This window comes from Pinus tabuliformis, chromosome J (assembly GCF_031772625.1).
Source record: "Pinus tabuliformis cultivar Carrire ecotype Pingquan chromosome J, CPIR1, whole genome shotgun sequence".
Lineage (NCBI taxonomy): Eukaryota > Viridiplantae > Streptophyta > Pinopsida > Pinales > Pinaceae > Pinus > Pinus tabuliformis.
Window position 1 is genome coordinate 253,418,782 of NC_142295.1, and position 72,089 is coordinate 253,490,870.

General features: G+C 35.4%; 1 protein-coding gene across 1 annotated transcript; it reads left to right on the forward strand.

Moving 5' to 3' along the window:
- The first annotated feature begins 260 nt into the window (after window positions 1-260).
- LOC149226725 (uncharacterized protein At4g15970-like) lies at window positions 261-31,235 on the forward strand. The gene is made up of 4 exons (XM_089380281.1): window positions 261-320; window positions 427-455; window positions 550-922; window positions 30,702-31,235. The coding sequence occupies exons 1-4, from the start codon at window positions 261-263 to the stop codon at window positions 31,233-31,235; spliced, it is 996 nt and encodes a 331-aa protein (XP_089236407.1).
- Window positions 31,236-72,089: the final 40,854 nt, after the last annotated feature.

Sequence of the window (72,089 nt, forward strand, 5' to 3'; positions counted from 1 at the left end):
ACGACCACTACTTTTTATCACCCTTATCTGTACATTGCCAACCCGGTGATCTTCATCATGCACTGCGGAACCTGAATTTTCTCAGACTTCTTTGCAAAATGCCAATTTCCATGGTCATCTGAGAATTTGAAGCTAAAGAAGCACCAACATGGTATTTCACACAAGATTGTTCCTCAGAGAATCTTGAAACTTTTTGTGTGCGTTTTTAATGGTGGCTGAAAATAAGATTTGAATTAAGAAAGAAAATGAGGCGTATTTCCATGGCGTTCAATCACAGCGAGTTGAGGAATGTGAACGTGCTGTTGCTCCGTATAACACTGGTAGGATTAATGTACTTAGGTTTTTTGAAGGCCCAAAAGGCGTTCATTAATCTCTTTGCCTTAAGTTCTTTTTCGCGTAATTCTGAAGACCCCTTCAAAATGCCAGGGTCGTGTACCCCGCCTACAAATCATCATGTAAGTCTGTAAACCCTCAGAATACTTATAAATTTATATTAGCATAGATCCCTCTAGGTTATGGTATTTATAAGGCTTGTCTGTATAATTACAGTACTCTAGTATCCAGCGATATGGCGGAGCTTGAATTAATATTGTCGAAGGTTGCGAACCCAAACATGAATGTTGTAATCACGTTGCTTAACGGAGCATGGGCGCAAAATAATAGCATGCTCGATCTTTTCTTGGAAAGTTTTCCAGTGGGCAACGAAATTGAACACTTTCTGCGGAATTTTCTCATTCTTACAGCGGATAACGAGGCACAACGCTGCAGGGAGATGCACAAGCATTATTATCTAATGAAGACAGAGGGCGTCGATTACACAGTCGTGATGCCCCTTATGAGTCAAAATTACTTGAAGATGATGTGGAGAAGGGTGCGCTTCTTCAGCCAGGTATTGGAGACGGGTTACAATTTCCTTTTCTCTGTAAGTGGATCTATCTTGCTTAATCGTGGATTTTTAAAGAGGCGGACCTATTTATTACTGATTTGTTAGATTTCTGCTGTCTCATAATCACATTGATTTACAAACTAAAGAGAGGTTTATTAGGTTTATATTTTTCGTAATTTCTAATTTTTATTACATGAAATGATATTTTTGGTTTAAATTTGGTAGAGAGGTTTGTAAGGTTTATATTTTTCATAATTTATAAGTTTTATTACATGAAATGATTTTTTTTGGTTTAAATTTGGTAATACAATTTTTATTATGAAATGATATTTTTGGTTTAAATTTGGTAGAGAGGTTTGTGAGGTTTATATTTTTCATACTTTATAAGTTTTATTACATGAAATGATTTCTTCTGGTTTAAATTTGGTAATACAATTTTTAATAAGATTGTAATTTTTATTTTTTAAAAAGGATTTTTGAATAAATAAATCTAGCATTTAAAAAAATATTGTCAATTCACTCGAACTAAGTTAAATGTATAATTCTTAAAAAAAATTATCTTTAAATAAAATAGACTGGGGCTAAGGGGTTTGGTCTGATAGTTAGTGAACGTACTGCTAAGGAGTTTGTGCAACTACGCAGGTCACAAGTTCAATCCTTGTTTTACCCGTGCTCCATTCTTTAGGGGTGGGCGGTTGCACCTAGGGGTTATAGTGGCAGATACTACCCGATATCACACAAGCCTGAAAACCATTATTGTTACCGATTCCTGAAATACAAAATAATAAAAATAAAATAGGTCAGAAAATGATCAATATATATCATAAATTTACAATCTTAAACCATTACTCCTTATCCCCATAAATTCTAACCAAACATGACAATTATTTTAACTAAACATTAAAATCTGAAATATTTTATATTTATTTGATATAGAAAATTATTTTATTTTATTTAAATAGCCAAATTTTTATATTAATATTTTATGTATCAATATTTGCAATAATTTTATATTCAATGTTTTTCTGCTATTTATATATGTCCAAAACTTAATTATAGAAACAAGCCTCATCACTTCCGTAATTCCTACAGTTGTAGCGATATTTTTTATATGTTAATTTATGGGGCTTCTAAAATTCATCAAGAAGGTGCCTCTTAGATCCATTGTCAACACTATTGGGACATATACATATGAGTTAGGTAAATATGTTGCAAGTACCTTTTCTCTATTGGTTGGAGAAACAAATTCATACATTAAAGACTCTAATCATTATCTGGAGTTTATAAAGAAAGAGAATTTGGATCTTGGTGATATTATTTTAAGCTTCGATGGTAACATTGACCATAAGTTGTCAATGTGATTTTTTTAGAGGATTCTTCTTTAGTTTCGATGTTTTTCAAATATTAACAAACATTCCTTTAGATGAAGTTATCCAAGTGAGGAAAGAGGTCATAGACCCCCAGACTGCGAGACTTGGGGAAATATGTCTTGTTCTACATTCTTTACCTTCCAAGTTAAATTCTTTGAGCAAACATCTTGACTGGCTATGGGGTGCTCGTTATCCCCTATAATAACCAATATTTTCATGGAAAATTTTGAAAAGAAAGCTCTAGAAACCTTCCCTCTAAAAACTAAATATTAGATTAGGTTTGTTGATGACACTAGTGTAAATTGGCCTCATCAGGATAAGGATGTAATAAAATTTCTAGACCACCTTAACAACATATCTAAAGATATCAAGTTCACTATGACGGTTGAAGAAAAAAATTGCATTCCATTCCTAAACATTCTCCTCCTTAGGAATGATGATGGATCATTAGGACACATGGTGTTCATAAAGAAAGAACACATAGATAATTATCTTCATGTAGGGTCACATCATCATCCAGTGCAAAATATGGGGGTCCTCAAAACCATCTTCACTAGAGAATTAAGAACATTATACACGGAGCATGTGGAGGAAGAGACAAAATATTTGAAGAAAGTCTTTGATAGCATTGGATATAAAATAAAGACATCATAGAAACCATCAAGAAAGCTAGAACTAGAAATGGAAGAAGACCCTCTTCGAGTAGTTCCCAACCTTCTAATAATAAGACCTATCTACGATAAATTCAAGGACTCACATATAAGCAAGCTAGGGTTCAAAAAAATAAAAATATTGATACCTCTTTCAGGCCCTTGGAAGCATCAGACAGAAGATGAGATCAGTAAAAGACAATCTTCATCAGCTCCAACACAAATGGGTTTGTAAGTTCTTGTGCTCATGTGGTGAATGTTATATTGGAGAAACAAGAAGATCCTTCATAATTCAACTCAAAGAACATGACGTTGACATTAAGAATGGTAGAACTCAATCCTTAACACTTGCTAAACACTCATCCAGGACATGTCACCATTTTTTCCTTGAAGACATGAAAATAATCGCCAAAGAAAAGCACCGTATAAATGAAAGATCCATGAAGCCCTTGAAATTATAAAACATTCTCGCAATCTTAATAGAGATGGGGTATAGAAGTAACTAGAAGTTGGATTCCCTTACTCACTCAAGTACCCAAGTCTTACAACCTTAACTAAAACCTCTCACCCTTGTTTCCATTCTATACTTAAGCCCCCGTTGGACTTTCCGTTTACACCTCTCCATCATATTCATTTCACCTCTGAAACTTCTCATTGCATCCCCCTTCTCCTTATTTCTTCCATTCTATGCTTATTAATTCATAGTCTTAATTAATAACTATATCATCTAAGCTATCTCTAATAATTAACCCTAATGATATCTTCATTATCCCTTATAATAATTATTATCTTAACAATAATAATAATTAATACATATAATATCAATTATTATTAACTCGGTGGGTTTATAATAATGATGATTATCTTATAAAGTTACTAATAATGATTATGATTGTTATTGTTATTATTAATTAATTTTATTATTAGAATTAATTAAATAATTAATATCAATAATAATAATAATTAATACTAATAATAAAAATAATCATAATTATTAACTTAATTATTAATCAATACTAATCATAATTAACAATGATTAACTTATTAATAATTATCTCCTTTATATTAATTATTAAACTTCATTGTCAATAATATAAATTATTAATAAAAATTCTCCCGGTTAAAAAAAATCATAATTTATTAATTCTCTTTAATTATTTTTAAGATAAACTAGTAGGCTCATTCGCATTTCGTTTTCTTCCGTTCTATATTAATTTCCAGCATTCTCGTTCTTCTCTATAGGAATTTGTTCTGATAAAGAATCTTATTATAGGCTTGAAACTTCAACACAAAAACAACTATTGTGAAATTAATTCCAAACACTAAAAATACTCAAAATACCCACTACTGAAATCTTCAAACAATCAATTCCACAGTTCTTATAATGATTATAATATAATTGATTTAGCACGTTGATTTGCAATCCCATAATTCTAATGACCAATTTTTTTATCATGTTGATTTTACAAATTAAACTCTTCAATGACCCATATTTCTTAATCTATTTAAAATGTGCAATTTTACTCCCCTTTTCCTGAAAAAAGTATAAGAATGTTTATTAACTTTAGATTTGTGTATTAGAATAACAAACTTATTTTAACCATGCCTTTCTAGTTTTTAATCAGGGAAAATTTGGGAGCTAATATTCGGAGGTGGGCTAATTTTAAATGTTTTTTCCAAAAAAACATTTTGCCAATTTCCATTTTTTCTAAAATATATTCGCCGAAATTTTATAGTATAAAAATATTTTATCTTCGAAATCGTCAAAATTCTATAAAGACTAAATATAAAGTCATTAAACTTTGAGTAGTTTTACAAAGATATCAACAAACATTTTATAGTTTGAATATTAGAAACTAGTAAGATTTGCTAAAATTTCTAAACTTTAAAATAAATGTTCATTTTTAAAATTTTCTTTTTTAATGTGGAAATTTATTTCTTACTTATATTTAGTGTACAGATTCAATTTTAGACAAATATTGCAGAAAATTTTTGAGATTTAAATTTTAAAAAATGTCATAATTAAAAACAAGTCTTCACCTTGTAAAGGTAACAAATTTATTTCCATCCTTACCTAGCCGAGTTGGTTTTCCGACAAACATTTCAAATAACCTCATATCTAAAGAATGTATAAGCTTTAAATTTAACAAGAATCACAATCAAGAATAAGTCGCCGGCTTTTAAAGCTAACAAATTTACTTCAACCCTTACCTTCCCGAGATGGGTTTCTTAACAAATATTTCAAATAACCTCTTAATATCCCTGAGCTTTAAATTATGCAAGTGTGTCATTAACTGGAATAAATTATCATAATAGGAAGATAACAAAGAAGTATTGAGATCATTTGACCTTATTTGAAATAATATCTTTATATCCCTAAGGTTTCATCATGCAAGTTTGTTATAAATTGGAATATATTTTCATAATAGAAAGATAATCCAGAGATAATTTGTTTTTAATCTAAAAATTAAAACCGGAGTTTATAAAGATAGAAAAGCTTCTCTTTTATACAATTTAAGGATTTTTAAAAATATATAACGCAAAAAAAAAAGTAACCATGCATTTTTCGTTGGTTTTAGAGGTAGTAAAAACAAATTAAAATCATGTTTTATGAAAATTTTCGTTGATTTTAGAGGTGGTAAAAGAAAATAAAATTCATGTTTTATGAATATTAGAATATTTTTTCCTAATAATGAGATTCAAGGATTCTTTAGTACAATGTCATTTAGTTTTTTGGACAACTTATTTAACTCCGTCTTTTTGTCTCTATGTACAAGTGTAAAGGAGAGGTGGGTAAATATTGTTAGCAAATTCTTGATATGTTGAAATAAACATTGTAGTATACAAGGTGAATTCTCCTTTTAATAGTTGATTCACTAATAATTTGTCTTTCATAATTTGAAATTTTGATATCCTATTTTTCAAAAGGCTAGAATGGAGACTAGTTTAAGAGATAGAAGTTCAATGAAATTATTTGTGGCTCATCGACTTCCATGTTTGAATGATATTATTTTGGGAGAGCAATATAATTCGAGTAACTCCACTTTTATTTGGAGCACCTTAAGAGGCTCCATCAACAAATACTAAGGAATTTCTATATTAAATTGGTATATTGAGATTCAATTGTGAGAAGGAGGAAAATTAAATATAAGCAATTAGAATGGTAAGGATTTTAATGGTGGATTTGAGTTCACAGCTATCCATACCGTTAGATAATTTTTTGTTTCTATCCAACCAAATTTTTTGAGCATAAGTGAGTGGGAGAGCTTTGTATCTATTTTTGCTTTTGTTTTCACACCATTTTGTTATTTCTTCTTCAATAGATTTTTGTTCCCATTTATTGTGTGGTATTGTTGATAATTTGAATTATTTCTAGAATCAGTTCAAGGGAAAGAGATGATGAGATGGGTGTTAGTATCAACATCTTATTCAAAAGGAAAACACCTAACTAATCCTTTAAAACAATGTTTTTCATAACAACCCAAGTGAATCAATTACTATTGAGATAAAGCAGTGATTATTGAGGAGAAACCACATAAATATTTATTATTTGGTAATATAATTAAACGTCTATATGGATTTCAACCACGAAGGTAGATAGGTTGTCTATTTAGGTTGATACAACATTTCCTAAGGCTACTAGTGTAGGCCTTCCAAACACCTAGAAATTTCTCCCTAAGGTCAAAATCCCTTGATGAATTGTTATTGATTATTTTCAAATCTTCCCCTTGCCATATGAAATCAAGTATGGTATCCTTTGAATCTAGGTTCCTAAATGATAGAGACTAGCAGTTTGTAAGATTCTTTTTTCTAATCCAAGGATCAAGGCCTATATGGAGCTTGTCCCGCTTACTATTAAATCGTATATAATCCGCATGTTAACCCTAAAACCCCTTATTAATCCTTATATATTGAGTGATTACATTTATACTAGTCTACTGGATGTAGGATAGAAACCTATGATGGTCATGATTTATTATAATTGTACCCTTAGTCTGCTATATATATACTAAGGAGACCTCATCTCAAGATCATCAGAAATTGTCTTATACATTATATTCATTATAAAGGGAGGTTTCCACCTAGGAGAGGACTATAAATATTGGTTTCTTGTCATTCCTAAGGTCCAATATTCATAACATTTGGTATCATAGCTCATGATCCTAAAGTTTTGATACTTCAAATAGGTGATGGAATTTTCATTAGAACATTTCTTTGATGTTTCAGATGGTAAAACGTAGAGTAGTTTGATTAGAAATCTCAAGAAACATATGGTTCAAATTTAAAATATTAGCTCACTATATTTTTGGAAATATAATGCAGGAAATGTAGGGTTACTAAATTCTCTTGAAATTAGTCTCAAACAAGTCAATACAAAATTTTCATTATAATTTTTTCCTGTCAGGTTTAAGGTCACTACCAAACCTAGACCATATTAAGGCTAATATCGAGGGAATATCTTGTTCAAATTTCAAATCTTGGTTCACTATAATTTCATATATATTCTCCAAGGAATTTTAGGTACCTTAATGCTCCGAAAATCAGTATTAAACGGGTCATCTTGGAATTTTTTTAATAATGGTTTTTCCTGGGAGGTTTTAAAAAGTGAAACTTGGACCATATTAAGGATATATCTTGGCGAATCTGGTTTAGTTTTCATAACTTGGTTCACTATACCTTTAGTGTTATACCCTATAGAATTTACATTTTGTAAAAAATCGATCATTTTTTTAAACAAGTCATCTTGTTATTTTTGTAGTATCTTGCTTTTTGGGACTTTTCAAACTGTGAATTACTAAAGAAATTCAAGAGACATATAGAAGTGCCCAAAGTAAAAATTTCGAAACTATAGTTGAGGAAGTGGATGTGTGACACACTATACAAGTTCTTCTCAGCGGAAGTGGTAAACAATTAACAAGTTTTGGGAAAGTTATCATATCATGCACTTGGCACATCAAATTCTATTCACACATGTGGAATTACATAAAATACATATCATACTATTATAGACAAAAGTTTCAAATCTATAAGGGCTAAAATCTTAGAGATATATCAAGAAAAACACCACCCATTCAAATATTCTCGAAATGAAGGTACACATCTAACAAGTGTCCTAACTATTGATTAAAAAATCAATTTTTGTTTGTGACTGAAGCTTATGATAAAGGAGTACCATTTTTTTAATGGTGTTCCTCAAAACAAAGCCACTACACTAATTAAATATATTTAAGACTTATCCTTAACATACGAGGAAAGCGAATACTTAGAACTTAGGTTATCCCATTTAGAGAATATAATTAATGAAATGGATTGTAGTATGTTGAGAAAGGTGGATTTATTAGGTTCTCAAGGAAAACTTAAAATAAAAATAAAAATGGAGATGAATGAAAATAGGGAAGAAATGTAAAAATCCATTAGGAAAAAATAAAAGAATTATAAAGCGTTCTATTAAAAGGGATGTGGAGATACAAGGAATCATGAACATAAGAAGAAATGTGATGTTTACAATCAATCCCGTATGAGTAATATGCTATTATAATTATAGAGAAAAAATATTGAATTGCAGAACCATGATAATGAATTTTCAATCTAAGATCCATACCTTGAGGGCTTTAATTCAATGCCAAGGAACTACTATTTTCCAAAGATCAAAATGAGGAATTTTGGTACTAATGATCCCATAACATGGATATTTTAGATGGAGCAATACTTTGATCTACACAAAGTGGCATCCCTACAGAAGGTAAATATTTTTGGAACAAGGCCAATAGGTATGGTATCAATGACTTTCTGAAAGAAAAAAGGATTATGTTCCTATAATTGTACCCTTATTATTCTATATATACACTAAGGAGACCTCATCGCAGGATCATCAAAACTTGTATTATACGTTGTATTCATTATAAAAGGAGGATTCCACATCAAAGAGGGTTGTAAATATTGGTTTCTTTTTATTTCTAAGGTCTAAGGTTCATAACATTTGGTATCATAGCTCATGATACTAAGGTTTTTCTACTTCAAATTGGTGATGCAATTTTCATTATAACATATTTTCGAGATTTCAGATGGTGAAACATAGAGTGTGTTGATTACAAATCTTAGAAAATGTATGGTTCAAATTTAAAATATTAGCTCATTATAGTTTTAAAAGTATAATGCAAGGAATTTAGGGTTACGAAATTCTAGTGAAATTAGTCTCAAACAAGGAAATTCCAAATTTTCATTATAAATGTTTTTGTGAGGTTTGAGGTCACTATGAAACCTAGACCACCATAAGGCTAATATCGTGGGAATATCATGTTCAAATTTTAGATCTTGGCTCACTATGATTTTAGATATATGCTCTAAGTAATTTTAGGTACGTGAATGATCCTAAATTCAATTTCAGAGGGTCATCTTGGAATTTTTATAATAATTTTTTTATTGGGAGGTTTTAGAAAGTTAAACTTAGACCATATTAAGGATATATCTTGGGGAATATTGTTTAGTTTTCATAATTTTATTTACTATAATTTTATTGGTATACCTTGTCCAACTTAGACTTTGTGAACAATCCATAATGTTTTTTAAACAAGTCATCTTGTTATTTTTGTAGTATCTTATTTCTTGGAACTTTTCAAACTGTGAATTATTGAAAATATTCTAGAGACATATAGAAGTACCCAGAGTACAACTTCAAAAATTATAGTTGAAGAAGTGGATTTTTGACACACTATACAAGTTTTTCTCATGGGAAAAGGATAATTTTTTTTTTGGCAAAGTTACCCTAACTTTCACTTGGCACATCAAGTTCTATTCGCACACGTGGAATTAAAAAAAATACATTTCATAGTATTTAGACCAAACTTCGGAATCCACAAGGTGTAAAATATTAGATATATATCAAGAAAAACATCATCCATTCAAATATTCTTCAAATTAAGGTATATAACTTACAAGTGTCCTAACTAGCAATTAAAAAATCCATTTTTGTTCGTGAATAAAAGTTGGGATAAAGAGGAAACTAAGTGTGATGAATAATATTGATGAAACGAGGGATCGGAGAAGAGAAGGTTTCTGAAGCATTAGGGTTAGTAGCGGTAGGAATGCAAGAGAAGGAAAAGCTGAGATCAGGGTAGGGAGGCGGGCTTCTTGCTTTCAACTAGATTAGCAACGACATAGAAAAGTGGAGGGCAACATCATAAAACAAGGAGGAACTGAAAACGCCATGGCAAGGGAACCATGGAGGGGAGAGATCCCCTCCTACAAAGACGTAACGACGGGAGAATCAAGTGGAAGCGGACTACAAAGAGACCCAAAGGAAAACAATAGAGATTCACCAGTAATGGAAACCCAATGGCAAATAAGACTAGGGGGCAGATGCCTTCCCAGAGCTCTAAAAAAACATAGGTTCGTAATTCTGAATAACAAACTAGAAGAGTATAGATGCTATATGAGGTACCATGCATTAATATGTAAGTTTGTAGGGTTTTGGCCATTTGAAAAGGACCTGACAAAGTGGATACAAAAAAGATGGAAACTGAAAGGGCATATAGATCTGAAGCTGGGGGCAAAGGGTTTTTTTACAGTGATATTCTCAAACCTAGAGGACAAGGAAAAAACCTTTCAAGGGGGACCATATTTTATGAATAATGCTAGTTTATTCATTAAGCACTGGGAGGACTGATACAATCTAGACCAAGAAAAGATGTTAGCAGTGCCCATCTGGGTAAGACTGTTCGGCTTACCAATAGAGTTTTGGGACCCTGAGATTTTTGAAGGAATAGGCAATACAATCAAAACATTTGTGAAAGTAGCAGAGACCACAAAAAGAGGGATATATACATCCTATGCAAGGATATGTGTATACATGAATATATCAGAACCCCTGCTAGAGTACGTAGAGTTAGAATACCACGACGAAGTCTGGCAGCAACCGATGGATTATGAAGACATCCCCTTTCGCTGCAGAAGTTGCCATGAATATGGCCACCTCTTCAAACAATGCCCATTAAATGCTGCAGAGGACACATCAAAGAAAAAAGAAGAAGAGAAGAGGAGGACATAAGCCACCGAGGGAGAGGAGGAGGGTTTCTATGAAGTACCCATAAAAAGAAGACCGGGGAAAGGAATGCCAAGAATGCAAAAACCTATCAAAACAGTGCCAGTAGAATGCCAAAATAAGTTCAAAGTACTTCAGGAAGAAGAAGGGGTGATGGAAAAAGGAGAAAGCACAGAAGAACATATGGAGCTAGCTAAAGATACAAAGGATTGAGACTTAAACCAGAGAAAAATGGAACAAGAAGGAACAGAGGAAAATATGGACATGACAGTTGAGCAATCACAAATGGAGATTGATTTCCAAAAGGATAGTGGAAGCAATGAGGAGAGAATAACGAAAAGTCTGCTACAGAAATGGAAGAACCTAGATGAGAGGTTCATACCTGACGACCAAAAGCAATTGTATAAAGAGATGTTCCAGAAATACAAAGAAAAAAAAGGGACTATTCTGGCAAATCAACTGGAACAAATAGGAGCACAAGGAGGACAGAGCATGCGAATGGGCAGTATTGGCAAAGGAGGTAGAAAAAGAGGGAGAAGGCCATTAAGCGAAACCATTTAGGTGGTAGGGGAGATGCTGGTAAACTCAGGTAGAGTGATACCTCTTTCAGAGGTATTTCAACAACCATCCAAAAAATTTTAAAATGATAGTCAAAAGTTGGAACATCAGAGGTCTTAATAGCAGAGGAATACATAGGTATCTGAAGGAAAGGGTGAAGAAAGACAAGCCCAGTATAATGATAATCTAGGAAACAAAGATCAGTTCCCAAAAGTTAGAAGAAATAATGAGAAAGCATAATATTCATTATGAAGTAATGGGTCTGGATGCGGCAGGCACGACAGGAGGATTGGTAATCCGGAACCCTGAGGAAGTGCAATTCCAAAACTGGGTCAGCCTTCCTAAAATCCTCTCAGGAACTTTCAGAATGATAGGATCATTTGAGTGGATACTCATCACAGGAGTCTATGTACTGCACCTATCAAGGGAATGCAAAACTTTTCTCCAAGACATGAAAATAATCTGAAGGATCTTTCCAGAGACTCCATGGATTGTAGGGGGGGACTTTAATATGATTAAAGCCTTAGGAGAAAAGAGAGGAGGTTTAAAAAGACTGGACCAAGACATGGAAGCTTTCTGTGAAATGATAACAAAGCAAAGACTGGTAGATATTCCAACAACAAATGGGATCCATACCTGGAATAACATAAGAGGAGGCAGAAACCAAATAGCATCGAGACTAGATATATTCTTAATATCGGAATAGATCATAAACACGGATGTATTTGTAGAATCAATGATCCTTCCTGCCATGGGATCAGATCATTGGCCCATCCGATTGGAGATAGACATCAAGAAGATCCCTAACAAAAGGCCCTTCAGATTTGAGGCCTTTTGGCTCAGGAATCAGTAGTTCATACCGAAGGTGGAGGAATGGTGGACTCAAAGTCAACAGAGAGGACGAAGCAAGATGCAAACCTTTCAGTTAAAGCTCAAAGAACTCAATGGGAAAATAAAAAAAATGGAACAAAGAGGAGTTCGGGAACATATAAATGGAAAAGCAACGATTAGAACAAAAAATGGAAGAGATGCAACAAAAAATTATAGAAAAAGGCCGAAAGGAGGAAACAAGCAGAGAAGATGGAGAATTGATAAGCCATTAGAGGAACGAAGAAAAAAGGAAGAAATTTTATGGAAAAAAAAGTCTAGGATAAATTAGCTTCGTGATGGAGAAAGGAACACAAAGTTCTTCCACCAAGCTATCGTTCAACACAGACAAAGGAACAAAATTGTCTCTATCAAAAATGAAGAAGGGCAAAGAATAACACAGCATGAGGGAATTGAACAGGTATTAGTTGGGTATTACAAAGACATGCTGAGTGAATCCCAAGTTGACAGAGAAGAGGCTATAGGAAGGATTTGCAACGAAATCCCCAAAATAATAACAAGGGACCAAAACATGGCCTTGATGAGGGCAGCAATGTTGGAAGAAGTGGAGGACATAGTGAAGGGAATGAAAAAAAACAAAGCCCCTGGACCTGACAGATTTACGGCGAAATTTTACCAAGTAGGCTAGCATTTTCTTGGAGAAGACATTCTGGAGGTGGTAGAGGAATCTCGCAGACACCAGAAGGTATGGTCGGGTATTAACTCTACTCTTTTGACTCTTATTCCTAAATCTGCTAAATCAGAAAATGCCCAAGGTTTCCGCCCAATAGCCCTTTGTAATGTAGCTTATAAAATAATTGCTACAATGATGGAAAAAATATTGAAACCAATTCTCTCCAGTATAATCTCCCCGAAACAAACTGGGTTTTTGGAAGGGAGACAAATCCTAGATGGTTTGGTTGTATCTCAGGAAGTGATCCATTCTCTAAAACAAAAAAAGGAGAGGGGAATGATGATAAAACTGGACCTATCAAAATCTTATGACAGCCTAAACTGGAAGTACCTCAAAGCAATTCTTATGGCATTTGGCTTTAGTAATAGATGGATACACTGGATCTATAACATGATATCAACGCCTAATTTCTCTATCCTGCTGAACGGGATGCCAACTTCAACCTTTAACGCCACAAGAGGACTGAGACAGGGGGATCCCTTATTCCCCTTCTTGTTCATTACTGTAGCAGAATGACTCAGAAGATACTTCAAGAAAGAGATGAGGGAAAGAAAGATTAAAGGTCTAAGGCTATGGGGAAACAACTTACCTATCACCCATCAACAGTTCGTAGATGACATTATGCTCTTTTGTGAGGTCTCACTAAAGGAAGCGAAGAGGGTAAAAAATATTTTGGACTTATTCATGGAAGCCTCGGGTATGGAAATCAATAAAGAAAAATCCTATACATTTCTCTTTAACACCCCAAAACCGATCAAAGCCCACTTGACAAGAATGTTGGGATTCCACCTAGGTGAATTACCAACAAAATACTTGGGGAATCAATTAGCTTTAAATCCTCTAAGAATAGGAAACTGGCAGAAAACGATGGAAAAACTCAAGAACAGACTCGCAAATTGGTCCTTTCAATCCCTAAACATAGCAGGAAGGCTGGTGCTATTGAAATCAATTCTCCAGGCTATTCCAATCTATCCCCTTTCAGTGATGGTGGCCCCCAAAGGAGTATGCGCAAGAATGAAGGAAATTTTCAGAAAATTTATTTGGGAAGGACCTATACAGCAAAGGAAATGGGCCCTTGTGTCTTGGAAAGGTCTGTCAAAACAAAAGGAAGAAGGAGGACCAGGTCTCAGGGATCCAGGCATCTTAAACCAAGTTTTAGGGGCGAAGCTGTGGTGGAGGTGGATGAGGGGTGGTAATGATTTATGGAAAAGGATATGGACCCAAAAATATAATATGCCCTCAACTGGAGAAGGTATTCTCAGAGTGTAGGAAGTCCCAAAGGCATGCGTAATATGGGACCTGGCTAGCCAAAATAGAGATATCATAGGCCATTTGCCTTCTGGGAAATTAGGAACGGAATAATAACCAGATTTTGGGACGAGGCATGGCAACAAAGGGAAAGAATGGTAGGCATGCAATCTCTGCAAAGTACATATCAGAAGGCTGTAATGGGGGGGCTAATGTACGTCAAAGAATACTAGAAAGAAGAAGAGCTAGATGAGACATGGTGAACTTGGAGGAAACTGGAAGAATGGGACAGAAATATAGACCAAGAGCAGAAATAGATACCAGTAAAAGAGATGGAATCAAGAAGAATCAAAATAAGATTGGGACCAGATATTCTCAGATGGGGAAGATCCACAAGGGGGACCTTCACAGTGAAAGAAGCCTATTTTTTAATCACCCGTTAGGAACAAGAAGAGGATATTTTGGACTAGAAGCAAATATGGAGGAACAAGTGGTGGCTAAAGGTAACTATGTTCGCCTGGTTAGTAGGAAAGGGAAGAATCCTGACGTGGGACCAGTTATAGAACCGAGGATTCCAGGGACCCCCCAGATGTAGCCTTTGCAAACGAGAAAACAAAACAGAGGAACACCTTCTGAACTCTTGTCCCTTTGCCCAACATCAATGGGATGAAGTCAGGAACCTCTTTGGAAAATCAAATAGGGACCCCCAACATATTAAACAAACCATCTTCCAATGGGGAAAGGGTCAATTTTCATGCCCAGTAGTAAGGAGAGCCTAGAGTCTAGTTGTGGGATTTGCCATATGGCTTATATGGAAAGAAAGAAATCAAAGAATCTTTCAAGACAAAGACAATCCACCAGAAAGGATCTGGAGAAGAATGCAAAAATTAATAAGGGAGACGGTTCTAGTAGAGACTTGGGAGGAAGAAGATTGGAAATCGACTCTAGATGAGGTTCGAATCTTAGCTAACCTAAATATGGATTACAACATGGTGTATCCCCATAAGAAAAGAAACCAACGATCATATACCCAGAGTCCAGCTCAGTTCAATTATCCTGGTGAAAACTTCATTAAACTGAATTTTGACGGGGCTTCCAAAGGAAACCTAGGGCCAGTAGGATTCGGAGGTATCTTTAGAAATAGCAAAAGACGCACTAGAATGGTGTATGCTAACCGGGGGGGCATAATGACCAATAATGAAGTAGAATTGATGGTTGTCTACCAAGGCATCAGAATAGCAATAAGAAACGGATACACAAACCTGGAAATCGAAGGCGACTCGCAGATAGTAGTCGAAATGCTCAAGAATCTTAATAATGGGAAGAATTGGGAACAGGTAGCAAAGAGCAGGCATAATTGAAGACTTGGCAGACATAATGAATCATATTGAGTATAAAATCATTAATCATGTTAGGAGAGATGGAAATTAAACAACAGAATTCCTCGCAAACTGGGGATGGAATGAAGAGGAGGAGAGGGTAGACAACGAATGGCCAACCTTAAGGAAAAATCCTCGATGGGAGACACTCAACTCCATTATCACTCAAGATAATAATGAAATCACAGTTGTATAAAAAGGATCACCAACAGCCCCTGATCGGGGTGAAAATGGCGGCGACGAGAGAGATTATTGCAATGAGAGGGAGGGGGTATGATAAGCCACCTTGCACAAGGATAATAACTCAAGTTGACAGGACAGTCCGCAGGTAGGGCATAATTCCAAGGAGCTATGGAGACAGAGCAATGAAAGGCAGAGGTGGGCAAAGAGGTGGTGCTCCAACGATGGGACACAGGTTAGCTGGCACAAAATTAAGTAGAGGAGGAGTGGGGGATCATGGAGAATGCATGAGACAGAAGGAGGAGGTACAGAAGAACAGAGGCGGGCGGCCAAATAAGGTAAGTGGATACGGGAAAACGCGTGTGGGAAGGAAATCTGTTAATGACCTCAGTGATAGCTTGGATAGGAGTAAGGATTCGAACGAAAGTTCAAGGAAAAAAGCAGGCAGGCGAAAGCAAAAGGATTGGCAACCCATCCTTGGAAAAACCAAACGAAAGGCAACAGAGAGAAGAACGAGAAAGACAACAACTGATATGAGGAGGGTAGGAAGTTGGATGGGGCAGGAAAGAAGCATAGCTGACCCCCGCGAGGCTATGGAATAGAATCAGTCGGGCATGGAGAGGAAGATAGGAGGGTGGAGGTGAAAAATCCAGAACATGGGTATCATGTGCAGACGCGGAAAAGCGGTATGGGGAAAGGGAGGCCTCCTGAGGATAGGATACCAGAAGAGGCAAAGAACCTGGAGAAGAAATCTAAGGGGAATGGAGATGAAGGATGCCTGGGTGGACCCTCTTTCATAGCGAGTCAGGGAATCAAGGTAAAGGAAGACAATAAAGTTGGTTTCTCAGGCCAAGGAAGGGGCTACAGAGGCAGGGTGAGAGGGCGCCAAGATGGTAGCCAGGAGCAGAGCCCCTCATCTCTAGTTGGAAAGCATTGTGGCAAAAGGACACTGAAGCATAAGGTCCAGAATGCGGAGAGAACGTATAGTGAGGAAACTAATGCTGACATTCAGAGGATAATTCAGGAGTTGGAGGTAGCGGCCACGCAAGAGGAGTCAGAATATGAAATGGAAGATTGGGAATATCTGTTGTCGGACCCAGGAAACACTAGAGGCCGCATGTCGCTATATAAGCAGGCTCTTCATGTTTACTGGGTAATGAAGAGGTTGTTGGCAAAAGAAATGGAACAGGTAGCTATGGAGATGGCAGAAATGGCCCAGGGTATTCCAAATTTGAAAAAGAGATGAAGAACCTTCAGATAACTCTTCTCATGCAGGATGGAAAGCTCGATGAGATTTAGCAGCAGTTAAAGAAGATAGCTCCTGGAACAAAGGAAGAAGATAATCAGCAGGGTACTATGGAAGACTGATACCTCTCGTTATGTATAAGGTTCTCTTAATTAGGCTCCTGAGGGCATGCTCTCATTTTGTTATAGTTCATTATGCAAATAGGAAACAAGATTAGTCTCTTTGGCTGTTTAGTATACTTAGCATGGACAAGCAAGCTTAGTATTTTTTGTTTTTGGATGGCATATAAAAACCTAAGGTGGCCAACAGACCTGGTTTCCCTTCGGGGTGGGTTGAGACCACTATATACATGTACAGTATTTTAACCGGAATTAATAGAACATGAAAGCTCCTATGTTAGCTTTAAAAAAAAAGTTGGGATAAAGAGGAATACCAATTTTTTATAGTGTGCCTCTATCAAAGCTACCACAATAATTAAATCTATTTAAGACCTATCCTTGACAAATGAAGAAACTAAATACTTAGAATTTAGGTTATCCCATTTAGAGAATATAATTAATGAAATGGATAGTAGTTTGTGGAATAAGGTGGATTTATTAGGTTATCAATAGAAACTTAAAAGAAAAATAAAAAGGGAGATGAATGAAAATAGGGAAGAAAGGAAAAAACACATTAGAAAAAAATCAAATAATTACAAAAAGTTCTATTAAAAGGGATGTGGACAAGGAATCATGAACATAAGAAGAAAATTGACGTTGAGAATCAATCCCTTAAGGGGAGTATGTTGTTACAATTGGTGAGAAAATATATTTTATTACAGAACAGTGATAATGAATTTTCAATCTAAGATCCTCGAGGGCTTCAATTCATACTAGTTATCCCATAACATGGGTATCTGAGATGGAGCAATACTTTGATCTACACCAAGTGGAATCCCTACAGAAGGTAAATATTTTTGGAACAAGGCGAACATGTATGGCATCAATGACTTTCTGAAAGAAAAAAGGATTATTTTATATATTGGTCCACTTTTATGGAGAAATAGATAGAAAATTATGGGGATATAGAGAGAAATACATTCTTTAGTGAATCGGTAAATCTTCAAAAAATAGGCCTAGTTGTATAACACATTGAACAATTGCAAAAGTTGAGTATCGAAGTAAATAATATTTAAGAGGATAAGTTGTTAAACCCATTCATGAGAACTTTAAATAAGGAATCAAAGATGTGGTTTGTCCTTTTGAACCTAAATACCTACAACATGCTTTCAATTTGGAAAGGAAAGCCAAAAGTAAGAATATGGTCACTAGAAAGTGTAGTATCGGGAATAAATGTACTCAGAATAAATTGTTCTACATAGACTATGAAGATGAAAAATATCAAGAAGTGGAAACTTCACAGGATTCAAAGCTAGAAGAAACTACTCAAACAATCTTTTCATGCATTGGCCAGCATCAGTACTCCACAAACCCTTAAGATAGAATGATATATTAGAAAGAGAAAGGAAATAGCATTGATTGATTTAGGTAGTACCCATAACTTCATCAATTACAAATTCAAATTTTTTCTCAATTGTTTTTGTTTGTCTAGTACTAGAATTTCAATTACAATTTGTAGATGAAGGTACTATAAATTGCTCATAGAAGTGTCATAATATTAATATGAATATGGAGGAGTGTTTTTTGGTTAGTCCCATGATTACGATTCACATGGGTAATTTTACTGTTGTATTAGAGTTCCATTGGTTACAATAATTGGGAAGAATAACACTTAAGTTTCAATATATTTTCATAATATTTTTCTCAAATGGAAGGGAAATTGAACTTAGAGGTATCCAAGGGAAATTCAGTAAAGTAATAAGCTATAATAGCATGAAAAAATTGATAAAAGAAAGAGACACCATTGTGTAATTTCATAATTCTGTTCATTAGATGTTCAAACATCTTAAACCTCTGCTCTAATGAATCTCGAAAAATCTATAAATAATCATTCTAAGGAATCCCTATGGGTATTCCCCTTATCTGAGACCATGACCATGCTATTACATTTCAACCTAGAAGTGTACCACCTAATATTACGCCTTACGCGTATCCACTTGCACCTAAGAGTGAGATTGAGCATATGCTTCACGCAATGTTAGAGGAGGACATCATTCAACCTAGCCATAGTTATTTCTCTTTAGTAGTGATGATGGTTATCAAAACTTATTGTTCAGGGTGCACGTATATAGATTACGGAGAGCTCAATAAAATGACAATCAAAGATAAGTTCTCCATTCCTATAATTAATGAGTTATTAGATGAATTGCATGATGCATTTTTTTTACTAAGCTAGATCCTTGTTTTGGATACAATCAAATCAGAACAATCGAAAAATACAATCATAAATAGTCTTTAAAACACATGAAGGAAATTACAACCTTTTTTTTATTCAATTTCGACCTATAAATGTGCCTCCAACATTTCAAATCTCGATGAATTGTATTTTCAAACCATTCTTTATAAAATTTGTGTTATAAATTTTTGATGACATACTAATCTACAAAAAATCTTCGGAAGATCATGTACAACATGTCGAAAGGGTCTTAACACTATTGGAAGAGAAACAACTATAAGAAAAGACTTCCAAGTGTAACATTTCGATTCAAGAAGTGGAATATTTGCATCATATTGTACCATATAAGGTTGTTAATATGGATCTGAGAAGAATCAAAGCTATGAGGGAATGACCAATCCCAAATAGATTGAAGAAACTTAGAGGTTTCTTAGGATTAGTAAGATATTAGTATAAGTTTGTCAATAATTATGGTCAAATGGTAGCACCTCTAACCAAAATTATTGAAGGAGGGATTTTCTTGAACTAAAAGAGAAACCAAAGCTTTAGAATAACTTAAATAGGCTATGTGTACAACTCCCATCTTGGCAACAGTCGACTTCGCAAAAACCTTCATTATAAAGTGTGATGCATGAAGCCATGGTAGGTGAAATTTTGAGGCAAGAAATAAAATATATTTCCTTTGAAATTATTGAAGTTAAAGGAACTAACTTATTTAGGCCCATCTATGAAAAGGAAATGTTGGCCATACTACATGTATTTAAGAAAAGACATTCATGTCTAATAAGAAGGCACTTCAAAGTAAAGAAAAATAATGATAGTATGAAGTACTCCTCACAGAAAGGATTATCCTTATAAGAGAAAAGAATAGGTCACAACTATGTTTGGTTATGACTTTTGAATTATCTAAAAAAATGGAAAAGAAAATATTATGGTAAATGTGCACTCAAGGAACGAGGAAGACACAAGTTATTTACTATTTGTTACTTCCATTCCACAATTTGACTATGTGTAAGATAGAAGTATAAACATGGAGCAACATGAGAAGATATTAAAGATAATTCGATAACTACAAGAGAAAATAAATGATATAGACAAATTTATGTAGAAAAATGATTTGTTAAGGTATGAAGATATCTTATGCTTCTGTAATAATTGAAAACTCAAAGAAGGTCTTTTCATAATTACATGCTTCTCTGATAGGAGGACACCTATGTTTCTTAAAGACATATCATAAGATCAAGAAATATTTATTTTGGGAAGGTTTTAAAGTATATAAGAAAAAGTTTTTGGTAGAATGTGTGGTATGCCAACAAAATGAGGGAGATACAATGAAGACTCTAGGGATCCTTTAGCCATTGGCCATACCAGGTTAGTGTTGGGAATAAGTTTCAATGGTTTTTATTATAGGTTTACCCAAATATGAAGGAAAATATCATTATGGTAGTGGTATATTGATTGACAAAGTATTTCCATTTTTTTCTCTTGCTCATCCTTTAAAGAAAGTATAGTGGAAAAATCATTCATGGAAATAACCCAAAATATGTTGGGTTGTGTTATATTCTCTCCATGAGTAACCTATGTAGTGAACCAGGGGGTTATAGCGGCGGCGGAGTCCCCCCCTTCGTTGCGGCGATTGCACAGCAGGGGGGTCACAGGGGGGTTTTTTGGGGGGATACTCGCCCCCTTCTATGGGGTGTGGGGCAGCGCCCTGGGAAATTTTTTTTTGCACCCCATATTAGGTTGGATGGACTAAGCTATGGTTTTTGGTCCATGGTTTTGGACGCTATGGATTTTCGGTCCATGGTATTGGATGCTTTGGCATGGAAAAATATGTATTGTAACATGGAAAGGAATATAATGAAAAATCAAGCTGGTAGTTCCAATTTTGGGATCCAGGGGAAAATCTCTGTGTATATGTGTTTTATGTGTTATGCCCTTGCATTGTTTATTTTCTGTGTTTTAGAATTCGTATGCAAGTAGTTTCTACATGGGGTTAAAACCTACATTTGGTATCAGAGTTGTTTTGGCTTCAAGGGGACGCCTTTCTTACTGAGGGGTTTCACTCGAGCCTGTGGTAGACCGTGTTCAGTGGGAGATCTGAGGGATTGATTCTGGTGGTGAAAGAAGATGGTGAGCAGTGGAAAGATAGAGATCGAGAAATTTAATGGTCAGAGTTTTGAGTTGTGGAAACTCAATATGGAGGATCTGTTGGTGGATAAAGATCAGTAGATCGTGGTAGATCCAGGTACTAAACCAATGGTAGTGTCCGATGAAGAATGGAAGAAGTTGGATCAGAAGGCTAAGAGCACAATACGATTGTGTCTCAGATTCAGTATTGCTGAATGTATCAGGGGAAGCTATGGCTAAGGCTTTGTGGGACAAGTTCGGAAATTTGTACCAATCTAAGTCTCTGGTGAATAAACTGTTCCTACGGAAGAAGCTGTATAACCTGAGGATGAAAGATCGAGACTCGGTGACAGAGCATCTGAACACATTTAATACAGTGGTAATTCAGTTACTATCTATTGATATTAAAATTTCAGATGAAGATAAGTGCATCAGTTTATTGTGTTCTCTACCAGATTCGTGGGATATTATGGTTATTGCAGTAGGTAGCAATGCAATTGCCTTGCAATTTGATGAAATAGTCTCATCCTTGCTAACAGAGGAGATGAGATGGAAAAAGATGGAGAGCTAGAATGGTGATGCCTTTTCTGTACAAGGATGGTCCTAGAACAGAAACAAAAATAAGTCATCGAATGGGAGATCGAAATCTAGAGGGAGATCTAAATCTCTAGGAAAAAATGTAATGGTGGTGTGCTGGAAATGTGGAAAGGAAGGGCACTACAAAAGGGATTGTAAATCTAAATCTTTCGACAAAGGAAAGGGACCTGATGATGCTTCTTCTGCAGAGGTGAAAACCTCCTCAGATGAAGGTGGGGATGTGTACTTGGCTTCTTCAAGTACACATGTAGATCATGAGGCATGGTTGATTGACTCAGGTGCATCCTTTCACTTCACTCCCCATAGAGAGTGGTTCTGTGAGTATGATAAATACGATGGTGGTGATGTCTTCTTAGGGGATGATAGGAAGGCTTGAATCATTGGTTGTGGAAAAGTAAAGTTGAAGTTGCAAGGTGGAAGGGTTAGAACACTTCCGAGTGTTCTGCATATTCCTGCATTAGCCAGAAATCTAATTTCTGTAAGCAAGTTGGATGATGCAGGTGTAAAAATAGTGTTCAAGAAGGATACCTGCAAGATCTTTCGAGTAGCACTGGTATTGATGCGGGGAGTTCGGACTGGAATTCTGTACAAGATGCAAGGTAGCACTATTGTTGACGGGTGCAACAGTTATGTGGTTCCTGAATGTGGAGCAAAAAATATAGTGGTCTCTGGAGAGAAGACCATGCTCTGGCATCAAAGGCTTGGACATATTGGAGAGAAGGGCCTTCGAATACTTCATGGTAAAGGTATGGTAGAAGGTATGAGTAATAGCTCTCTGGATTTTGATTTCTATGAAAATTGTGTATATGGGAAGCATAATTGAGTGAGTTTCCCCTTTGGTGGTAAGAGGGTGAAACAGATATTAGGGCTTGTGCATAGTGATGTGTTTGGGCCTGTGAAGGTTCCATCACTAGGTAAGTCTATGTACTATGTATCATTTATAGATGACTTCTCAAGGAATACATGGATATATTTCCTTAAGAATGAATTTGAAGTCTTTGACAGGTTTAAAGAATTTAAGGCTCTGGTGAAAAACTAGACAAGGAAGAAGATAAAGGTGTTGAGGACAGATAACGATGGAGAGTTTTGCAGTAAGGAATTTGAAGAATTCTGTAAGAAGTGTGGTATAGCACGGTAGAAGACTACTCCATATACACCTCAGAAAAATGGAGCTGCAGAAAGAATTAACAAGACGTTGATGGAAATGCCAAGAGGCATGCTCAGTGGTGCCAGGTTAGGACAAGAATTCTGGGCAGAGGCGGTGGAGACAACATGTTATCTGGTCAACAGATCACCTTCATTGGCTTTGGAGGTTAAGACTCCATAAGAGGCATGGACTAGTAAGAAACCCTCTCTTTCACATCTGAGGGTATTTGGATGTGATGCATATGTACATGTTCCAAAGGAGAAACGAACCAAGTTGGATAGTAAATCTAAAAAGTGCATCTTTATTGGGTATAAGGATGGTTTAAAGGGTTATAACCTTTGGAACCCAGCAATAAGGAAGGTTGTGTATAGCCGAGATGTGGTGTTCAGAGAGGTGAAAGACGTTATTAAGCATGAAGTCCAACAAAAGGAACTTGAGAAGATAGAGTTTTAGCTAAAGGAGGAAGAATCATACTCTACAGCAGAGGAGGAATTAGAAGATGAAGAGCCACAAACTCAGGGTGTAAGAAGATCAGTTCGAGAAAGAAGGCAGCTAGAAAGGTATAGTCCATTTGTTTTCTGTTCAAATTTTTCTTTATCTATTATTGATGATGATCCGAGAACTGTTAAGGAAGTAGTAGATTCAGAGGATGGAAAACTATAGAAAGAGGGCATGGTTGATGAAATGGCATCATTGCACAAAAATGAGGCTTGGGATCTAGTGGAGTTTCCGGCTGGAAGGAAATCCATTAGGAGCAAATGGGTGTTCAAGATAAATACAAATACAGAAGGAAAGGTGGATAAATACAGAGCTCAGTTGGTAGCAAAAGGTTATTCCCGACTGCCGGGAATTGATTTTGATGATATTTTTTCTCCTGTTGCCAAGGTAACTTCTATTAGATTACTTTTATCTGTTGTTGCCACTTTTGATTTTGAGGTAGAATAGATGGATGTGAAGACAACATTTCTTCACGGGGATCTGGAAGAGGAGATCTACATGAAGCAACCTAAAGGCTTTGTGGTGAAGGGTAAGAAAGAACTAGTATGCAAGTTAAACAAGTATCTGTATGGGTTAAAACAGTGACCAAGGATGTGGTATCAAAAATTTGATACATTTATACGGGGACTTGACTTCACCAGAACCAAAGCAGATCACTGTCTATATTTTAAATTAATTGGTGACTGTGTTATTTATCTAGTCCTGTATGTGGATGATATGTTGCTGGTTGGAAATTACAAAGAAATTATCTAGGATTTGAAGACCTAATTGTCCTCCAAATTTGACATGAAAGATCTTGGTGTTGCAAACTATATTTTGGCCATGGAAATTAAAAGAGATCGGACAAAGAGGAAGCTTTGGTTAAACTAGAGGAGGTATGTCGAGACAATATTGCAGGGGTTTAATATGCAGGATAGTAAACCGGTGAAGGTTCCTATTACTATAGGTATAAAGTTATCTTCTAAACAGTGTCCCAAGACACAAGAAGAGGAAGAGGATATGTCCCATGTTCCATATGCAAGTGCAGTTGGTAGCCTGATGTGTGCAATGGTTTGTACTAGACCAGACATTGCACATGCAGTGGGAATATTGAGTAGGTTTGTGTCAAAACCAGGGAAGGAGCATTGGACAACAGTGAAGCGAGTTTTCAGGTATTAGCGTGGCACTAGTGATTATGGTTTGTGTTACCAAGGAAGACTAGGATTGGGCAAAGTTTTGGATATCCGTGGTTTTGTTGATGCAGACTAGGCTAGAGATTTGGATCAAAGAAGATCTACAAGTGGGTATGTGTTTAACCTATTTGGAGGTGCAGTCAGTTGGATGATTAAGAAACAATTTGTAGTGGCACTATCAACTACAGAGGCAGAATACATGGCAGCCACTCATGCAAGCAAGGAAGCAGTTTGGTTGCAGAGATTGTGTTGAAGTATGGGGTTAGTACAAGGAGCTATAACAATAGACTGTGACAACAAAAGTGCATTTTTCTTGGTAAAGAACCCTGCTTATCATTCAAACACAAAGCACATTGATGTTCAGTATCACTTTGTTAGGGATATGATAGAAGACAAAAAAGTGTTGCTGGTAAAGGTGGACACTTTGAAGAATACTGCAAATGCATTGACAAAATTTGTGAGCTCTGAGAAGTTCTCCTAGTGTAGAGAAACAATGGGCGTTTCAGGGCTGGAAAAATGACTAAGCTCTGGACCCTATATTAGGTTAGGTGGACCTACCTATGGTTTTCAGTCCGTGGTATTGGACGCTTCGGCATGTATCAATATTTATTATAACATTGAAAGGAACATAATGAAAAATCAAGCTGGTAGTCCTGGTTTTGGGATCCAGGGGAAAATATCTATGTATATTTGTTTTATGTGTTATGCTCTTGCATTTTTTATTTTCTGTGTTTTAGAATTCGTATGCAGGTAATTTTTGTACGAGGTTAAAACCTACAAAATATACATGGAATACCAAAGATTATAGTAGATGAAAAATACTCAATTTTCACTAGAAAATTTTGGCCTAAATTATTTTATTGTTTGGGTCCACAATTGGCTCACATCTCATCTTACCATCCTCAATCTTATGGGAAAACTGATAGTGTGAATAAATGTTTGGAAGGATATATACATATATTTGTATATTATAAATAAACACAATAGGTCAAATGATTTCCCTTGGTAGAATGATGGTACAATACATACTTCCATACCTCATCAAAAGTGCCACCATTTATGGAACTTTATGTATATAATCTTCCATCCATCATATCACTGATGAAAGGGACTATAAAATGTCAAGCAGTAGAGGAGCACATACAATACAAAGTAGAGGTTCTCAAAGTATTAAAAGGAAACTTGGTTATAGCACAAAATAAGATGAAATAATAAGAATATCAACATCATAATGAAATGGAATTTGAAGTGGGGGATTGCCTATTTGTGAGACTACAACAATATAAATGGATGCCCCTCAAGAAATTAAATAAGGAATGTAAATTAGCACTAAGGTATTTTGGTTCTTATAATATGTCGTAGAGGGTTGTAAGTATGGCTTATGAATTTATTTTTCCTTCATCTTTGTGTGTACATCAACTCTTCTAGATTTCACCCTTAAAGAAGCTAATCGATCATAATATCCCAGTCCAAAATAATCTACCAAATATTAATTGAGAAGGGAAGATAATATTAGAACTAGAAAAAATATTGTAAACTATGACTAAGGAGTTCATAAATCAAACAATTAATGAGCACCTCATCAAACGGAAGAACTTACGAGTGGAAGGAGTGATATTTGAAGATAATTTGTTCACGTAGAAACACCAGCAGCTAATCAAGTGTTGAGGACAACACTTCTTTGAAGGGGAGGGGCATGGTAAACCCTATATAAGCCCCATGTCAACCCTAAAACGCCCTATTAACCCACATATATTGAGTGATTACAATTATATTGTTATACTGTATGTAAGATAGAACTCTCTCATTGTCCCATTTTATTATAATTGTTCCCTTTGTCTGTTATATATATATATATATATATATATATATGATACCTAATTTTAGGACGCTCAAAACATGTAATTAACCAACATATTCAAATAATTTATCTAGATCATATATTGAAATGATTTCAAAAAGTATAAAAAATTATACATTGTCAAGAGTGAAAATATAAGATTTCTTTTTATTTTTCCAAAATTAATATAAAATTATGTTAATTTACATATTTTTCAGACCAACAAGTGTAGTGATAATGGGATTGTTGATGTTTTAGAGTACTTTTAATTTAAAGTAACCAAATATCTATATCCTTTTCTATTTTTTATTATAACTCAAATTGTTTTTTGTTTAGAATGTAATTTATTTTTATTTTAAAAAGGATACATATCAACTTGCATTGAACGAATTACACATATCCCTAATACCAGGAATTACATATCTTGCTTATACTAGGTTGTAGAATGCGTCTCTTAGCACAATGATGTGGGGAAGGATGCACTTCTTTCACCAACTACTAGATATAAGTTACAACTTTCGTTTCACTATCAATGAAGTTATATTTCTTCATTGTGGATTTGTGAAGGAAGTGGAACTATGGTAAAAAAGTGTTAAGTATGAGGTGATTAAGTGAATTGTGTTAGACACCTTGAACACTACTCAGAGGAGGGGGTAAATTAGTAGTTTGTCTTATGAACATTTTTTATCCTTTATTAAACTTTAACTGAATCACATACTTAATTTGTATCACATCACAACATATCAAAATCTGATATCATATGAGTAACCATGATCATATGAGCAACAAAACAAAGAATCATATAACCACGACATCAACAATGCATGAACCATAAACCATCACAACACATCAATAATCACACATGTGTACACCAGATGTAATGTGGAAACCACAAGGGTAAAAACCACATCAACAGATAGTCTTTATCATTGTCTCTTCTATTATATAAAAAAAAACTTTTACATAAGCATTGACCACTAGCAGTGTGCAAGCCTCTACTCATAAAGGGATGTGAGCCACCACTCACTCGGAAGAAACCACACCTATAAACTATGTAGGCCATCGCCTGTTGAGGGCCATAACCCTTACTAGTTTTCTAGCCACCACTAGAAGGAAGCCTCTACTCCCTATGTAAGTTCTCCAACCACCATTGGAAGGAAACCACTCTTCCCTTAGCAAACCACCACTCACCTACAAGCCTCTATATACAACATTGAAGGCCCCAACCTTCAAACCCTCGTGGAGATCATTTCAAAATATTTCTTACTCGGCCCATATACTCAACATACAAACAACCATAAACCACTATTCATCAATTTTCAAACTACGTCCACAACATACAATAAGCACATCAACACAATAATGTCTCTCCAACATAGTCTCTTAGCAATGACTAATTTGATCACAACAAACAACAACATATATAAAACCTCTACAATACCATGACAAATATGATATAAAAAGTACCACACCTCAATCCTCCTGCATACACGCTCTCAACACAACTCGATCAACAACATAAAAAATCTGATCACAATACTCAACCCTCAAAACTAATCTACAACATACAAATAAGTTATGGCTCTCACATACACAACCATATTAGGAATTCTAACCCTCACACAAACATCTCTCCTCATAATGCAACAAAAAGTCATACATAAACTCCTGCAACATCATCATGCACCAAAAATTCTGCATACATGTTCTCCATTCATCACCTTCAGTAACATCATAAATATGAAATAAGAACTCAACTAGTAGCCATACAAATGAAATTTTGCTTATGCAATCACAAATACATTAGCAAACTCCAGATAAATCCCATCACTTTAACTCTGCATACAATTAGTCTCCAACCCTGAGTTCTGTAGACAATACAAGATTTGTATCAGCTCAAACAATACAGTCTGTTACAACAGTATCAACATCTGCTCCTATAAACTCACTCCTCTCCCCATTGGATCTCAATATAGTCTGAAAGCTCTGTCACTCGAAAGAGCCAACCTTTCCATCACAAAGCTTCGTCCTATAAATTAAAAAGATTGAAACGATTAAACAATAACTGCATTCGGATATGCAGAGATGAATACTCTTGTTCATACTTCGGCATTTTTACTTCTTGAATAGATCTAGCCACTAACTTCACTTAATGAGAAATATTCTTAAGCTCAACCACCTTCTAGAAGTTAGTTAACCTTTTTCCGAACTTTAAATAATAAAAACAAACAAAACCATCGAAATAACTCATAAAAACACCTGACGTACACGCATAATCCAAAGAAAATTACCTATAGACACGACCACTAGAAAGACTAATAGCTCCCAGAAACTATAGTTGCTCTCTTTACATTGGCTTTCTAGGGGCTGAGAGCCTACAGCTGCTTTTTGTACGTCTAAGTCCCAACAACTATAATATGACATGCATCAATTGACATCAAACTTATAGTTCAACTTCAGGTGTGGGATTCATACATCAAGAAAATCTTCGATAATCAATTTTCCATCATGGTGACATGCATAGAGCTTAGTAAAAGGCATCAAACTAATGACTAAATGGAATACTTCAGTTGACCTCCACCTTGTAGCTCAGCTTTTCCAAAACCTGTCCAGCATCTCCAACAACTGTCCAAACATCTCCAACACCTATAGATCGTTCTTCAAATCCTCTGCATCATCAAGAACACAATCATAAGGAGACTATCATGTCAAATACATCTGCATCAAGTCAAGAACATGGAGGCCTATTTTGCAAACCACTTTAGTATGAACCAACATCTGTGCATCAAACCAACCATTGCAACTAATCGATGTGTAGTAGATCTACATACAAACCACAAAGCATGAGAGCTATTGTTATCAAATTGACATCAATTGTATGACAGATTGTACTAAGCCCCTTATTGACATCAATGCCAACAAAGTAGGTACATTTTTTAGAAGCGGAGAGAAATAATTAGGATAATTTTTAGGTCATAGAGACGAATGTGAATTGAATTCAAATTCAATTCTTAATTTCACAAATTACATGTTGAACATAAAATTAATTTTTTATATTTTTTATATTTATTTAATATATTAGACTAAATACTAAATTTAAAATTTAAAATTAATTTATAACAAATGATTATGTGCATTCAAATTCAATTCTTAGTTCCACAAATTACATATTAACATAAAATTAAATTTTTTATTTTTTAAAATTTATTTAATATAATACACTAAATACTAAATTTAAAATTGTATATTTATATCAATTAATATCAAAATTTATAATAATTTTAAATTAAATTATTATTATTATTTCTAATAATCTCTTAATAAACACAATTAACAGTGTCTTATTATTATTATTAATTTTAATATAAGACGCACAATTATTTCAAATAATCTCTTAATATTCCCAAGCTTTAAACTCTCCAAGTGTAATAAATTGAAGTGAGTAGTCACACTAGAATTTTCTCATAATTTTATACCTAGGTTAGAAAAGAATATATATATATATATATATATATAATTTTAATTTAAGAGAATACATGTATCTAGTTTCTGTGAATTTGAATTTTATTTTGTGAAGTAGGTTGATTTGTTTTAAATCTGATTTTAAATCATAAATTAAATTAGTATCACTAATCAACACAATCAATAAAAAAGAAGCTTAATATTCTAAATATTTAGAAAAATCAGATATTCTTAACATTCTTCGCCATTAGAAAACAGAGGAGAGAAGATAACCGCATGCAAACGAAAGGATTTTCCGATACCCTCAGTTGCTTGCGTTGACAATTATATGCAAGAAACGAGGATGTATGCATACGGTCTTCAAATAATATTATAACATTGTGATTATAAAACGGGTTGCAGGATACTGATATACTGTGGTTCCGGAACCCCTTCACGAGGTTCTCGCCAAGCGCAGACATTCATTTCGCTTCAGACAAATACAAAGGTTACCCACACGATCTCCGCAACCTCCCCAACTGTGGCTTCATGTACGCTCGCTCCAACCAACGGACAATCAGTTTCTTCATGTTCTGGTATCAGTCGAGATCAACCTATCCTGGAAAAAATGAGCAAGACATATTAAACATGATCAAATTCCAAGAGATCCCGCAGAAATGCCTGGAAGTGGTATTCCTGGATACGGAATACTTCAGAGGGTACTGCCAGAAAAGCCCGGATTTGAAGCAGGTCTGTATCGTACATGCCAACTGCTGCCGAGGACTGGAGCCGAAGCTCCATGATCTGCGAAACACACTTTCCGACAAGAAAAGGTATATGATGCATACCCATCAAACACCGGGCCATCACGGCGTCAAGAAATTGCAGTGGACACCTGCAAGGGCATGCAGGCGCACGCGGCACTATCGGCACTTTTGGCGTCGATGGTTTCCTTGACCCATGAATGTAATTCATGAGAGTAACTTCCCTTGCAGGCGCACCCGGCACTATCGGCACCTTTGGCGTCGATGGTTTCCTTGACCCATGAATGTAATTCATGAGAGTAACTTATAGCAGTGTAACGTTCGGCTCTGAAAATATTCGAAATTGTCACTCTTTATTAATTTAGTTTTTAGCTATTTATTATTTGTGTCATATTCATGGGTTTGTGGTCATAGTGTTTGATATGATACGAGAGCAAGGAATAATTTTATTCTTAAGAGAAGATTGTAATAGTTTTTTCTTTTATTGTTTTTTTGGGTTCATTTGAGGATAAGTTAGGAAGAAGAGATGCAAGTGGAGATTTATATGCTACTAAAAAATAATTGCAATTGCATTGCACAGAGATCTTTTATATGCCAAGTGTCAAGGACAATGAATTCTTTCGATGGAAAAGGGTTTTCTAGTCGAGGAAAAAGGGGGTGGAAAAGGGTTTTCTATTCCGGAAAAAGATGTGTGTTTTGTGTATTCGATGACACCCATCCAAAGCCAAGCTCTCCCATTGTCAACAAAACTGGACTTAAAAAATGATAGAAGAATGAAGGGAATGATAGAAGAATGAAGGTAATGCAACATTGATTTGTGCTCGGTACTACTTTTTTATACCACTTTTGTTTGCTTTGGACATTAAGTTTTTTCTCCAAATATATCAAAATCGTTTTCGAGAATATCTTATAGGCTTAAAAGGATCATTTATACACGAAAACTAGAAGTTAAATATTAATATTACCCTTTGAAAAATTACATCTTTATCTTAATTTTATGAGACGTGTAATTGTGCACTTCGTTCATTAAAAAAATCATTTTTGAGAACATCTTAAGAGTTCAAGAGCATCAATTATACATGAAGACTACCTCTTTAGGTAAGTTAAGTATCAATATCACTCTTTGAAAAACTACATGTTTATCACAATTTTATGAAATGTGTGATTACGCACTTAGTTCTTTAAAAGGAAGTTAGATATTAATAATGATTTTTGGAAATCCAATGGCTCAATGAAATAGTTATTTCAAAAAGTCTTTTAGTCAACTCATGCCTATATTAGTCCTTAACCATATTTAATGAAGGTAGCTAATGTTATGGTGCAATAATTTATTGAAGAATTGTGATGCCAATTGACTTTAATCTTTCTCTTGAATTAATACGTTGTTATCATGTCCAAAATTTGTGTCGATATGACCATTTCATAGGGGAAACACTACTAAAATCTCTCTAGATTTTGTAAAACAATTTTTTTGAAGGAGCCGAGAACCTCCCAAAGAGTGATTAGTGGAGGCCATTTCTAATTCTACTCAAAGTAAAATTCCCATTTTGTTTGTAGCTTTCTCACTTGGTGAATATAAAAATGTAATTTTAATTTTCCCCAAGTAACTTATTATGTATTGCATTTTGTGCATTTTGATTTTGCTTATAGTTAGCTATTTGAAATAACAAACATTGATCCAAGAATATTGGTATTATTTGGTTTGTTGTAAAGTGTGTATGATCATTGAAAGGTGGAATGTCTAATTAGATCTTCTTTCTCTTATTCAACCTTCAAACCACCAATTATATACATAATTTTTTGTCACCTACACCTACACTCAAAACATGAAGCGCTTAATAGATTAATAATACAAACTTAGTTTCAATCCTAAAAACAATGCCTAGTATCAATAGTATTTATTTCTTTCACTTTACTTTTGTTGCATTTCCATTTTTTGGGGAAAAGATGCCCAATGTTGCAATGGTGTTTACTTCTTTCACTTCAACATTAGATAATTTCCAATGTTTGGGGAGATCCCTAATACCACTTTCCATGTTATTAGATGAGGGCATGCATTGGCTTGTAGTGGGCACATTTAGGAAACATAAGGAATATATCTATTAGTTGTATTCAATAGAAGTTGGCCCTAAATTGAATAAGAAAATGAAAATATAGACTTAATATAATTCTAATGATAATATAACAAGTGCGGGAATAAGAAGACGGTGTTACATTAAAGATAGATAAGGTGTAAGATGTTCATTCATATAATGATCATCAAAGGCATTCTACTTTCACAAAGAACATATGAAAGGATTAGAATAAACTCATTGGTTGGTCCTATTTAGACTTAAGATCAAGATGGAAAATTCCCAATGTATTGATGAATTTAGATTTTTATACTCTATCCAAGTGGAAATCCATTATAAATATCAAAGTATACTATAAATATACATATATTATATGAAGAATGTAATGGCTATTGGCTATTTTATCTTAATATAAAGGTGCTTTCACTAGTCGATCACTACTTCTTTTTCTCTTCTCTTCTCTCTCTTATATGTGTTACACACACACACACACACACACATATATATATATATATCTTTATATGGAATCTTCTTGGTGTATTGAATTGATGGCAACTGATGTATACAATTCAACAAATTACAAAATTAGTTCCATTGTTTCCATTTCTTGAAACCAAGTCAATCTAGTAATGCACACATAAATGATGAATCTAGAAGAGATACAAGAGTGGTGGAAAATAAATATCAACAACTATCTAAAGAATTACACACATAAATACATTGTCATTAGAAAGACCAAAGTCATACTTTTTCATTGAGACTCATGAGAAATCCATTGATTCAATCCTTGTAGAACTAAAGAAATACATTGACCAACCTTCTAATGTGTCAACATATCACTAATGAATGGTTAATATCGAATATTATCAATAGGATGAGAACAAATTTCCACGAGTGGATAAAAAATATACTTTAATATTTTTTCAATAAACAAGTAGATGAAAATTGGAACTTCACCAAAAAAATCAAAGAGAAATTCTACATGGATTTACACAAAGGGTTCTTATCTACAATACCTTCTTTATTGCATAAATTCCTCATATCCAAGAGCATGAAAAATATATTTCAATATCGAATACCACAATGTGAATCATTGAACTCCAATGGCGAAGAGAGACAATTTGTCTACAAACAATTTTTAGAAACTCATTGTAATGATAAAGAAAGGCTTGGGGATTATTTTCTATGAAAATAATCATTTTCATTTTGTCGTTCCCCATTTTCAGCCAAGGTTAATATGGAGCTAAAAATGGAGGGATAACTATCCATGAGATACTTATAATTAGTTGAAAGGTCAACTAGTGCCAAGTCAATATGGGAGGAAGTAATTTGACTAGAAAGATGCAAGAGAATGCACTTCATGAAGATTCTATTAAAAGAATTAAAACACGTATGATTTATTATAAACCACCTATCAACATACATATGATAAAAATGGAAAAATGGAGAAAGAGAAGATAAAAGATGTGTGATGTAATAATGTCATCTTAGTCGAGTTGAAAAGAAAAGATGGAGTGGAAAATCACTAGACCATGAGACTCATCTGAGGATGGAAAAGAACATCCAAATTAGAGATACGTAGCCACAATGACTCTAGAAAGGAGAGAACTCTCCAATTATGTCTAATGCCATGTAGAAAAATCAATAGTATGGAAATTGATGATATACTTTTCTCTAGGTGACAATTTTTGGGATAAATTTCCTGTAGCCAAGTAGTTACAAATATCTACAAACCAATGATATTTAATGGAAATTGCAAATAAATGTTCATTTGGAAAAGTATCATCTATAGGAATTATTTTGCCTTCATTATGGACTCAGGAAAGAAAATATGCAGCTATGTTTCCTTGTTGAGGTTTATCAAAGATTGTGATATTGAATTCTAGTAGTAAAATAAGCCACGCAGTTATTATTCCATTTTTGATTGGTGCGCACATCAAATATTAGATGGAAGAATGATCAGTATGGATAAATGTATCATAACCATTAATGTAGTGCCTAAATTTATTTCTATCATGTACAACTACAATAAATTCTTTTTATATTACTATATAATTTAACTATGTAGATGTTACATTATTTCTTATCAAATAAATGGCATAAGGGATTTGATACCTTTTGCTCCAAAACTATTTCCAATGTAGTGTATGAAATGTTAGTAGATATAGGCACATGAAGAGACTAATGTTCCTTTCTTAAAATAGATTCTTTATAAATTTTATGGTTTAATGTATCAAAATTTATTTGGCAAGGAATATTCCAAAAAAACTCACTCTTTCTAACAAGAAATTTAAATAATGATGATGATATTTTTAAAATTTTTCTATGAATTGCATGTATTAACTTGCACAACCCAAGAAAATTATTACATCCTTTTGGGTCCTAGATATTGGAAGTTTAGAAATAACTTCTATATTTGTTGGATCAACTTTGATTTCTGCACATTAAATACAATGACCCAAAAAACAAATTAGTTAATAACATGGAAATTTTTTTTGACTTAATGAAAGATAAGTTCCTTGGAATATAATAAGAACCTTACAAAAAAAATTAAATTCTTCCTCAAAAGTATTACCATAAGTTGCAAATCATATATATATCTACAATGTCATGGATCAAGTTAGAGAAAATACCTAAAACAACTTACTCAAAAGTAGCACAGTCATTGCATAACTTGAAGGGTAATACTCTATAAGAATAAGTCACCCATGGGTATGTGAATGTTGTTTTATCCTTATTTTCTAGATTGATTTGGATATGACTATAATCATTTAAATTATCAATGGAATATAAATATCTTCTCCCCACTAATGTATCTAAAACTTGATCTACGAATGGAAGAGAACAATGGTATTTGAAGGTAGCTTTATTTGATTTTCAATAGTATATAAAACCATGCCGTTTACCATTCTTTTTAGGAGCAAATCTATAGCTGATACCCATTAATTATAAAAAAATATGGTATATAGTATTCACATTCAATAATTTCTGCAACTCTTCTTTACAATTTCATGTAAAATCGAATTCATACGTCTTTGGGGTTGTCTAATAGGTTTAGAATACTCTTGAATATAAGTATGGTGCATACATGTATTAGGATTAATATCTCACATACCAATGTATTCGCATGCAAATACACTAGAATGTTCTTGTAGTGTTTAAATTAATTGTGAATTTTGAGATTCCTCAAATTTAGAATTAATACTTAAAGTTTCTCATTGCTTAATCTCTACAGGAGTGTCACAAGATTCTAATATTCTTTGACATTATGGTTTAGTTGTTTGGTTGGAATTGATGTCAACCTAGTAGCATTGGTATTGGAGCTTGTATTGGTGATGGTTGGCATTGATGTAAATCTGATGGCATGAGTTGTTGATATCATATGATGGCTTGTATGATCAGTTGTAAGGTTTGTGATTGATGTTTGCAGATGTTGGAATAGGTATGGTGAAGTTTGATGACTTGAGTGTTGGAGCAGTTGATGGATGGCATTCAAGTCAACCTAGTTTGACTTGTGATGATGATGGAGTTTCTACAATTGATTTTTGGAGTGTTGTAGAGCCTACAGTGGGTCCTGAGGTCTTACAAAAGGTGATTTAGCAGTGGACCAAGCTTGATTAGGTTCTAAGGTGATTTGGGATGAGTTTTCCTAATCCTCTACCCCAGTAGCATGGAGGATGGGTCACGAGAGTGACTAGAAAGCTCGAGTCACTTGGAGACAAGGCCCATGAGAGTGATTTTAAATTTCAGTAGATTTGGCTCAGGCATGTGTGTGTGATCGAGACTGAGAGAGAAAAATCTTTTGTATACCTCACGCTCATCAATTGTTTATTTAGGTTTCTAGCTTGTCTCGTTCGGGACTCATCATGTAGAAGTTGGAAAAAGGTAATTGTGCTTCTATATGATGGTCTAAATAGAATATTAATTACTTAATAAAGTTAGTGGCTTTATTGAGTCAAGAAGCATTGAACCAAACGATTTCTAGTATATGAACAAATCTCCACTACATGATTGGAATTAATTGATCTAATCATTTTGAAAAAATATAGATATATGGAGCTCATTAGTCTATTTTGTTGGTTCTCATGTGTGAGAAAATTTTCATAGTGCTTTGGAGAGCCATTGGTGAGGAGTGTGAATTTTCTGAAGCAAAGTGTGCATGGAGGTATAGATGTAGCAGAGACACAAGTATGCATGGTTGAAGTCTATTCTTTTGTGACATGGGTACAATGGACTTTCCTAATTCAATTTTCATTACAGGGGAAAACATTTCATTTGAGTTTATTTGATTTCTATAGATTGGATGAATTGGTGTCTCACATTTTCATATGGTTGCTATACATATTTCAGTATTGAGTTTTTGCATCTAGTTTGTTAGCATAAAATGTATTATGGCCATGTAAATTGAGGATGATGTATGAATGTGAAAGAGGTGTAGAAAATAGCAACAAGAAATGTTAAAAATAACATCAAGGAAAAATCCTATTTTAATTTGTCCTTGAATTAAATTGGGAATAAAACTGTAATTACACATCTCATGACAACTTGTAATAGTTAACTAAGTTAGTTTGACTTAATTATGCCAATTAATTCGAGTTGTGGGTCTAACTAGATTCATGTAGAGTGTATTCTACAATTAGGAGCACTAGTTGAGTTTATTTTGAGTTGTAATTATTTAATTCAGTCCAACTGAGTTAAATTTAGTTAAAGTGGTTCCAGGTGATGGAGGAAATAGTGGGAGGTGCAGTACTAGGGTGTAACCTACATTAGTGGGGTGTAACTTAATGTAGTTGGGTGTAACTTATTGTAGTGGGGTGTAACTTATTGTGGTGGGGTGTATCCTGCAATAGTGGGGTGTAACCTGTAGTGGTGGGGTGTAGCTTACTATAGTAGGGTGAAACCTACAGTAGTGGTCTGTAACCTGCAGTGATCAACAAGTAAAATCAAGATTCACTCATAATTAACTCATGCATGTCAGATTAGAGAAAGACCCAGTTGAGACTGGAGTTCAGGAATAGTGTACTATTGGTTGTCTAATCATTTGAATTATACAGGTGGTGCATGCAGTCAACAATCCAACGGAGGAAAATTCACATTAAATAGGGGCTTCATTCCTCATTGAACATTGCAAGAAAATAAGGACTTGGGAAAGAATAAAATTGGTTAAGTATTGGCCAAGGCTTGTTTAGGAAGTGGTGATATAGATATACATAGTGCACAGGTTGCTCGGGCTTGAGAAAAGAATTGTAATGTTCTCTTATTTTCTGACTAATGCAATATACAAATAGTAGGGGTTTTTAGTTATAAGTTTCCCTAGGAAATAATTGTGTAATGTGTTGATTGAATTCTTTCTCTTGTATGCTTTGTGATTTTCTGATCGTTTAATTATTTCCACTCATGAGTAGAGTATATTCAATTCTATTATTTTAACATATTACAATTAGCAGTTTGAATCTACAAGGAATTTCTACATGGTATCAGAGCTAGATTTGTAGAAATTTCTACATGGTATCAGAGCTAGATTTGTAGAAATTTCTACATGGTATCAGAGCTAGATTTGTATAAATTTATACATGGCATGAGAGCTAGATTTGTAGAATTTCTACATGGTATCATAGCTAGATTTGTAGAAATTTCTACATGGTTTCAGAGCTAGATTTGTAAAATTTTATACATGGTATCAGAGCTAGATTTGTCAAAATTTCTACATGGTATTAGAGTTTAAATCAAAATAGAATAGAAGAATTTGAAGTTTTCCTTGTAGATTTATGGAGCTCTAGTTCAGGGTAGATCCAAAAGACCCTATGTGCAAACTTCTTAATGGAGCTAGAAGGTTGCTAGTGGGAAGACCAGTGAGCCAATTTTTAGTGACACAAAAAGGAGTTTTCATCATTGACACTAGTGGATTGAGGAGCAAATAAATTTCCCGCGAGGATATTGAGACTTAGAGGGATTCTAGTTTTATAGGGATCGACCCTATGGAACCTAGTACTTCCGTATCTAAGAGATCAAACACATTATTGTAGTATTTATACCAGTAGTGGAGAAGAAACGACAAAGAAATAGTAACAACAATATGAGTAGATCAGATTTAGCTTATGAATGAAAATACTTGAGGAGCAAGCAAAAGGTTAAAAACTTGGTTATTGAGAGGGAGCATGAATTACCTCTCAACATGTAGCCTTAGCAAGTTTTGGATCAACCACAATTTGATAAGCAAAGAGGAGGTCGAGTTGAGACATCCACTCAAGAAAATACCTACAGTAGGGGGGAATTTCGATCCAAATGGGTAGATGGATCTCATGTATCCATACATCCAAGTGTGAGGTGGGGCGATATGAAACCTTAGTCCAAGAGTTTCGAAATTTGTGCAAGATACATTGAGGTGTTTTTTGTCTCATCGATAATTACCTTGCTGCGAGGGCACACCGTTTTCAGTAGTAGGAGGATTAGTGTCAGTCCGATACTGAGGACTGGAGAGAAGTGTTGACAGCAAAGAAGGAGGCTCAGTAGTAGAGTCAACAACAAAGTTCTCCCAGTAGACAGTTGTAGACATAGTTGACTCAATTTATTTTGCTTGGATGCTTTTTAGTTGTATATGTTGCAGTAGCAACAACAATAGTGACAAGTTTTGCAGGTAGAACATTCCAAAGGTATGAAATTGGGATAGAGTTGAATTCCTTTCTTATTGAGAGGGAGTGTTGAAAATAGAAACAAGAAATGTTAAAAATATCATCAAGGAAAAATCCTAATTTAATTTTTGCTTGAAATAAATTGGGAATAAATATGTAATTCCACATCTCATGACAATTTGTAATATCTAACTAAGTTAACTTGATGTAGTTAGCTCAGTTAATTCAAATTGAGGGTCTAACTAGAGTTATGTTGAGTGTCTCCAAAAATTAGGAGCACTCGTTGAGTTTATTTTGAGTTGTATTTATTTAATTTAGTCCAACTGAGTAAAAGTTAGTTAAACTAGTTACAACTAATGGATGAATTAGTGGGAGGTCCATCAGAGGGGTGTAACTTGCAGTAGTGGGGTGCAACTTAGTGTAGTGGGGTGTAACTTACCGTATTGGGGTGTAACCTCCAGTAGTGGGGTGTAACCTCCTATAGTGGGGTGTAACCTGTAGTAGTAAGGTGTAACTTGAAGTGATCAACCAGTAAATTGAATATTCACTCATAATTAACTCATGCATTTTAGATCATAGAAAGACCTAGTTGATATTGGAGCTCAAGGAGAGTGTACTAATAGTTGTATAATCATCTGAATTGTATAGGTGGTGCATGCATTCAGAGGAAGAGCCTAAAGTAAGTATGCATTCCAATGGAGGAAAATTCCCACTAAATAGGGGCCTAATTCCTCATTGAACAATGTGAGGAAATAGGGACTTGGCAAGGCAAAAAATTGGTTAAGTATTGTCGAAGGCTTGTCTAGGAAGTAGTGAGATAGATAGAGATAGTGTAGAGGTTGCTCGGGCTTGAAAAAAGCATTGTAATCTTCTCATATTTTTTAGCTAATGCAATATACAAATAGCAGGGGATTTTAGTTGTGGATTTCCGCAGGAAATCATTTTGTAATGTGCTGATTAAACTCATTCTCTTGTATTCTTTGTGATTTTTTTATCATCTAATTATTTCCGCTGATGAGTAGACTAGATTCAAGTCTATTATTTTAGCATATTACAATTAGTTGTTTGAATGTAAAAGGAATTTCTACAAGAGGTGTATGATTTGAGTTTGATTTAGTGTTTGATATTTAGTGTTGAGAATTTTGGCATTATTCTATGATGATATTATTGTTACGATGTTCATTCTGAGGAGCTTGAGTGTTCCAGTTTGATAATGCATGAAAGGTGAACCACATTGAGAAGTGGGTAGGTGCTTGGAAAACAAGTATTGAAAAGATATTTCTTCATAAGTCCAATCGGTGTTGGGTCAGGCTTGTTGATCAGATGGGTGTTGTAGAGTCGTAGATGTAGATCATAGGTCCTTTCATATAGTTTCCATATTGTACTCTCTATGTATTGTTTTTCTTAATAGATAATAAATATATTGAGCAACACAACAACAAGGTGGTTTTTTCTTGAGGAAGGGTTTTCCACCAGATATCTTGTGTTTCTATGTGATGTGATGATTTATGTCTCATTGTGCATGTTCGTTTAAAATGTTATGGCTCCCATGTGCAGATTCTAGATGAAATTGCATGTTCATATCTAATTCTTATTTGTTATGTGATGAATTGGTTAATTTACTAGAGAAAAAGTTTTATATTGTTGAAATTGTTATCACTACTAGTTCACCCCCCCTGCCGCCCCCTTAGTAGTGATCCTAGTTCCAACAATTGGTATCAGATTTGGGATATCTCGGCAAAGTTTGATTGCTTGAGAGAAGATCATGGGAAATCAACGATATTTTGTAACAGATAAAGTTCCTATTCTTCATTGACTAGATTATTCACTATGGAAGGCAAGATTGGAAGCATACTTCATTGATCTCTATGAGGATGTTTTTCTCTCATTAGAATATAATACATATGATGAATTGAATTAGAAAGTGAAGAAGATCATTTTGAAGACCCTGTTATATGGTGATGTTGCTATAGTGAAACAATGAAAAAGAAATTATGGACTAGGTGCATAGTATGTATGGACGAGGATGATTTCAAGATTCAAAAATTAATGAAGAACCCCATTTCATTCTTGAATAGAAAGAGAATGAAGTCTCCACATTCTTAGTAGTAGTAGATCCAATTTCCTCTCAAGGCGATAGTGACAGAAGCTATGAGAGTAATCACATGCCCATTATTGATCTAAAAGGACAACATGAGGAAGTAATCAAAGAAAATGATAGATTATCAAATCAGCTATAAGATCAGGAGGCATATTTTAGAAGACTAGAAGTTGGAATAGAATCTTTGAGATGTGAGCTTGAAAAAGAAAAAATTCACCTACCTCAATATAAAAAATTGGAGAAAAGAACTAGCGTTTTGGATGAGATTCTTATCAGACATATATCTCCTCTTATCAAAATCGGATTGGGTTTTGAGGGAGAATCTTGTCGAATGAAGAAGGAGAAAGAAGAGGCCAACCATGTAGCATAAAATAATAAGCCTGACACAAATGAAGACAAGAAAAGGACATGGAAGCATCATCAACAAATCATGGAAATCATAGTCACTGCATGTAGCACTTCAGAAGAAAAAGGAAGCAGCCAAGCTTTTATCGTTCTAGAATATGCAATAAAAGATATCAAAGTTTATTTTATGGTTATTGCTTCTCTTGTAATAGCTTTGGACATAGAGCAATGGAATGCACATGCTTTGCAAGAAAACAAAGATTGATGTTTAGGAATGCAAACCAAGGTAGATTTTTTACTAATGTTCAATGTTTCAAGTGTGGTAACCTTTGCCATAATGCATTAGATTGCAAATCTTGTAGATCAAAGCCTACAAAAAGTGTAGCCCATCCATTAAATACAAAGAAAGTATGGAGGATAAAGATGAGATACAAAGAACTAGTCCTCCAAAGGTCTTCAAGAAAGCACCTCATGATTTTCTAAAAGGGAAATTAATAGAAAATGATCCACATGCTAGAGGGCATCCACACAAGATATGGAGAAGAAAGGAGCAACAAATCACTCCCACTAAAAACTGAGGCATACATGGTCTCAGGGGGAGCATATGGTAGCATTATGAATTGCATGCAAATCATTAAAATTGTTGCCATATTGGAAAGTTTGAATGAGAATTATGTTGCAGATGGTTGTTATGATTTTGTAGCACTGCCAATTCATTGTTGCAAGAGAATATTTAGAGATGGTACATGTGCAGGGGGAGCATCTCACATGCTTTCATTTTCTAGTTGTTATTGATGGAATCTTGGTTAATGAGATTATTTGGAGGAGGTTGTTATGTTTTCTCATGATGATATATTTATCTAACACTAGCCATTGTAGGAGCTATTAGAGGTTGAGGGGAACTGGGTTCAATTTATATTCCTTATATAAGTTGCATGTAGTTGATTATTTTTAGACTGGTGGTTGTTTTGAAATCCATGCATTAGTTCAAATTATTAGAAGCCACCATACATTTGCATATGAGATCATTTTTTATTTAGCTATGTTGATGGCATTTATGCTTCATATGCATACCTATGGATTTTCTATTGTTGTTTGTTTTTGTCTTATATGATGTGATGTATTGGTCACCTTATTGCATGATCAATCACTTATGTGTTGTTGGTCAAAACCATTGAGGAGTTTAGTTGTTGTTACTATGTTGATGGTGATTTTGGTAGATCTCTTTATGGATTATTTCTACTGGCCTTGTTATTGACAAGTCTTGCTACAAGATTTTAGTGCTAGTCCAAGTTGATGATTATTATTTCTTTCTTAATTGTTGGAATTATGCTTATATGGCTTGGTGGTTACCAATGACATGATATTCTGGTACTAATTGGAGGTTTTGCTGATCAGATTTAGTATTTCATGGATCCATGGTTTGGTGCCAAAATAGTTTGAGGCTTACCTTATGATGAGATGTGTTGATTTGATTCCTACTACTACAAATGGTGCACATATTTTTGACATGTTATTGCTACGATCATATAGATGCGTTGGTTGATGCATTGTGGATGCTGTGATATGAAGGTCATATGTTCTTGCAATTTCATGAGCTATATTTAAGTTGGTTCTATAGATTAGATTTTTATGTTTCTTAATTGATCTCATGATTATATGTTATTATTGCCCACTATTTCATATCTCATGATGATTGGTTATTTCTGCTATCAGTTCATTTGTTGCTAGATGATGCCTCTATATTATGCACTTGGATGGTTGTATGCATGATGAGATTTATATTATTGATCATTCATCATATTTTTGGTTGGCCAAAATGTTTGTAGTGTTGGTTAAGGAGCAAATTTGAGTATGGGGAGACGCATAAGTTTTGGTCATATTTTGGTCATGTAAAAACCACATGATTCATATTGTACTTCATTAGCTTTATTCATGTATATTATCTATGAAGCTATGTAATCAAGTGTTCATGTCATCAAATTTATGTTGTCATGAGTTGGTGATAGTAAGGTTATGAGTCATGACAAGTTGGTATCGTTATGGTTTGTTACAACCATCTTTGGGTTATTGTACATCATGTCATAGTCATTTTATAGCCTTGTATTTCATTATACAACCATGTACTACATTGTATTGTATATCATTGGTCATGGTTATGTTGGAGGGAGAGTCTTGATTTCTAGTATTCGTTGATGAGGGAAACCATTCATATGGGTTGATGAGTGTAGTTTCAGTGATGTACAACATATGAATCATATTGTATAGTCAGTCCCGTAGCTGTTGAGGTGTAAGCTTTAAATAGAATGCATTGGTTACAAGATGATGATGATGCTCGGGGGGAGCATGTCTAGTATTCTGTTGTTGATCATATATGATTTGTTGTTTCTTCCACTACACTATATTGTTGTTGGTTTGGAGGAGAGTGAGGTTGATGTGGTTGGTGTTGCTGAGTTGAGTGATGTTGTTGCTTATGATGTGTTGATGGTCACATTAGATGTTGTTGATGGTTATGTTATGCTGTTTCTACTCATTGTATTTCTTGTGGTTGTTGATTTGCGTGTTGTTGTTGCTGGTTGAGAGTGGTGTTCATGGAGAGTTCGTTGTTGTTGCTTCAGGAGAGAGAGAGAGAGATATTGCTTCTATTATTCTGTTTTCTTGTTTCCATGAGGAGTGTTGTTGTACGTTGATGCATTATAATTTTACCATGATGACGTATACGATGTGATGCTACCTTTTCTATTTATGGTATACTATTGTCCACAATGTTGATGATTATGGTTATTGCTGCTTGTAGACACACAACTAGTGTCCATGGGGAGTAGTGTCTATTCAACTATGGTTATTTAAATGAATCCCTTTAACATTGATGTTAAGGGGGAGTGAATGAGGATTTTTTTAGAGGCTAGTTGGTTGGTTTATCTAGGGTTTCCATCAATGCCAAAGAGGGAGATTTTTGGCATTAGGGCTCATTCGTTTAGTTAGCATTGATGTCCACCTAGTAGTATTGGTGTTGGAGGTTGTATTTGTGATGGTTTCCATTGATCTAAATCTGATGGCATAAGATTTTGATATCATATGATGGCTTGTATGAACAGTTACAGGGTCTGTCATTGATGGTTGCAGATGATGGAGTAATTATGGTGAATTTTTATGGCTTGAGTGTTGAAGCAACTAATGGATAGCAATCAAGTCAACCTAGTTTGACTTGCGATGATGATGGAGATGAAACAATTGAATTATAGAGTTTTGAAAAGGCTACATTGGGTCCTAGAGGTCTTACGGAAGGTGATTTAGTAATATACCAAGTTTGATCAGGTTCTGAGCTAATTTGGGATGAGTTTTCCTAGTCCTCTACCCTAGTCACATGGAGGATGGGTCATGTGAGTGACTGGAAGCTCAAGTCGCTTGGATACATGCCCCATGAGAGTGTCTACAAGTTCCAGTTGAGTTTTCTTTGGCCCGTGTGTGTGACTTAGACTCAAAGTGAAAATTCCTCCGCATTCCTCATGCTCACCGATTGTTTATTTGGTTTTTCAGCTTCTCTTGTTCGAGACTCATCATGTAAAGGTCGGGAAAAGGTAATTGTGCTTCTAGATGATGGTTAAAAGAGAATATTCAGTAGTAAATGAAGTTAGTGGCTTCATTGAGTCAATAAGCATTGAACCAAATCACTTCCAACATATGAACAAAGTTCCACTACAGGATTGGAATTAATTGATCTAATCATCTTTAGAAACTATAGATAGATGGAGATCATGAGTCTGTTCAGTCGGTTCTCTTTTGTGAGAAATTGTCATAGCGTTTTGGAGAGCCATTAGTGAGGAGTATGAATTTGTTGAAGCATAGTTTACATGGATGTATAGTTGTAGCAAAGACAAAAGCATGCATAGATGAAGGTTATTCTTATGTGATAGGGTTGCAATGGATTTTTTTAATGCATTTGTGATTCCAGGGTGAAAGAGTTTATTTGATTGAGATAGATTGGATACAGTAGTGTCTCATATTTTCATATGGTTGTTAAATATATTGCATTATTGATTTTCTGCATATAGTTTGTTTGTAGAATATGTACTGAGGCCATGTGAGTTGAGGATGATGTATGAATGTGAAAGAGGTGTATGATTTGAGTTTGATTCATTGTTTGACATTTTGTGTTGAGAATTTCGGAATTATGGTATGATGATATTGTTGTTGTGATGCTCATGTTGAGGAGCTCAAGTGTTCCATATTGCAAAATGCATGAAAGGTGAACCGCATAAAGAAGTGGGGTGGGTGCCTTGACAAAACAAGTATTGAGAACAATTTTTTTCATACGTCCAATAGGTGTTGGGAAAGGCTTGTTGATAATATAGATGGTTGTATAGTAGTAGATGGAGAACATAGTTCCTTTTAGATAGTTGCCCAGGGAAAGGTTTTCCACAAAATATCTTGTCTTTCTACATGATCTGATGATTTGTGTCTCATTGTGCATGTTCATTTAAAATGTTATGGCTCTCATATGATCATTCTATATGAAGTTTCATATTCATATCTAACGCGTATTTGTTATGTGATGAATTGATTAATTTATTGGAGAAAAAGTTTTATATTTTTTGTATTGTTATCACTACTGATTCACCCCCCTCCCCCAAATTAGTGATATTGGTTCCAACAATATTAATTTATAGAAAACATAGAATCAAATAATGATGCAAGACATTCCATAGTACAATTTTGTTGAAAAACTTTATTCAAGATATGATCATAATAAGATTGTCTCAAGCCAATATATTAGAAAAGATGATAATTGTTAATGAAATTGGTAATTTGATTTTCTTCATTATCTCCCTTGAAGCCCATAGTTTGTTCTATTGTAAAAATTAATTATACTATTTCTTCATCACTATTATTATCACGAATCCATTATGGATTTTCTAATTCAATTATTGATTTTGCAAGTGGATATAAAATGAATTTCTTAATTGAATTAACATTTTATATTATCATATCACCATATTTGAACCCATAATTGTGCTAATCGTAGCTAACCATGGTGTTCCTCAGATTAGCGGGTGTTTACCTAGATTTATTTTAGGTGTTTGTTACACTAAAAAATGTCACCATGACTATTTGCAGTTAGTATGGCTCCATCCACTGTCATACTATCCTCCTTGGTAAGTCTCATGCCTCTGCTCTCCATGTCAGACTTCAAGAAAGAGAGAAAAGTCATTTAAAGTCAATTATCTCTGGTACGCAGTTTCTCTTAGCCTTACCTGCGGGTACGCAACCCAAGTTCACAAAACCTGCATACTTGTACGCTCTATATGTAAAGGGGGATGTGTACTCCTATAAAGGTCAAAAGGCGAAAGTTTCACTCCAAAAAAGTTACTTGTGGTCATTTCTAGAGTCTTCTAGAAGGATGTTTGACGTGTATGAAGCGCCTCCAGATGGTTCATGTATCCCTACCAAAGAGGAACTTATCCCATCAATAGGGGAGCTATCCCATCCAAAGAGGGGCTTATCCCATTGATGGTGGACCTGAATAACTTCCTCTTGAGCACTATAAATACAGGCATTGGGCCAAAGGGAGGGAGGTTAAAAGCTGAACATTCCTAAGGTTAGATGCTGCTGGAATTAGGACTTCCTTGTAGAAGCTTGTGAGGAGAGATTACCATGTTTACTTGTTTCCATTGGGAGGTGGGTGAGCTGATCAGAGTAAGGGAGAACTCTTGTGGACCCTGGGAGGAGCTTGCACAACACCAAGGATCAGGTTGTAATGGTTCCTTTTGTTACCTTTTAATACAAATTAGTCCATTCTTCTCAACAATTTGTTATTAATGAGTTGTTTCATATACTCCTTGGTCTATATGTTAAATATGTTTTATTTTATGTGATATTCAGGTGCTATTTAATCGTTTGATTGTTGGTGAATGCAGGTTTCGAAGGGAAGGAGGATCTCATCCGGATCAACGAAGCTGGACTACTACAACAGCGTTGGATTACAGGTAGGATCTAAACACTTGATTTCTCATATTGTAAAAGCATATTTAGGGAAGGATTGCTCTTATTTTTCTTGTTTATCATTAGAGAGTCTTAGGCTTTCTAGGAAGGTCGGTTGTGTCCGCACTAACGAATCTTTCCGTGTGACAAAATGGCGACTCCACTGGGGACTCCATGAATGTGTTTGAGTTCTTTTTGATTTGATATTTTGATTTGAGAAAAATTGCTTGTTTTCTGATTTTTGGTTGTCTAGCTGTGTATTTGGGTGGGTTAGCTTAGAGTCAATTTAGTTTTTTATTTTTCTTAGCTTTGCCAGCAGTACGCAGTCTCTGGGTTTAACACAGTGTGTACTTGTACGCACTGCGTCTTTGCGCACAGTGCGTACCCGTTGGGTGTAGGGGACATTTACATGATGTCAGGTTCAGTTCCCGTTTCTCAACCTCAAGGTGGCCAATTACCGCCTGGGGGGCAGCCTCAATTAACACCTGGGGGGCAACCTCAAGGTACACAAATTGTGTCTGGGGGGTAGCTTCAAGGTCAGTATGTACTCGTGGTACAATACATGCCTCAAGGTCAACCCCAGCCTCAATATGTACCCCAGGGTCAACCTCAGTATCAATATTTACCTCAAGGGTATCAACCCCAAGGGTATCAACCTCAAGGGTATCAACCTCAAGGTTAAGGTCAACCCCAGTATCAGTATTTACCCTAAGGTTATCAACCTCAAGGTCAATACTCGAGTCAAAATTATCAAACACCTCAAGGTCAGTCATATTTTCAAGGTATGGGAACTATGCCTTTCAGTTATCAATCCTATCCTCAATCCGGTTATGGATCTCAGTATCCTCAACCTGTTACGGGTCAATACCCCGGAATGATAATGTGGGATCCATCACAAGGTCAACAGGTGTTGCAGCCAAGTATACAGTTGGTACCTCAAACTGGACAACCCGTAGTTTCTGGTCCACCCCAGCAACCGAAACCTGTCCAGTCAAATGTTCAAACTTTTGTAACTTTGGTAGTTACTCAGCCACCAATTTCACCTAGTACTCCATCTCAAACGGCTGCTGCAACTACCGCAACATCTACCGCACTTACTACTGGAGTATCGACAGCTCCGGTTTCTACTGTCTCTGCAACCACTCCTCAGACATCTTTACTGTTGTCCGGATCTACGATTCAAACTATGGTCCAGATGCCTGTAGGGCAGCCTGGTTTAAGTACTGTTGTAACAAGTCAACCTCAATTTACCCACCAACAGTACCAGGGACAGTACCAATTCGGTCCTGTTGTCCAACAACCGGTTTACCAGTATCAACCGTATCTTGGGTACACTTATCAACAACCTCAACAACCCCAGTACGATCCGGTTCATCCTGGTTTTCCAGGAGGATATAATATCCCTAATGCGATTCTTGTTCCTAGTTATCCTGGATATCCTCCTCCTGGGACTAGTCTTATGACCCAGAGTTTCAGAGATCCTAACCGGCAGTTACCATTTATCGCAACTTTGGATTTACCAGACTTGACGTGCCTAACGAATGATCCAACTCAATATCTTCCGTTTTGGCCACCAATGCCAAATAAGTTGCCCAGTGATATACCCAAGTTCAAAGGTAAGTCTGGAGAGGATCCGTCCAATCACGTGATGACTTACCACCTCTGGTGTGCTTCAAATTCTATCTCGGATGATTCGATCCGCTTACGTCTTTTCCAGCGTACGCTCATTGGTCTCGCGGCCAAGTGGTACATTGAGTTACCACGGGCCTCTTTTTACAATTTTAGCCAGTTAGCTACCTCGTTCCTAACTCATTTTCAGTTGCCGGTCAGATATGATAATGGCACGGAGCTATTAACTTCATTAAAACAGTCAACCTCCACTTATATTTCCGATCATATTCATGAATGGAGACGTCGAAGACGTTTAGTGAAAGTTTTTATCCCAGACCAAATCTTAGCTGAATGGTTTGTAAAATCATTATTACCGAAGATTACTGAAGATGTAGCTAAGGCCGGAGTAGTTACTGAGGAGCAAGTCATTGCTCAAGCCCAGTACCTTGACTTAGTTTACACTCAGTCGGGTACGTTGCACGAGAAGATCCCAGATCTTCCTAAGTCGAATCAAATTGTTGCTGCTCCTTCGGGGTCTCATGCTGCTGATGGCATGATTGGTACGGTGAATACTAAAAGTAAGAAGAAATCCTCAAAGAATTCTTCTCCAATAATAACCTTACCGGACTCCCCGACAGGAGAATATTCTCCTGAAATTACTGCCGATATTCATGCTGTAGAGTCATCTACGGCCAAATAAAAAATGGTGGTAAGAAGAAAGGAAAGAAGAAGGATAAAGCAGACAAGGCTCCAAAGGAGAAAAAAGAGAAGTCGGAATCTAACGACGAAAAGCGCAAACCTCGCTATCCTTGTTTAATTTGTGAAGAAGATCATTTCACAAGAGATTGCCCTCATCGGGAAGAGGTTGTGAAAATCGTTAAGGGTTCCCCAACTCCTGTTGTTTTGAAAGATCCATTTCCGAAATAGGAGAGTAAAATGATAGGTTCTTCCTCGAGTGCCAGTGAAGAGCCCATATTGATGATGTCTCATGTACGGATTGCGACTCGATCGCAAGATTATGGTAGTAGGAATCCTGTTGATGGCAAAGAAGTAGAATCTTCTCATTCTAATCCATCAACCTCAACTCCCAGTTCCGATCCACTACAGATCGAGAAACCTAACCCGGACTTGGTAATTAAACCGCCCGCCAAGGATATACTTCGAAAGTCTGCTTTCAATCCACATGCGAGAGAAGCTCAGAATTATAACATTGTTGAGGATTTAGTTGTTTCACCCTCAGCAATGTCGGCTTTGGAAGTGCTGCAATCATGCTCAGCACAATGAAAATTACTCTTGTCGGCTATAGGTGTTGTTGATATTCAGGACCCGAACCTGATAATCTTTGATCTAGAAAATAGTACACCGCGTCTCCCTCATTAAATGGCTTTCCAGATTCCAGCGATAGTAAAAAACAGGCCTATTCATCAGACTGTAAGTGATGAAGGAGCTTCTACGTGTATTATGTCGATTCAGTGTTGGAGATCGCTTGGTTCTCCTTCACTGAACCAATCCCTGACGATTCTTAAGGCCTTTGATGGCCGTGGGTTCCATCCGTTTGGCATTCTACAGGATTTGCCTATAGGGGTTGAAGGAAAAACCGTTAGTCTGGATGTGGAGGTGGTTGGTGCCCCTCTAGACTACAACCTTCTTTTGGGTCGCAGTTGGTCTTACGCTATGACAGCGGTTGTGTCATCGGTCTTCAGAGTTATAAAGTTCCCACATAATGGTAAGATCATGACGATAGAACAACTGGCTTACTTTTCATCCGACCCAGCCTCTTCAGAGAGTATCCAGCATGTCGGTAAAACAACTATCCCTTACAGGGATGTTGGTGTAGGATTGGTTAAAGATTTTGGTTTACTGGGAACTTTTCCTTTTCCTTCGATCAATGTAGACCCTTCATTCTCATCCATTCATATGATTACTTCAAACACTATTATTTACGATGACCCTTGGATTGTCCCATCTGAATCTGAAATAGACTCCTTCGGTAATGCAATGCCTTTGAGTCCATATGAAATTGCTTATGAGGCCGTGCAGTCTTTTTCCGACTCCAGTTCAACCCAATTTGACCAAATGAATGTGTTCCGTGAGGAATCACTTTTCACATCAACCTCAGAACGGATAACATTTCCCGAAGTTGTGTCATCTGACGAACAACTTCGCGAAATCCTAAGTGTAGACGATCTACCATGGGAAGATCTTCATCATAGATCTTCGTTTTTAGCTAAGGCTGATGACTTTGGAAATGATTTTTCATCAATTTTTACAGCTGAATATGTCAAGGACGCTCAGAATCCCATGAAACATCCTGATTCAGAGTTGAATTTGGGAAACATTTCCCAAACTATTGCCATTGACATTTCAGTCAAAACCGGAGTTATTGAAAACATTCATATAGGTGCCTCGTGTACAGATAACGAAATCCAAACATACAAGGTCCTATTTCAAGAATTCCGCGACGTGTTTGCCTAGTCCTATGAGGAAATGCCAGGAATTGATCCCTCCATTGTTGTTCATGAAATCAAGACCTACCCGGACGCTAAACCCATTCGGCAAAGTCTGCGTAAGATACACCCTAGGAAAGCGGTTGCGATTAAAGCAGAAGTCGAGAAGCTGTTGAAAGCGGGTTTCATTTATCCAATCCCGTTAACGGATTGGGTATCGAATATTGTTCCGGTTAACAAGAAACAAGGAACAATAAGAATATGTATCGACTATAGGGATATAAATCGTGCTTGTCCAAAAGACAACTATCCTACACCCTATATCGATCAAATAATTGATGATTGTGCCGGCAGTGAAATATTTTCCTTTATGGACGGTTTTTCCGGTTACAACCAAATCAATATTCTACCTGCCGATCAACCAAAAACGACTTTCATTTGTCCTTGGGGGACGTTTTTTTATCACAAATTACCTTTCGGACTTAAGAATGCCGGAGCCACTTTCCAACGGGCAATGTCTTACGCGTTTCATGACATGAAGCACATTGTGCAACCGTATCTCGATGATTTGCCTGCTCATTCTTTACATCGAGCTGATCACCTTGTCCACTTACGCGCTATTTTTATGAGGTGTCGGCATTATCGAATTCGGTTGAACCCACACAAATGTGTCTTCTGCATAGAAGTGGGACGATTTCTAGGATTTATCGTTTCAAAAGCCGGTATCCACGTCGATCCCTCGAAGGTCGAAGCTATCATCAAATTGCCTCCTCCTTCGAGTTTGCGCCAACTCCAAAGTTTGCAAGGGAAAGCAAACTTTTTACGTCGATTCATTCCTAACTACGCCGAGGTTACAAAGGGTTTCACCCGGTTGTTGAAACAAAATGCTCAATTTTGGGATGAGATAGCTCAGAAGTCTTTTGATGCACTTAAGAATGCGTTGACCCATGCACCGTTGTTGCATCCTCCCAACTACAACCAGGACTACTTTTTGTATCTCGCCGCCTCCCACTCCACCATTGGAATGGCCTTAGTTCAGGAAGATGAATTCGGGACGGAACATGTGATATATTATCTTAGTAGGACGTTAAATCCCACTGAGCTAAAATATTCGCATGTGGAAAAATTGGCCCTCGCAACTGTTCAGGCTGTCCAGCGTTTTCGTCATTACATTATTCTCTGTAAAACTACAGTGATTTCAGATTGCAACCCTATGATCTATATTTTGACAAAACAATTGCTAAGCGGCAAGTACTCCAAATGGATCGTTATCCTGCAGGAGTTCGATTTGGAGTTTGAGAAGTCCAAGTCTAAGAAATCCTTAGCTTTTGCGGAATTAATGTGTGACTTCCCGCCTGCTGACACGGAAACTGTGGCAGAGGAACCCATTGCGGACGAATCTCTGTTTCTTATCAGCACTTTAGGTCCTTGGTATGGGGATATAATCATCTATCTCCAAACCCAATCCTTTCGGCCCGAAGCTTCAAAGTCGGAACGCCGGAAAATTCGATTCCAGTCCCAACAATACAGAATTATTGGAGATACTCTTTATCGTCGCGGGGCGGACTTGGTTTTTCGTCGTTGCTTAACTCATGAAGAGGCAGAAAGGGTTTTGAATGACTGTCATTCTGGAGTGTGTGGCGGTCATATGTCTGGGTATGCCACAGCTCAGAAGGTGTTGCGTGCTGGCTATTTCTAGCCGTCCATGTTTAAAGATTGTATCATTGCAGTCCGAAAATGCCACAACTGTCAAGTGTTTGATCGCAAGATTCGCGCACCACCTGCTCCTCTCCACCCTATAATTTCCGTTGGTCCTTTTGCTAAATGGGGTATCGATTTTATTACTTGTAACCCTCACTCGGTCGGGGGGCATATATCATCCTTGCGGTTGATTATTTTACTAAATGGGCTGAGGCGATGCCTACATTCGAGGCAAGCGGAAAAACAACAGCGATTTTCGTATTCAATCATATTATTGCTAGGTTTGGTGTCCCACAAGCGATAATCACTGACCATGGGCACCATTTTCGAAACATTATGATGACAAAACTTACAAGCCAGCTTGGTTTACGCCATGATAGTTCTACTCCTTATTATCCTCAAGCAAACGGTTTGGTTGAATCCATCAACAAAGTTCTAGTTATCATGATCCGACGAATCATTGGTATTCATCGGTCGAATTGGCACAACATGTTATTCTCAGTGCTTTGGGCGTATCGAACCTCAGTAAAAACATCAACAGGGTTCACTCCTTTCCAGCTAGTTTATGGTTTGGAAGCAGTGTTGCCCATTGAATGCGAAATCCCATCACTTCAAATGGCTATCGAATTACTCCCAGTTACTTCCGAAGAGGAGAAGTGTCTGTTATACTTAGCTAAATTAGATGAGACTCGGCGTGATGCTGCTTTGGCAATCGAGACTCATGCAAAAAGGATGAAAGCTCAGTATGACCGTAACGTGACCCCTCGTAAGTTTTCGGAAGGAGACCTAGTGCTATTATATGATCAAGCTAACAATAAATTAGGTGCTGGAAAATTCATTCCCATGTGGCATGGGCCCTACACTGTCAAGCGAAAGCTGGCAAAAGGAGCCTATGAGCTGGTAGATTTTGATGGGGACTCTTTGGGTAAGCCGAGAAATGGACTTTACCTAAAGAGGTATTATGCTTAAATGGTGGGTATGGAGATTTAGTTCGTCCTAGTTAGGTTAATTTTCTTTTTTAACTGGTATGTTTGCTTAGTTTAGGCTATGTTCTTAGTTTAAAGAGTGTGCTTTTGTCGTTATTCTGGCTTATCTTGGTTTTACTCTTGATATTGCAGATGTCGACGCCTCTCCAAACGTACATTGGATTTGCTGATGGTGCTTGTCGTAGTACACGGAATATCTCTTCCGCAGCTTGGGTTATCTATTCGCCCTCTGACGAGTTAGTTTCTATGCATGGGGTGAGCCTTGGTCAAACAACAAACAACATTGCAGAATACAGTGCAGTGATTGAATTATTATCTTAATCTATTTCATTTGGGATTCGGAGTTTGATAGTGAGGTTAGATTCTGAACTCGGTGTATTACAGCTTAATAGAGTCTATGCCATTAGAAATCCAGTGTTATTAAGATTGTTTTTGAGGGTGCGTCTCTTGGAACGTGAATTTGATTACATTGAATATCAGCATATTCCAAGGTCTTTAAATACATTAGCAGATGCAATGGCGTCTCGAATGTTAAATAGACATTTGTAACAATCATAAATGTAAATTTATAAACATTTCATCACACATGTTTAACAAGATAAGCCGGTAATAATGATATATATAGATAGGAGTGTGTCAAAAATATACATCGTCTTCGATCATAAGTTGAAAAACACCTTATGATCGGCAAAAATGATAAGTACAAAAAACCAAAAATGTCACATGTGTCTACAAAAGTGACTAGCCAATGACTGGTGGTGCTCTCTATACGAGACCACTGCCCGCGCTACCCTACACAGGAACCTCCTGAAAGGTCCTGGGACTGCGACCACATAGCGCTGAAGTCGGATAGGAATGTCATCTATAGTGGTCTCTAGTATATCCGCCGTCAGACGCTCTAGATCCTGTTCCATCTCGGCTAAGGTCTCTACGGCTGCATCCTGTGGGGCTGGTGCTAGTATAGCTGGTACTCTCCTCTTAAGAGCCCGGAGGTTGGCCGGACGCCGTGGACCTACATCTGCATTTTGAAAATTTGTGCTGTCAGTTTTGAGGCGATATATATAAAAAAAAAAATACATAATTTAAAAACTTGTGAAGAAAGAAGTACCTCTGTCGTCCCATTGTTCTCCCTGTGGAAGAACCATGTCCGGATCATTGCGAAAATCCATTCCGACGTACGGAAAATCCTGAATCGCAAAGACCTGGCCCTCCAGCCAGTGAAAGTAACCATTAGGAAATCGAACAACTTCTGCTCCCTCGTCAGGATGTCGGGCCATTACCGCGACCCATCTCGTCAACTTAGGCTCCCGAGGAGGCCCAACTGGAACTGTAAGATGTTGGGGGATCAGCATTGGAACTCTCTCTAGGGCAAAGCTCACAACTAAAGGCCCATATCCAAAGGTCTTCAGTTGTCCTCTCTTTGCCCTGGTTAGTTGGCCCTTCATATTGGCCAACACAACATCGCACCAGTTGAAAATGGTGCCTTGGAAGCAATCTATAGCCATCCGCATTTGGGATCCAGTGGCTATGTGCAAAGCGATAGCGCCACAAAGTCTGGTAACTGGAAAGGCAATTACCATAAGTTCAGGTCGGGATATATATTTGATTTCTATCCCCTTCTCCTGGTTTTTATTGTTGCACCACTCTAGCCGGAGACTAGCAAGGGATTGGCCACCCGGCCTAGTCCCGAATAGAGAGAGTTGCTCGCCCCTATAGGCAAGCCAGTGAGAAAGTATATGTCGGAGGACTCTATCTCGAGCTGGTTTTCTCCGATGTAAAAACATTGATCCTGAATATTCCACCTTTCAACCAGCCACTCTAAGAATGGCACCTGGTCCCTCATGCCAGGTATGGCCCAGTACTTATAGAGACCGCATGCCTTTAACGCATCAATAGAAGGTTGATGACCTATTGCGGCCAAATCAACGTCTTCGTGCTCTCTTTCACACCAATCTAGCATGGTGAGTGACCTACACACCAAAAAACAATAGTTAGAATTCATTAAATAAAATTTGGTTGGTTAAAATTGGAGTTTGGGGTTTCAAAATCCGTGTTTCACGGGGTACGCACCCCGCGTTCAGAAGACAGAGCGGCGGGACGCAGCTGGTCTGAAGGCGGGCTGTGTACCCCGACCTTTTTCCTATATACGAAAAAGTCGGGGTACACAGGTCGCCCATAGGGCACCTGCGTCCCCCGAGAAACATATTTTAAAACCCTAAACCCCCCAAAAAATCAAACTAAAACTTGAAATGAAATTCTAAACGGATGAAATTGAAGAGGAGGATGTTGTGAAATACCTGAAAGAGACGGCGCTCGATTCTGACGGTCGGATTCTCCGCAAAGTCCACAGGAAGTTTTCTTGTCAAAAGCCCTTTTCTCAACCTCAACAGCAAAATGGTAAAAATGACATGGTAAAAAGTCTTTTTATAGGTTTTTTGGATGAATGAATGCTAAGTTTGTTTATTTTTCACCATGAAAGGACATTTTTCAATGTATTTTTACCCATCTTAAACAGGTATGAGTAATGTGTCGTTTTTGTGCAGGACAAAAGGACTTTAGAGCAAAATCATCATTTTTCACGAACCAAAACATTAGAGTCATCTTTTAAGCCCTTTTCTGACTCCTAAAACATGAAAAGATTACCGAGCGTTTCTTTTACACTCGTTAAAACAGAACTAAAAGACGGTCCCCTTATAGCTCTTTTCTGACCGAAAAACGGGAAAAGATTGCCGAGTTTTTGTCGTTTCAAACTCGATACGGAAATAAAACGACGTGTCCTTGATCGCTTTTTACTTTTCAGGTCAGAGACACTAATCATGAAAGTACTCCTTGGTCGTAAGATCAAGCGGTTCTCTCAGGTATTATTTTATACTTTTTCGGGCTTGGGAGACACAAATTTACAAAAAAGTTCACCGTGGAGTCTTCTTTAATTTTTTCAAACTCTCTAAAAATGAAAAACGTTGAGTTTCTCCTATACTGGACTCGTTAACATTTCACAGTAAAGGACCTGTTCGATTACAAACAGGAACGGACCACTCCTTCTTAGGGTCCGAATATAAACTATGTTGGACTCATCCGAAGGATGAGCTTATAATTAAGCATATTTAATCCTCCTCAAGCTTGTAAAAAATAAAGAGGTACTTGCCAGAAATGGTGGGGGAAAAGAGAGAAGAATGAATCGATTTGTCATCCTTTGTTACAGAAGAACCTTATCACCGCTCTTGAACACGACACTTTCCATTCACCTAGGTTGGGAAATCCTTTGCCTTAAAAGTTGATCAAACCACTTTGAAAGACTTCAACTGTTTCCGGGTATTAACTTTGGGTCAATCGTCACCAAACCATCTGTCATGTCCTTATGTGTTCAAGAGGTCTCTGCAAATAAACCATTCCTATGCAAAATACTTGTCATCCATTTGACCATCCCTGAGTTAGTCCTTACAGCAACATTTCTTCAACTTGAACAATGATTTCGTGTTGTGGGCTTGCCTGCAACGAGTCACTTTCTATCGACATCAGCACATTATCTGGAAATATGACTTAGAAATCCACAGTACCTTGAAGTCTGCATGCATCAATGGCAGGTTTCTCGCCTTTGACGACAATTTACATCATTGACTTTCGATCGAAGGATTCCGTGACGTGTTCGACATCAACTCATTCATTCACATTTCATGGATTGTACTGGGTACTTTGAGAACCATTGACATCACTGGTGGTCTCTCTCACACTTGTTAACAGTTTACATCATTGACTGGTAATCAAGTGGTTTCTACCATGCTCGACATCAACTCATTTATTCGCATGGATAGAATCGTACCAATTCGGGAAGTAGAAATGAAGACCCTGGATCTAGTTTCCACCATCCAGGCTGCGAGAAGATTTGTATTCATTATACAGTAGACTAATCATAAATAGATGGCTGCATCCATACTATGTCTACAAAAGTCTATGATTGTGATGTACTGCAAAATCATTCTTGTATCAGAGCAGTAGTTAGATTGTTAGTTAAATTTTTCAATCTGAGTATGGGAATGCCTACCTCAGCGATGATATCATCTTATATATGTATTTTGTTTTGAAAATTTGCAAGTTCTGACTAGGTCCTCCACAAGATACTCCTTGAAATGATAAAGTACTTCACCCTTCCTAGATCATAAAAACCCTAATCTACTACAGGCTTCGCACTTTAGGGGGCAATCTGTTACACTAAAAAATGTCACCATGACTATTTGCAGTTAGTATGGCTCCATCCACTGTCATACTATCCTCCTTGGCAAGTCTCATGCCTCTGCTCTCCATGTCAGACTTCAAGAAAGAGAGAAAAGTCATTTAAAGTCAATTATCTCTGGTACGCAGTTTCTCTTAGCCTTACCTGCAGGTACACAACCCAAGTTCACAAAACCTGTGTACTTGTACGCTCTGTATGTAAAGGGATGGGTGCGTACTCCTATAAAGGTCAAAAGGCGCAAGTTTCACTCCAAAAAAGTTACTTGTGGTCATTTCTAGAGTCTTCTAGAAGCATGTTTGACGTGTATGAAGCGCCTCCAGATGGTTCATGTATCCGTACCAAAGAGGAACTTATCCCATCAATAGGGGAGCTATCCCATCTAAAGAGGGGCTTATCCCATTGATGGTGGACCTGAATAACTTCCTCTTGAGCACTATAAATACATGCATTGGGCCAAAGGGAGGGAGGTTAAAAGTTGAACATTCCTAAGGGTAGATGCTGCTGGAATTAGGACTTCCTTGTAGAAGCTTGTGAGGAGAGATTACCATCTTTACTTGTTTCCATTGGGAGGTGGGTGAGCTGATCAGAGTAAGGGAGAACTCTTGTGGACCCTGGGAGGAGCTTGCACAACACCAAGGCTCAGGTTGTAATGGTTCCTTTTGTTACCTTTTAATACAAATTAGTCCATTCTTCTCAACAATTTGTTATTAATGAGTTGTTTCATATACTCCTTGGTCTATATGTTAAATATGTTTTATTTTATGTGATATTCAGGTGCTATTTAATCGTTTGATTGTTGGTGAATTCAGGTTTCGAAGGGAAGGAAGAGCTCATCCGGATCATTGAAGCTGGACTACTACAACAGCGTTGGATTACAGGTAGGATCTAAACACTTGATTTCACATATTGTAAAAGCATATTTAGGGAAGGATTTCTCTTATTTGTCTTGTTTGTCATTAGAGAGTCTTAGGCTTTCTAGGAAGGTCGGTTGTGTCCGCACTAACGACTCTTTCCGCGTGACAAAATGGCGACTCCACTGGGGACTCCATGAATGTGTTTGAGTTCTTTTAATTTAATATTTTGATCTGAGAAAAATTGCTTGTTTTCTGATTTTTGGTTGTCTAGCTGTGTATTTGGGTGGGTTAGCTTAGAGTAAATTTAGTTTTTTATTTTTCTTAGCTTTGCCAGGAGTACGCAGTCTCTGGGTTTAACTGGTCCTGTAGTGACTTTGGCATTAGGGGTTGTCAAACTTTCGATCTCCCTAGTTTTGATCAGTCCTCTTAGGAGTCGGACCTGTCATAGAAGTCACCCTAGTGAGAGACCTACCTTTGTGTCTTCTCTTTGCGAATCTCGAAAAGTTTGTTTGTTAAAGCCTTGAATTCCATTTTTGAGAAAAAAGAACAAAAAGATTTCGATTTTGTTTTTTGGTTAGTTTATGATTCTGCATGAACTGATCCTTAGTTGCATTTTGACTAAGTAAAACATCCGGGAATAATTCTTGTAGGCTTTTGTCCTCATTATTTTTACTTTTAGGTAAATTTGCTTTTGATTTGCTTTTGAGTGAATTTGATTTGATTGTATTAGATTTGTTAAATTCGATTTGATAAAATAGTTTTACATGCTTTATTAACATAGAAAAAACACAAAAATTCTTTTGGAAAAAGTTTGCTTTGGTAGAATTTGTAGACTTTTGAGAGAAAAAGGAAATTTCGTAGAGTAATTAGTGGTCATGAGTTGTGTGTTTTGAAAAGATAAAGAGAATTGTTTCTTTGATTGTCTTTACCAAGAAAGTTGTTTTCTATAAAATTTGTATGTTCCAACTCTCTTAGTTAGGAGATTCATTGAAAAAGAAAAGTAGTGTAAATCATCTTAGGTGCATCTTTGTAGTGGTTGCAAGTCGAGTCTACACACCACTAGTTTCATCTCCATCACCTTTTGTCTTTAAGAAAAACCATAAAATTAACGCTTAAAGTAAAATCAACGTAGTAACTTTTATTAGAAAAGATTGTCTCAAGCCAATATATTAGAAAAGATGATAATTGTTAATGAAATTGGTAATTTGATTTTCTTCATTATCTCCCTTGAAGCCCATAGTTTGTTCTATTGTAAAAATTAATTATACTATTTCTTCATCACTATTATTATCACGAATCCATTATGGATTTTCTAATTCAATTATTGATTTTGCAAGTGGATATAAAATGAATTTCTTAATTGAATTAACATTTTATATTATCATATCACCATATTTGAACCCATAAGTGTGCTAATCGTAGCTAACCATGGTGTTCCTCAGATTAGCGGGTGTTTACCTAGATTTATTTTAGGTGTTAAAACCACAAAAAGGAATGGGATACTCCCAAGAATATAAAGAAACTAAAATATACTCCAACACTTATTCTCATTTTATATTATGCTAATTGTAAAATTGTATGTATGTGACAAAGATTATTTAATTGACGATCATCCATTATGCCTTTTTTTATTACATTTATTGCTACTTTGAGATATGTTATGAATTCAGACTTTAAACGTTATTGATATGAATTTTGATAATGAGACTATCTGGATCAAGATATTTATCAACACAAAATATTTCCATAATTATATTTACCAATTTTCTAATAATTTATTTTATTCATGGATATTTTTTCTTCCTTCCTATTTTTTTTAAACATAAATCACTTATTTTTATTGCATAAATATGAATATCATTAATTTATTGCAATAAGGAAATTCTAGTGCATAAATTCTTCAATTTATATGATAGATCATAGTGAGGTTCTATTACTTTCTTATCTACATTTAACCAATTTGGAAAAGGAGGAACCTGAGATGTTGATGTTCAATCTACTAGAGGAAAAGAAGAAGTTTACTTTTTTACTCCATTATTGTTCTATTAACTAGGAGCTTCCTCCTCAATGTGCTCGTCAATAATAACTAGAGAATTTTTATGAAATACTTTTCCTGACATAATATGAATATCATTTTAAATCATGAGGATTAATCATATAAGCTCAAAAAGTATGTAAGTGTTGTAAATGCATTGACCTACTTTATTATTTGGGTTTGGAATGGGTTCTATAAGTAACTTTGTAGGTCATTGAGGAGGTTGATTTGAAAGAATTAGTAATTGTTGTGATTGAGGAACTTTTTCTTAAGGGGGTTGACTATGATAAGGTTGTTGGGCCACTTAAGGAGAATATTGTGGAAATTGTTGTAGAAAATGTGGATATTGAAGCTATTGTTGAGGATATTGTGGGAAAATTGGCATATTTCCATAAATCAACCCTCTCCATCCTTGTTTCCAAGGTTTTTTATGAGTATGTTGTGATGCCCATATTTTCTAAGGAATTGATATTGTTGATAAGGATTAAATTGATCTGTGAAGACTTGAGAAATACATGTTGGTTTCATCTTCCAATATCTTCTTGGTGCAACATAATAAAGGTTTTTGTACCCTCATTTTCTCCTTCAAAGATGGGCAATTTTTCGTTGAATGTTTTTCTACCCAAATATTACAAATTTCAACATTACTTAGAGGAAATTCATGTAAAATATTCTTCTTAATACATATTGGATAACAAATTAACAATGTTTCATTATCTACTTTTTGCTTTTGCTATATTCTAAAATATCTATTTGCTCATTAGGATTACCAAGAATATATGTTTGGAAAATTTCCAAAAAAATACCAATTTTAGCTCTACTTACCCCACTAGATTTTGATTTATTTACTCTAGAAAAACATCTCTAGGTACCTTACCATATGCATCTTTCCCTTAATAAAATCTTTTTCATAATTCATAAAGTTTTGGAAATTTAATAGAGACACATCTCCCTTACCCATAAGATTCAACACATCTAATTGTTCATCTCTTATTCGTTTAACTAGAATAATTTTGAGAGTATATAATATCAAATATTGTTGCTTATCCCCTTTGATGTGATAATGAAACATTTTTAAGTAATGTTCACCATATTCATCCTTGTTTCATGAAATTTTAAAGACATCTTCTCACAAATCATTATTTACATGGTAATCTATGTATTTATCAAGAAATATTCGATGTATTTTGGCTCGTGTTTTGACATTATTTGTTCATAATTCCATAAACCATTTCTAAGATCCATCCTTAAGAGTGATTTTCAACAAAATTATTTTTTTGGCATCAAGAGATTAATCATGATGATGACATGGTGCTTCAAATTCAAAGAGAGGTTTTATATTATATTATCATAACATGAAAGTTAGGTAGTATTGACGATGAAATATTTTTTGTGTTGACATTTTCTATGTGATATTTAATAAGGAAGCAAAATTCCTCCTCAAAATTTTCATCAACTACTGCTCCTCTTCCTCTTTGTGTTTCTCCTGTCTCTTTTGTTCCTTCACATCCCCCATTTCCAACCATGTCATCTAGCACATATATTGTAGATAAAATAGTGTATTTTGGTTCTTCTATTGGATTATCAATAAATGGTATATTTAATTCTTCACCACTTAATTATTCTCTAGTTTAATTAGAGTAGAGTATGAGTTCTCGTTGTGGACTATCTATGATTTATTCTTCCTTTTCTTTAGCCTTCGCCTAGTAAAATAGAAATTTGTATGAGCCCCCTATTCTTCTTACAAATGGTGTGGGGATTTTAGATCGTGTTATTATTCTTTCCAAATATGGTGTAGCTCTTACTAGACCACAATTTTAATTGGATACATAGATGGCTAGTGAAGTAGTTGGAGTAATTCATCCTCCAAAAGATATACCTCTAGAATATCTTTACTTATTCATGCATTCTATTTACTATTGTTTAATTCATTATGCATCTATACCTATTTTAATATGCGTTAAACTAATCCTTCTTAATGATTCCCCAACAACAATACCAAAGTATGAGGTAGTTTGATTTTTTTTTAAATCATTAGAGGAAATTTTAGCCTAAAAGTGGCCTCCTAAGTAAAAATAAAAGAATAAAAAAATAAGAGATGAATTTTTATGGAAAATAACAAAAATAATTGTTTTAGTTGCATTTTTGGCTTATCTCCTTATAATTTTACTCAAATTCCAAGTGTAGACACTCATTGGATGCACAGTTAAATTCTATATCCAACAACTACCCATTATGCATACTTTTGAGAATACCCACATTTATAAAAATTGAATATACAATGAGAAGTGTGTTTAACACACTTTTTTAATGCATATTCAATTTTTATTAATGTGGGTATTCTCAAAATTATGCATAATGGGTGCTCATTGGATGTGGAATTTAATATTCCATCCAATGAGTGTCTACACTTGAAATTTGAGTAAACCTATAAGGAGGTACGCCTAAAATATAATTAAAAAATAAAAATAAGTTCTCTTCTTTTTACTCCAAAATATCTACATGTACCTATTTTTAAATTTAAAGGATTCTCATTGGTTTACATATTATGAGATGGAAATGACATGTAAATTTCATGGGCACTTTTAGGCTAAAATTTCCTCCAATATATTTCATTTAACTATCCATCCAAACATGTAACCTTATGGAACATAAGCACTAGATGTACAATAATAGGTTATGTGAAAATTATTAAATGATAAACTTTTATTCTAACTAAACTTGTTATAAAATCTAATCTCACATATGATCTACAAATCACTTGTATATCTTCTAATACAGTTTTAACTATGCACATGAATGCTAGCTTTTGCAATTATAATGAAATAATTTTTCAAAATTAATGACCAAGCCTTAGTTTTCTTGTAATTTTAAATGAAAACACAAAAATGTAAATAAAAAATATATATCCATGCAAGATCTGATAAGAATATAAAATGAACAAAAATTATGGATTAAAATAATAGAATTGAGACTAAATTGAATTTGGATTGAAATTGTAAATGATAATTTCAAATTAAAATCTAAACCAAATCTAATAGGAAATGAACAGACTTGTGCATTAGGCCCTTCTACCTAAGCTCTTCCCTACTAAAATGCTACATACCTAAACTAATTCAACATAAACCAAATTTGGATTGAAACCATGTGAGAAATATTAACTACTTTGTATTAACCAAAGGAATAGAGTATGAAATATCATGTTAGGTTCTTTGATGATTAATCCATACACATACACATGGTGTTTACAATATTTCTCAAGCCTCCTTATATAAAAATTAAATGATTTATCAAATCACTATATCAGTGAGCTACATATTTAAACCAATTCACTAAACAAAGTATCTTGGAGAAAAACAAAATTTGATAATAGTTTCTCTGCCAATTCTTCAATAGCTAGTCCATGAATAAATGGATGTATTAATCATCATAAGTTCCTACTCAACCAAACTAGATAGTTGTTTATACACTACCACAAATATAGTATAAGCTCTATTTACCTAATCATTCATGGTCCCTTGCCATGTGTCTACCTATGTCTGTGAATTGGCTAATGAACATACATCCATCTTTGGTCTATTTGTGGATTGATCCAACTCATAATTCATTTTCCAGATCATCGTAACCACCTAAATTTATGGCTCTACCATGGTTTCATCTATAGGTATATGGTCACGAAAAATCAAACATTATTATAGTGACCTACTCGGAAATAACTTGCAATTAAAATTACTATTCAAAAATATCAAAAGTGAATAAAGTTAAACAACATACCCCAAAATTTCTTCTTGGTGTATCATCCTATAATTAATAGGTCCTTTTGGCAAGTTTGAAGTGAAAATTGAAGTAAAAGTCATGATAAAATTGGGGTTTATAAGGGAAATTGTGTGACAAAAGGTTAAAAATCAGATCCCAATAGTTTTTAATTTATATGGATAATTAAAGGACAATGACATCACCACATAATTTAAAGAAAACAACCAAATTTTAAATTAACTATGTAATTCTACCTTGTTCCAAATAAATATTTAAGTGTGGAATTTTTATTATTTTCCATAAATTGAGTAGCATCGAATAATATTTAATATTCCCACAGGGTGTAGAAGATTTGGTCACATCGTGTTTCATTAAGGATCTACATGGTGAAAAAGTCACTGATATGAAACCTCATCAAAGCAAATCCAACCATTATCACTGAAAGATGTGGCCCACGATGGGTGCAATCCCATGATGATTTTGATGGGATAGATGCCACTGGGTCATGATTTCTTAAGTCGTAGGTTAGTCCCACATGTTTGTGAACAAACTAACAAAAGAAGGTTTTCATTTTTCAAGGGAAATTTCATGTGAAAAGGGACAAATGGGTCTTTCTACTTAGGTGTTTTAACATGGAACTAATCAAGTACCAAATGAAATTGATGATGAGAACTATTTTAACTAATCTCTTTAGTTTGAAAATATAAATATCATTTAAGTAAGCCATAAATTAACTATTAACAATGAGAAATATTATGATATGATATGAATTAGTCATGGATGCAAATTGTTCCAAAGGAGAAATTAGTTCTAGGAGAGATAACATTGCTAAGAAATTGTGCATTACACATCCTTCATGCCATTTCAGCTTGTTGGTGGATATTATTGGATTTTTGGTTATATTTTTGATTCATTATAATAAACATTTATATTTATTTAAACAATCAAATACCAGAATACATCGATCTCATAAGTTGAGCATGTAATACCATATATGTGTGGAAACTCGTATCGGAGAAAACCACAAAACTTATTTATATGAAAGATCTTGTAGGCACCGACCTATAGTTACATTAATTTGTAGAAACTAAACTACTAGAGACATCAATCCTCTCAATTTTCAACTTTTTAGTTGTCAACCTATAAAATACACCAATCCCCTATGATTTATAGTCAACAACCCATCGATACACCAATCCCTTGTGATTTTTAGACACCAACCTATAAAAGACACCAATTCCCTTATTTTTTTATAGGAACCAACATGTAGGAGAGATCAATCCCTTCTAATATCTAATCGATAAACTAATTTTTCACTTCAATGGTTAACTATGTAATATAAATAAGTCTCTAGTTTTCTCAATTCCTCAATTTTGTATTTCATTGATCAATCCCTATAACTTCCTCTATAGTTTTTCTTGCATTGTTCCAGTATTACTTCTAATTTATTATTTGTCTTTGATATTTAACTTTATAGTGCTAAAGAGGTGCATCCTTCTCCCAAATAATCAAAACCACATAGTACCTTTACATTATTAGAGAAAGCACTTGCTTCAATCCCAAATTTAAAACATATGCACCTACAAGAAGGTTCTTACAATGTAGTGCCACTAGCACTAAGTTTCTCATATTTCTTAGGGCTATATTGTTCTTTTCATTGATAATTCCATTTCTTCATCTACAAATTAAATTCACCCCATAGCATTATATCATTATTTAGTTTTACGACATTATTCAACAACATATGCATTTATATATAGAAAAAACAACATCATCGTTAATGCAGCAGAACATAAAGGAACAATGTAGTTAAAAAATTCACACATAGAGGCATTATGTTTGGTCAGAGACCCAAAAAAACCCGCTATGTGGAAAACCCTTTCAAATTCTTCTTCTAATTAGATTTTCAATGAATGATTAAAAAAAGAAGAGTATGATGATCCCTGTCTTCAATCATAAATATATCCAACAAAAACAACTAGAAAATATCCATGAGATGAATACAACAACGCAAATAATCCAAAAATCTGATTTGGAAGCCTATGATCAACTGTTACTGACTGAGGTCAACTGCCAAACTCTGCGTTCAACTGGTGAAATCTTCAGTAAACTAAAAAATTCAACCTTCAGGTCCCAACCGTAGGGAATATGTGGCATGCATGCAGCTGAGACCCTTCATCCACATGCGTAGGTCTGCATTCCTACGACTATAGTAAAAAATTCTCGTTGCAAGCCTACAACTTGACTCAAAACCTTCAACATGTGTGTGAACTTTGGACCCTGTAATTTTCAACGTGTGTCAGCCAATCTCCATGAACTTCCTGAGACTTGTGAAAGCCAAAAATAAGAAAGAGAATAGAAAAATTATCCAATGATGATGTCCAAATGAGGTTGAGGTCACTTATATCAATAAATTTCCAAGGGTGTCAAATTTACTTTAGGGGTAGCCTGATCACATATTCACATGTGGGATTTAATTTAAAAGACACTTTCCCTTGTCCAAATTGAGTGCTTGAATAGTCAAAATTGGTCCTCTCGAAAAGAGGAATCGCATCCCATGCTTGAAATTTTTCACTGAGCTACCAAATTAACATAATTTTTATGCATTGGCTTCACCTTAAATTAGTTATATAACAAATTTCTTCCTCGAACTTCTAAACATGGGAACTTACACCACTTTTAGCATTATAGCATACAACCTTACCACATAACCAAGCACTTACAATCCAAATCCCTTCATTCCAACATAATAAATACGAAATTTATGATTTTTATAGCTCTAAGTGATATTGATTACTGAAAACAACAAACCACATGAATTCCAAAATGTTTAAGCCTTAATTCCTAGGTACTAAACTACCAAAGCACCTAGAACCTCACACTATGACCCAATGATTTACCTTATATTAGATATTGAAAATATAAGATACTTCAAATATAACATCTCTATTATATTGATTGTATGGATCACCAAAAGGTTAACACCTTGAGAGTCAATTGATAATTGGATATTGGTTTGTAGTTATGCTGAGGAAATACTTTATAGAAACCCTAATATGGAAATGTTTTAGCACTGATGTTGTTTACTAAAAAAATATGTTTTTAGGTGGTTTCATTAGTTGACAAAAATGGCATTAGACTCGCAACACTTCACAAAAATGAAAATGAAAAGAAAGGGATCACAAAATAACTTTGGTCAAGGCATAGACATCATGAGTAACTAAAATATCCAAAGACTGAGGTCTGGTTGAATGATCTTGGAATATCAAGGCTCTAGAAGGAATAACTAACGGTTTTGTTAGAAATTCTTGAGGCCTAATTTACAAATCTCTAAAGTGGAACCCTTCCACTAGAATTTTGGATGCCAATATGACAAGGGCCTTCAACCTTGGGTGTTATACCTTAACACCATGTGACTAGGAGTAGGGACTACATGGTGAGGATATTAGATATCAAAGAATTGTAGAGTCATGCCTTAACTGGAAAGGTCAGTAAGCTAATATGTCGAGGGTCTTAGGTCCTTTGGTGCTATTCTTAAGCAGGTCACGAGGAATAAATAATACCAAGATATAATGTTGATTGAAAGGAAATAATTTTGAGAACATTTTGTGTTATAAATAATTTGAGGTTTCATGAGAAATTTGAATTACAGATGATTTTTGCAACTTAGATCCCTCCTTCACCCTTTTTCTACATGATGGATCTATCAATCTACATTCACATTCATCTTCCTCATACTTCATACTGTATTCCTTTGATTCCTTTGAGAACACAGCTCATTCCTTAATCCACAATTGATTCTCTAATGTTCTTAACCATCTAGATATATATAGTGTTTCACAACTTGAGACTCAACTGAATCATGAAGGTTGTTTCCTATATTCATGCTTGCTATAGGGTCTAGAGAAGACACTAATTGGGTCATTTTCATTAATCAGGGAGGTTGTTTCTTTCTTTAAGTGATAGATATTCTTCTAGTTCAAGTCAAATATGCCTTGGATCCTCCTTTACTTTTGGGTCTTATGAACCCAACTTGGTTACCATGGTGCTTTCGTAGCTTTGAATTCAATGATAACAGATTATGCAACACATACATGAAGGAAATTTTAACAACAAAGGGATTGTTTCACATACCTTCAAGCTTCAACCTTAGTTATCTATACCAATAGCTCACATGGGGCATCCATGCTTGAGGAATTATAAGAAATTTTATCCTAAATGTTCCGATGAAATTCCATGTATGTAATATGTAAATAAATAAAAATACTTTACATTTAGAAAGAGGTACATATAAATATTTTGGAGGGAAGATAAAAGAACTATTATTTTTAATTGTATTTTCGGCTCATCTCCTTATAGGTTTACTAAAATTTCAAGTGAAGACACTTGTTGGATGCATAACTAAATTCCATATCTAACGAGTACCCATTATCCATACTTTTGAGAACACCCACATTGATAAAAAAATTGAAGATACATTTCAAAAATGTGTTCAACACATTTTTTTAATGTATCTTCAATTTTTATCAATGTAGGTCTTCTCAAAAGTATGCATATTGGGTACTCGTTGGATGTGGAATTTAAATCTACATCCAAGGAGTATATACACTTGAAACTTGAGTAAACCTATAGGGATATAAGCCAAAAATATAATAAGAAAGCAATTTTCTTATTTTCCCTCCAAAATTCATAACTTTTATTTTATTATTTTTCCTTAGGAGGCCACTTTTAGACTATAATTTTCTCTATTGTCTTTCATTTTTGGTAATACCCTCCAAAGGAAATCCTTAATATGGAAAATTTTTATATTAACACTTGTAATGGGAGGGGGGTGAATCAATATAAGATAATTCACTTCTTATTTAAACATTCATGAATCATAACTAAACAATCTCACACATGGAACACAAGTTATAAATGAAAATTTATTTATACCCAAACTTGGTAGGCGCCAACCTACTAATACAAACTTTGTAGGCACTAACATATTGTTACAAAGTTTGAAGGCAATAGCCTACCAGAGAAACCAGTTCCGCCCTAATGAAATATTTGTAGGCATTAACCAATTGGATGCACCCATCCCCTGTGTTTTAATATTTTTAAGCACAAACCTATAAGACACACCAATCCCCTCTATTGCAATATTTGTAGGCATGAACCTATAAGATACACCAATCCCCTTTTCTCCAATATTTGTAGGAACAAACCTACAAGAGATATTAATTCCCTTTGTTCCAATATTTGTAAGAAGTAGACTAAAGGAGACACCAATCCTCTCTACTACAAGATTTGTAGGCACCAACCCATAGGAGAAACCAATCCCCTCAGCTAAAAATATTTGTAGGAATGAACCTACTTTGTTTATTCTGATTGTTTTGTTAATTCTATCTTCAAGAATGTTATAGACATTTTTGTGCCTTACAACTATAAGCATGAAATTTCCAGAAACCAAGGGATCCTAAGTCCCTAAAAGTGTTGTTCCGACCCCTAAAGGAACAAGGTCAACAAATTACAGCTTCTCCCAGAAGTTCTCCACCAGAAACTGCTCAGAATCAGTCAAATCAGGATCATTTCAGCTGCTCCACTAGCTAGCTGCGTTGCATAGCACCCAAGTACACTAGCTAGGTGCATTGCAACGCACCTAAATGCACTACCAGGGTGCGTTGAGCGGGAAATGACAAATGGCAGTGTCATTTTGTGAGGTGGACAGACAATGGAAGCTTCTAGAATCTTCCCCAATGACACTTGCCTCACTGAGTTCGACCAAGGATGAGTAAGAGGCTCTCAGTCTGCAAGTGGAAGCAAGAACTGACAGAGAGAAGCCACTAGTCAAACCATAATCTGCCTCATCCTCTTTGCATACATCTATATATGGATCCCTCATCCCAGAGATCCAGAGGCTGGAATTTTGTACATTGCAGAGAATTGCTGTTGGTTTTGAGATAGATATCAGAGTATTGGGTGATTTATGCTTTGTTGGAGGTGAAGAGGGGATTCTATGCTGGGAGGTTGATGCTGGATCAGGAATCATCAGTTGTAACTCCTCTTGGATCTTCTTGTTATATCAATAAAACTATTTGAGTTTCTCCTACATGCTTGTGTATCATTGATGTTTATTACATTTGTATGTTTAGCTTAAATCTGATCCTAAGCTATTTATGAATATAAATCCATGTCTTTGTGTAGTTTTCTTCTTCTGTGATCTTACAGGAACTTGGTGAAGCTGGGAAAGTAAGGGAGCAGATAGCTGGAAGCTGTCAAAGAGGAGAGAGATTGGATCCAAGGACTAGCGCA

What these genes read in the sequence shown, in the direction of transcription:
- LOC149226725 (XM_089380281.1), top strand. Translation starts at nt 261, where the DNA reads ATGGCGTTCAATCACAGCGAGTTGAGGAATGTGAACGTGCTGTTGCTC. An exon ending in TGTTGCTCCGTATAACACTG is followed by an intron (nt 321 to 426) that starts GTAGGATTAATG and finishes TCAAAATGCCAG; the next exon opens with GGTCGTGTACCCCGCCTACA. An exon ending in GTTACAATTTCCTTTTCTCT is followed by an intron (nt 923 to 30,701) that starts GTAAGTGGATCT and finishes AACGGGTTGCAG; the next exon opens with GATACTGATATACTGTGGTT.